The sequence below is a fragment of the Artibeus jamaicensis genome, unplaced genomic scaffold, assembly GCF_021234435.1.
Source record: "Artibeus jamaicensis isolate MK-2021 breed Jamaican fruit bat unplaced genomic scaffold, CSHL_Jam_final scaffold_1964, whole genome shotgun sequence".
Taxonomy (NCBI): Eukaryota; Metazoa; Chordata; class Mammalia; order Chiroptera; family Phyllostomidae; genus Artibeus; species Artibeus jamaicensis.
The window spans coordinates 17988863-18059441 of NW_026522030.1; the positions used below are offsets into that span (position 1 = coordinate 17988863).

At 49.5% G+C, this 70579-nt stretch overlaps 1 protein-coding gene across 3 annotated transcripts; it reads left to right on the forward strand.

Moving 5' to 3' along the window:
- Positions 1-10923: 10923 nt before the first annotated feature.
- On the forward strand, positions 10924-57172 carry ANKS6 (ankyrin repeat and sterile alpha motif domain containing 6). 3 transcript variants are annotated; one of them, XR_008389942.1, is made up of 16 exons: positions 10924-11329; positions 18757-19259; positions 23101-23145; positions 23831-24035; positions 24995-25101; positions 26332-26480; positions 27736-27934; positions 28687-28736; positions 32002-32205; positions 33300-33453; positions 35323-35492; positions 42222-42405; positions 45553-45620; positions 47484-47517; positions 47944-48060; positions 54402-54491. XR_008389942.1 is itself a non-coding variant. In XM_037140787.2 (15 exons), the coding sequence occupies exons 1-15, from the start codon at positions 10980-10982 to the stop codon at positions 54504-54506; spliced, it is 2610 nt and encodes an 869-aa protein (XP_036996682.2). In that variant the 5' UTR covers positions 10924-10979; the 3' UTR covers positions 54507-57172. The 3 variants fall into 3 exon arrangements, 2 of the variants coding, with proteins under 2 accessions (XP_036996682.2, XP_053512463.1); XM_037140787.2 differs by lacking the exon at positions 47484-47517 and having other exon boundaries at positions 54402-57172; XM_053656488.1 differs by lacking the exons at positions 35323-35492; positions 42222-42405; positions 45553-45620; ... (1 more) ...; positions 47944-48060; positions 54402-54491 and adding an exon at positions 33904-34122.
- Positions 57173-70579: the final 13407 nt, after the last annotated feature.

Here is a 70579-nt window from a genome sequence, read left to right on the forward strand (position 1 = left end):
CCTATGGAGGCGTTTTTTCCACTGCTCAGAACAGTTTGTGAACTCATCAATTTTGATGCCTTTTAGTGCTTCTGCCATTTTTTGTTTCACCTCTTCCACATCAGCAAAACAGTTCCCTTTGAGGACTTTTTTCATCCGGGGAAACAAAAAAAATTCACCGAGGGTGAGATGGGGTGAATAGGGAGGGTGGGGCAGAGGGTGTCATTTCAGTTTTGGTCAAAAACTGCTGGACACTCAGCTCAGTGTGTGCAGGTGTGCTCCTAAATCACTGATCATGAAATGGGCAGACACATTATTATAAAAACACTAAAGCCAAATGCAGCCTCTCACAACAACACCACCTGGTATACACTGGTACAGATGAGTTCCTAGAACACTCACCTGCAAGGGAAGCCTGTACTACAAGGGCCCTGCCCTCCAGAAGATAATTCCAGGGGTGTTTTTTGGGGGGTCTCCCCTACAAAACTTGATGGTGTAAAAATTTACTTGATGATGTAAAAATTCATCAAGTTCCTCTTTGAAACCTATGAACTTATGAAAGTTATAGTTCAATTAAAAATTGAAAACAAATAAAAAGAGTGAAGAAAATTTTTAAAAAATGAGAACCCCTGGCTTCTAGGACAAGTGCTATAGTCCTTAGCTTGACAGGAGAAGACCACAGAATGTGACTCCAAATTCTGCAAAGCCTATCTCCAGCCACCCAGGGAGGAGATGCAGAGCTCCACCACTCCAGGTCTTTGCACATGCTGTTCCCTCTGATTGAAATGCCCTTCCCTACCAGGCAAACCCCTACCCATCCTTGAAGCCCTGCCAAAAGCTACCTCCTCTGTGAAGCTTTCAGCAGCAAACACAGCCTTTTAGGCAAATGTATTTCAAGATTGCCTCAGCCTTTTGTGTATTAGTCAGGGTTCCACTGGAGAAATAGAACCAGTAGAAGATAGATTAAGAGATTTATTGCAAGGAATTGGTTTGTGTTATTTGTGGGTGCTGGTGAAGCAAATCCAAAATCTGTAAGGCAGGCCGTCAGAATGGGCAGGCTGGAACCCTCTGGCGTGAGCTGAAGTCATACTTCACAGGCTGAATTTACTATGTTCTAAGACAGCCTCAATTCCGCTCTTAAGACCTTTTGACTGACTAAATCAGGCCCACCTTCACTTAAAGTCAACTGATTATAAACATTCATCATATCCACAAAATACCTCTACAGCAACATCTATCTTAGTGTTTGATTGAATGACTGGGGATTACAGCCTAGCAAGCTGACACATCAAACTGACCACCTCCATTAGTTTCCTAGGGCTGTCAAAACAAACTACCACATACTAGGTGGCCAAAAAACAACAGAAATTTTATCTTTCCCAGTCCCGGAGTCCAAAATTAATCAGTCCTGTCCACAAGGCCACATTCTCTCCAAAATCTCTGGGAGAGAACCTGTTCCATGCCTCTCCCTCGAGTTTCTGAGGTGGCCTGCAATCCTTAGCATCCCTTGGCTTACAGATGCCTCCCTCCATCACCATTGGTGTTCTTCTGGTGCATGTCTGTTGCTGTGCCCCTGCCACCCTTCTTCCAAAGGAATGGTCATGTTGGGTTTGGGCCTATGCTCATGGCCTTATCGTAACTTGATGACATCTGGAAAGACCCTGTTTCCACATGAGGCCACATTCGTGGGTCCCAAAGATTAGGATTTCAACATATCTTTGCAGGGGACACAGGGCAGTCCATACCACCAGCATACTTTTTTACAGCATTTGGTGCCTTGGATTGTGTTGAAATCCACCCTGTCCTTGCAACCACAACCACAATGAAAAATATAAGGGACACACAGTGAGTGGTCAGTTGATGGCAGGCTTTCGTCTCACACTCACTTTTATATGCATGTGCTTGAACTCTGTGGGCAGGTATCTGATTAAGGGCAGGTATCTGTTCATGTTCCCCACATGGGACAAACAGCAATGCCTCTGGTCTCCTTGCTGGAAAGGCCTCAGTGATAACCCAACGGGGAGTTTTCCAACTCTGCTCCCAGCAGTTCCAGGGGACCACCCAGGAAAGTGGAGAGGAGGCGTACTGGGTGGGGCTCCAGTTTTTCCTGAAACCAGAGCATTGACCTGTTTATCTGCTTAACACTTTGAACTTCTCATTTAAATTGCAGCACCCTGCTCCCTAATTGCCAGAGGAGCTGGTAATGAGAACAAAGGAAGTGTGTTGTCCAGGCCCACAGCTGGTCAGCAACAGAAGAGGGAATGGAATGGAATGAAAAGGTGGGGCAGAAACTGAGGGATGTTGCCAGTATCCATTCTCCTTTTCTTTTTTAACAGCAGAACCCTTGATTTTTGTCGTGTGTTTGTTTCTCTGAGCCCATGGCCTTCCAAAATAAAGACTATTTTTCCCAGCCTCCCCTGCAGCTAGGCATAGATGGCCGTGTGACTACGCATGCTGTCAATGGGCTAGAAGTGGTGGTGTCAGAGGGAGCGTCTGAGTAACATGCTTAAAAGAAATTTCCTTACCCTTCCTTCTTCCTGCTGGCTGGATTTAGATGTGAAGACTGGAGCTCCAGCAACCACCTTGTGTCATGTGGTAGAAGTCATGCACGGAGGATAATAAAACAACACAGCAGGTGGAGCCCATTTCCCTGACACTGTGCACACTGAACCAATCCTGACATCCTGTCTCTAGACTTCGTTTATGTATGAGAGAGAGAGAAACTTCTATCTCATTTAAGCCACTGTTTCTATGGGTTTCCTCTCCTATGCAGCCAAATTTAACCTTCATCGATACAAAGAGAATTCTCCCCAAATCTGGATCAGATCACATGGCGGTTTGAAAATAAGTCTGCAAATCCCTTCATACTCCCTCCTCTTGAGTCACAGCAGATTTATAACTGCTTCAATCAGGAGAATATGGAAGAAGTGAAGCTCTGTGACCTCTCAGGCTAGATGTAAAAAGCCAGAAGCTTCCTCCTTGTTCATGGAGTCACTGTTCTTGGAGCTGCCAGGGAAGAAATTCGACCCTCCTGGGACCATTGTGCTGGAGAGAGCACAGGCAGACACCCCATCACCAGTGCCAGCTGAACCCGAGCTTCCACCAGCCTCACCAGCCCAGGCATCGGACAGGTTAGTAAAAAGGCCATTTGGGAAGTGGCCTCTCCCTAGTCATTTGGGTCACCTCAGCCACTCAAGTCATCTCAGTGGTGGCTCAGATATTATGGGACAGAGAAGAAAGGTGCCCTTTCCAAATTCCTAATCCGAGAATCTATGAACATATTAACATGATTGTTGTTTTACACTATGAAGTCCTGGAATGGTTCGTTATGTAGCAGTTGAAAACTGCAACAAATGTGTGATTTCAATCAACATGTTTCAACAGGAAATATTTATTGAGCATCTACTATGTGCCAGACCCCATGCTAGGGATTAGGCTCACTCTAATGAGCAAGTGTCAAAGATAAATTTGGACACTAGTTAAAGTGGCGAGCATAGATTTTAATCAGGGATATACAATTGCAATAAGAAAGAGGTTGTGACATGGACTGATTCACCTTTGATTTTTACAGGGTGACTGGGCATTTTATGTAGTCAGGGAAGTGAAAAATTACAAAGGGTTGGATGATGTAAATGCCACCCAGGCCAGCTGTGTCTGTCAGCTGGCAGTAATCCCAGCTAGGCCACTGCCCTCCCGCAGAGTCTGGGGGACAGAGAGCCTTCCTTCCTGATGATTGTATTTTAAGGGAACGGCTCTCAGATCCTGAGTTGTAGGACAAACATGCACATCTCAGAGGGACGGAGAAAGGGTTCACAATGATAAGCCCTTTTCAGTAAGTGCTGTGAGAGAGGGTGGTGAGGGGCCTCCGGTCAGGTGTCAGCTAAACTATGAATTCTTTGGGGAGCTTCCAGCTTTTTCAGACCGGTACATGGGAGGGGCTAGGGTCACCCTGGAGAAGCCACCTTGAGTTGTTGGAAACTACGTTAGTGTTTAACTCCTTTAAGGTGAGTGGAGGTGGGTGGACAGAATCATTTGTGTTGAAGAGTCTGTAGTTTTTATACACCAAGGTTGAAGCCAAGTGGAGAAGATGAGTCAGAGGAGCCTGGCTAGTTTGGTCAAGGGGAGAATCTTTGTCAAAAGACAGGGAGTTTTGACATCATAGTGCCTAGAGTATAATGGAAAAGACAGACATTAAAAAAATAAGAGTGCATATGATAATAGCGCTTGGTCCAGTTAGGGGTGAAGGAAGGCTTCTGTGATGAAGTAATATTTACATGATACATGAATGCTGACGTGCTATCAGATTTGCAATCACGTTTTAGGTTAATCTGGAACTCCTCCTACTGGTGCCCAGCGCTGGGGGCGGTGGGGTGGTGGTGGCTGGCTTTGTATCTATTGTAGCATAGAGTATGCAAGCTGGGGTTTTTTGTTTCTGTGTTTTATTTAAAGCTTTTTATCCAATATTCTCTATGCTCATAGGGACCAGAGTGAAAAAGGTAAAGCAGCACAAATTTGGTCTCATTCTCTCGTTTTACAGATGGGAATGCCTGCCTAAGTCCCGGAGCAGACAGATCGTCTCCAATGAGGTGGTGGCTCAGGTTGAGTCAGGATCTAACTCGCAGTCCTTGTCAACTCACAGCCTCCGGTCACTGAGCCCTCTGGAGGAAAGGGGACTTTGGTGAGATCTCCCTCAGGTTCCAAGAGGGAGGGAGGATTGTGGTGAACCATGCAAAGCAGCTCCCACTTAGGACAACCTGCTGCTGTTACCAGACTCGTAGGAGTGACTCCACCCACAGAACACAGTCTGCTAATTGGTGCCAGAAGACGGGAGTGATAGGAAAGGCCTGGAGCTGTGCGTTTTGGCCTCTGTCCAGACACCCAACACATTTAAGATCTGCGGTAAGATTAGAAAACAAATAAGGATTACAATTTATAGTGTCTTGGATCATCTTACCAGACTGAAATGCTTCCCGATAGAAGCTCAGTTGCAGAGAAAAGAGTGATGGAATTAGGCCTTACAAGCCATGGGTTCAAGTCCCAGGATAAAAGTCATCGTTTATTGAGAACCTATCTGTGCCAGAAACGGCTAGACTTTATTCATCCCATACCATTGTGTTTCACCCTCATGACACCCTTGCAGGACAGACAGATGAGCAAACAGGCTCAGAGAGCAGAGTGACTTCTCCAAGGCCACGCAACATGCGAGTGGCAGAGCAAGAATTTGAGTCCAGGTACGCTGGCTCAGGATTTCCCACCACACACATTTCTGGCAGGCTGCTGTGACCCCCCAAACAGCTCAGCTTAGTGGGTGGGAGTACAGCCTTAGATCCCACGTGCTTGAGCTCATATCCCAGCCCCATCACAGACTGCTGTGTGGTCTTAGGTAAGTCACTTAACTAACTTCTCTCGACTCAGTTTGCTCATCTGTAAAATGGTGGTGACAATAATAGTATCTCCTGAGTAGGGTTCTGGGGAGGTTTGAGTGATGTGGTCCACACGGGTAGCTCCTCTAGGCACAAAGCCAGGTGCCTGCAAGGGCAACTGGAAGATGCCCAGCTGTCTGCTGCTTCAAGTGTGGTCCTTGGACCAATGGCACTGGTGCCCCCTGTGGGCTGTTGGAAATACAGCAGCTTGTTAATAAAGGTCAAACACTGGGAATGGTCCCTGCCCAGGCAGAGCACTATATAAATGTTAATGACCATAAGCTGGCATCCACAGAAGGCAAAGCTAACTGGATCCTTAATGATTTTTATACCTCTCCCCAAATTGAGAGCCTTGTCCTTTCCCTGGGTTTGTTATTAGTTTGATGGCATAGCATATTTGTTCTTTGACCACCTCATCCCATCTCATCTCATCGGCTGCTTGATGAACAAATAGATTTCTCTAGAGGGCACTTTTGACTTGCTGTATTAGCTCCCTTTGTGGGGGTCATTACATCTCTCTTAGATGTGGTATTTCAAACAGTAGTGGGGAAAAGAGGGATGATTCACTCAGTAAGTGGGATAACTTGATAACCATTTGGAAAAAACAAAGTTAAATCCCAACCTCCCACCAAAATAAATTCTAAGTGGTCAAAAAATATCAAAGTAACCCCCACACACACAATTAAAGTATTAAATTAAAAAACCCAAAGACCACCATGGAAAATATTTATAAAGTTGACTACTATATAAATTTTTAAATTTTTTATAAGACCCAAAATCATGTAAACTCAAAAAACAAAAGACAAATCAGAAAGAGGTATTTTCAGATGACATTTACCCATTATGTGAATTAACGGGGAGATAAAAAGAACAGACAGAAGTAAAAATGGCCACAGGATTTGAATAGAGAGCCACTCCCCCGAACGCATGCAAATTAAACTTTCTCTGAAATATTGTTGTACCTATTAGATTGGCAAAGATGAAGAAGGTTGTTAATTCCACTGACAGCAAAGATGTGAATAAACAGAAACTTTTTTTTTCTAAACAGACACTCTTATACACTGTTGGAAGGACTGCAAACTGGTATAACCTTTTGGAAAACAATCAGGTAACATTTATTAGAAATGTTACTAATCACATTCTTTTGATCCTGCAATCCCGAGTCTAGGAATTTATCCAACAGAAATAGGTTCACAAATGTTCACAAGGTGAACATACAGGAAGCTTGCTGAGTATTGTTTTATAAAGCAAGAAGTTGGAAACAATCCAACTGTCCATTAATAGATTATAAAATAAAGTATTGCACACCCATACACTAATACACCACAGTGTCATTAACAAGAGCACACTAGCTATAGGTGTTCAGCATACACGTGTGCTTAAGGTGCACTGTTAAGAAAAGCAAGGTGTGGAGCTGTACAGATAGTACAGTTCTATTTTGGTAAAACACGTTTAACACACATAAAAGGAAAAGCTCTAAAGGAATATTCACCAAACTGTCAACTGTTTAATACGAACTTCTGACAAGTGAGATTTGGCAGCCTTTTCATTTTCATTCAGTTTGTTCATTTTTTCAACCAATATTTATTGATCACCTACCACTTGGCAGGCAGAGTGCTAGACTCTGGGGACACGGCGGTAGACACCCAAAGCCACTGATCTCAAGGAGCTAGCATGGTGTCTTTTCACAATATGGGGTTCTTGATAATAAGCATGATTATCTTATTAGGAAAAAAAGGTTAGACAATTACATATAAAAAGATTATTCTACTTTCAGGCCAGCCCCCCCTTACCTGCTTTCTAATCCACTGCACCAGTTTCTGATTTCTCTGCCCCCCTGCTCTCACTTTCTAATCTGTTTCCTCTCTTTCCCAGAGAGTAACTACCCAAACCTCACCCAGCCTTCGGGCCCAACCTGTGGCCAAACTCTCCCATGAAGCCATGGGCGATACTGCTCCCCACCAAACAGTGGGACATGCCTATGAATTAATTGACAATGAAAGTACACAGACCTGTTCTGCAACTGTGTGTGATTCCCTAGGAACCAGGGGCTGTGACCCTGTCATCCGACACATATAATGCCTGACCCTGAGAAGACCGGATGCTGGTCGAATAGGGATTGTGTTGGCAATGGGGGCGCATTGCTCAGATTGCCATGTAAGAGAACCTGCTGGGGAGTATGGCTGACTGAGAGGCTCCAGCGTCTACGCCTTCAGATCCTCCCTGGACTTCTCACTGAGGCCCTGCTTCTGGTTTCTCCTAGTCAGTGACTGAGCATCGTGGGGACACCAGAACCCGGCCATTCCTGCCTGATGCAGTACACCTTAGCAGGCTTCCTTTGCTTGGCGTCGCCCTGTCTGGCGTGGCCGCAGGGCAGAACTGCATGCAGTCTAAAGCTCTCCCTACCCAAGCCTCCTCCCTTCCCACTCTCCTTTCCCAGTGGTCAGACCTGCATTATAGTCTGAAGGCTCTCCTTCCCTCTTCTGCCCTCCCCCCTTTATCCTACACAAGCATTTCTCTCAGAAAAACACCATCTTTTTTGATTCTCAGAGGATCCAGACCAAGATAGGAATCAATGAAAAAAAAAAAAACACTGAAATATAGTTCTGGCTGGTGTGGCTCAGTGGACTGAGGGCTGGCCTGCAAACCAAAGGGTCGCCAGTTTGATTCCTAGTCAGGGCCCATGCCTGCATTGTAAGCCGAGTCTCCAATAGGGGGCGTGCAAGAGGCCACCACACATTGATGTTTCTCTCCCTACCTTTCTCCCTCCCTTCCCCTCTCTCTAAAAATAAATAAATAAACTCTTTAAAAAGAAAAGACTGAAAGATAGTTCATAAATAAGTACAAAAGTTCATCTGTGAAGTTCATAGTTCATCTATGTACAAAGATGTGCTTGATTCATGCTTTAAACTCTGTGCACATGAATGATCCTGGGATCGTGTTGAAATGCAGATTCTGGCTCAGTAGGTCTGGGGCGGACCCAAGATGCTGTCTTTCTAAGAAGCTCCCCAGTGCTACCAGTGTCGCTGGGAAAGAACACCACTTTGAGCAGCAAGATGCTGGTGTTTGCCTACCAAGTCTCTCTCCTCTCTGCTCTGAACCCTGGGAGGCACACTGTGAGGACTCCATCAGCAGGCTCCGAACTTTTGGTTAAAAGCTGGGTTTGGCCAACGAGGAGCACAGGGAAGAGATCAGAGGATAGGAGGAAGGCGAGGTCAGAGATTTTTATTCCTCTGGAAATCGCCCCCAACTGGGTTGCTGTGGGTTGACTATGAACCTCAAAAGTCATAGCTCTTATCAGAGAGATCTCTCCAGTTTCCTCTCTTGCAGAACTCTAATAACTGCTCTCTCCCTTTCCCCCTTTTGGCCTGGGGTGACAATAGCTCCCTACCTACTGTTACCAGCCTTGGAGCGCAGCACCAACCCTTGTGGCTCTTCATAAACCTGGCCCAGAGGTCTGGAATTAGTCCTTCAGTAAATGTCCCTCATTTCAGCAGCCAAGTGTGCCATCTGTGTCCTGCTGGGACCGTGACTGCTACAAACATTGTGCAATGCAGGATTTGTATAATAGCACAAAACTGGAGAAAACCTAACTGTACATCAGTAAAAATGATGAAATTATGGCATAGCTGCTTAATGGTGTTACATGCAACCATTAAAAAGGAAGAAGTAGATCTATATTCACTTACATGGAAAGATGCTCAAACCATTTGTTAAATTAAAAAAAAAAACCAAACCCACAAGCTTCCGAACAGCATGCAGAGTATGAACCCACTCATTAGACCTTCAAAAGAAAGTTGTGCTCACCTCTGTGGTGGCAAACAGATCCAAATCTGGAAATAAGTGATAGTATATCACCTCCAACACTGGGCCTAAGTGATTTGCTTTATCCCTGAAACTCACCTGCTCAAATACCTTCCATGGCTCCCCATTACTCACAGAATAAACCCCACTGTCTTTATCCTGGCACTGAAACGTTTTGCAATCTGAGTCTCATGTACTTTTGAGGATTTTCCCTAACTTTACACTTTCCCTAGACCTTTTCTTCCAGCCCTACTGGCCCAGACCCTAAGGGCATTACCATCTTCATTGGTCTGCCAACACCATGACCCTTATTTCTTCCTCACACCCTCACCAAGTTTTGTTCTGTGTTATAACTCTACATATGTGAGACTAAATCATTCAACAGTCATGTTCTGAGGACCTACTGTATGCCTGGCCTTTTGCTAGGCTTTGGGGCCACAGTTCACAATCTGTGGAAACCAACCACCCTCTCAGAACATTAATGTTTTCATGATGAGCAGATGGAATCAGCAATTTGCAGGCAGGGTGGCTCTTGTTAGAATCTTTCTCTTTCTCTCTGCCTGGACTACACTCTCCCCAAATATCAACAAGGCTCAACTTCTCAATTCCTTCAGATCTCTGTGCAAATGTCACCTTTCTCTACCCACCCTGTTGTAAAACAACATCCCATCCTCTGTCCTACTCACTTGGATTTGTTATGTTCTATTTACTATTTGAATAGCACTCATCACTCATATTCATTCCTTACTTGTTCGTGTATTTACAGCCTCTCCCCAGTGTCAGGGCCAGGAAGGAAGGGAGTTTATTGTTTCTGACAGTTTTTCCAGCACCTAGAGCAGTACCTGACACGTGATAGGTACTGGAGTAATATTTGTTGAGAATAGAAAGAGAACTGGACTAGATACACAGAAGACCTAGGTTCTAGTCACAGCTCTCCCACAGGAGAGTCATGGAGCCTTTAGCAAGGTACAACCTCTTTAAGACTCAGCTACCTCCTCTGTAAATTGAGGGTGACCTTCTGGTGGCTGACAGAACCACTACAACAACCTTGCCATGTACAGAACCAGATCGTACAGGGTGTCCGACTTCAGGATGCATCAAAAGAACCTGGAGGGCTTGGAAAAACACGGTGGGAAAAGGGTTCCACACTCAGCTTTTAGTTCAGTAGGTCTGGGGTGAAGGTAGAAAATTTGCATTTGTAAAATGTCTCCGATGTTGCTGATTCTAGAGACACTGATTAAGAGAAAGGCACAGAAGGCACCTGAAGCCCTATCGACTCGGCCCAGATAAGGGTTGGCACTAAGGGTCCACAGGACAGTCTGTAGGGAAAGACTGGAGCCATCCGTTCTCTACTTTAGTCAACAAATATTTTGGAAGAGCAGCGGGCCAGGCCAGCAGCGGGCCAGGCCAGCGCGGCGCTTGACTCAGAGCGGGGCCCAGCGGTCCGGCGCTCGGCAGCGTCAGGAAGGCTGGACAGCCGCCCCGGCCTCCGCACCGGGCAGGAAGTCTCCGGAGCCGCGGGGAGGGCCGCGAGCCGGCGCGGAGAAGGCGAAGGTGGACCTGCGAGCCAGGGCCTTGGACGCCGCTCAAGGCTTCCCGGAACCCGGGGTCCGCCCGCGGAGGCAGCGGAGACGCGACCTCGCCCCCAGCGAGCGAGTCCCGCACACAGTAGGCGCGCAGGCGGGCGGAAGGGGGCGCCAGTGCACGGTATCCGGGGGCGGAGCCGAGCAGGCGGCTGGGCAGAAGGGCGCGGGCGGCGGGCCTCCGGCCGCGATGGGCGAAGGAGGGCTGCCCCCGGCCTTCCAGCTGCTGCTGCGCGCCTGTGACCAAGGCGACACGGAGACGGCGCGGCGGCTGCTGGAGCCGGGGGCGGCGGAACCAGCGGAGCGCGGTGCGGAGCCCGAGACCGGTGCGGAGCCGGCCGGGGCCGAGGCGGCTGGGCCCGGGGCGGCGGCGGCCGGAGCGCCGGTGCCCGTGGACTGCTCCGACGAGGCAGGCAACACGGCGCTGCAGTTCGCCGCGGCTGGGGGCCACGAGCCGCTGGTGCGTTTCCTGCTGCGCCGCGGCGCCTCGGTCAACAGCCGCAACCACTACGGCTGGAGCGCGCTCATGCAGGCGGCCAGGTGAGGGGTCGGGGGCGCGGGGGGGGGGGGGGGGTTGTCCAGTGGTCCCCGGGGTCAGGCGGCCAAACTTGCCTGCGGAATCCCCGCAGACGCCCCGGGAGGTAAAGAGTCAAGGACTCGTGCGAAAGAGTTGGAATGGTAAACTTTGAGCCGCTTTGGTATATGGCTCTGAGAAGTGGAAGCTAGAAATTATTGGCCTTTCAAAACATAATCTTTACACTGCGAGTGGAATCTTAGAAACTCAGTCATCGTGGTGTTCATTCATTCCTTCTTGCAACAAGGGTTTCCTAAGAACCTGCCTACCCACACTAGCTTGGTGATGGGGATACTGTGGGACCCAGGTAGAATCCCCACTGGGAGCAGCCCACATGGCAGTGGGTAGGCCAGACAAGGGAACAGGCTTGGCAGGGAAAGTTCAAGGAGCTCTGGGAGTAGCAGACCCAGTTTAGGGAAGTGGGAGAAGGTTTCTGGTAAGGATGATGCATAGATTCAAGAGGAGACCTGAGGATGCCTAGGAATTAACCAGGATGGAAGAAGTGGGAAGTGGGAACCGGGTGATAGGAGACTCCTACAAAGGTTTGGAAGCAAAAGTGAACATAAAGCAATGGTAGGAGTGTTAGAAAGATGTTATGGCTGGGCGGCGGTTGGGGGTGATGGGAGAGAAGGTGGCAGATGCCAGGTGGCAGAGCTGAGAAAAGTTAACTATCCTAGGGGCACTGGAGAGTAATGGAAGGTTCTAGACAGTGTGAGTGACAGAATCACATTGTTTTGGAAAGTTGCTTCCACAGTAGTGTGAGGATGGATGGGAGGGGTGGGATGAGTCATAAAGGCTAGTTTGGAAAAAATTTCAGTGGCCTAGGAAGAGGTGATGTTGGCCTGGAGCAGAGCAAGACATCTGCGAGAGAGCCAAGAGATGAGTGTCAGATGTACTGAGGAAGCAGGATGAACGGGACTTGAGACCCTGGTACAGGATAAAGAAACTCGAGTTTACTGTGAAGTCTCTGACCCCTGTGAGCCATCTACTTAGGTCCCACCACCCCTCAGTTTCTTGCAGAAGTTTCCCAAGAAGGGAACACAGATCACTTGTAATTGTGATGGAGATTGCCACATTGCTTCCCAGACAGGTGAGTTAGTTTCCTAGGGCTGCTATAACAGCTTTCCACGAGGTCAGCAGCTTCTGTCCTCACATCTGCCGACTCTGACTCTTTCACCCCCTCTTCCACATTTAAAGCTCCCTGGTGATTCCCTTGGGCTCACCTAGATAAGCTAGAACAGGGGTGTCAAATTCATTTTCACCAGGGCCACATCAGCCTCAAGGTGGCCTTCAAAGGGCCAAATGTAATTTTAACTCCTTAACAGTTAAGGAGTAGTTACAGTTCTATAGTCCTAAAATTATTTCAGCTCTTTGAAGGCAATCGCGTGGCTGATGTGGCCCCTGGTGAAAATGAGTCAGACACCCCTGACTTAGAATGCTCCCCATCTGGAGATCAGCGGATTAGCAACCTCTGAGATCAGTAGTTGTATCTGCAACCTTAATTTCCCCTTTGCTGTGAAACCTGTCGCAGGTCCCAGGGATGAGGGGCCGTTGTTCTGCCCGCCACAGCAGTTGTGCCAGTCTGCCCTCGGGCAACGGGGTGTGTGAAAGCTTGTTTTCCTACTGTCTAGCCGACAGTGCGCATTAGCAAACTTTTGGGTTTCTCTGTGTGATGGGTGAAAAATCAATCTTAGTGTAGCTGTGATCTGCATTCATTGAATTGAGTGAAGTAAAGCATCTTTCCATATGTATGAGCCATTTATTTTTGCTCAAAGGCATTGAAAACTGAAAACACGTTCTTAGCCATAATGCTGATGATATTTCTTTGAGTTATTTTCTAAGTGTTACACAGTTGTTTGAATTAATTTGTATTGCTGGACAATTTGTCTTCTGCATTATTTTCAAGTGTATGGTTTTCAACTGCTGTGCAGAATTCTGTTGATGGTACAGTACTGTGATTTGCTTAACCATTCTCCAGGCCCTAGGCATTTATCCCAATCAGTCTGTAAACACACTTTGGGGACACATCCTGGTCAGGGAGTGCATGCCTGTTTGCATGGGCAAGTCAGTGTTTCATGCTCTTACCTGCGTGTTGGGATCCTTTGTCTTAAGACACCTGATTTCTTACCCGGAGCCATCTGAGGCGACCATAAAGCCTTTGGGGCTATCCATCTTTCTTTTGCATTCCCTGTCTCTCTCAGGGCCTTCCACTCTTCCAGGCTTTAAACTGTCATGTAAGTCCTAGGCCTTGGTACCTGTCTGTGCCATGGCCTAACCATCCCATCTGTTGGAGTCCACACCCCTCTCCCTCCCCTCTGCTTTAGCCCAGGCCACACCTTGTAGTGGCCTTCTCCTGCCTTCCGTCCCTCCATCCCTCCTCCACAGAGCTTCCAGGTCTTCCTCAAACGAATGCTTGGCTGTGCGTCTCCCAGGGTGAGAGCCCTCGGCGTGACGGCATTCGAGACTCCCCCTTCAGACCCCTCACCAAACTCTCTCTTTTGCTTTTCCCTGGCTTCCTAAACTAAGCTCGGTTTAGTATCTAAACTAAACTTCCTAAATTAAACCTAAAACTAGGCCAAGATGATTTCATCCAGACTTTTTCTGTGTCTCTCTGTGCTGTGTTTTGTTTTGTTGGTGGTGGTGGATGTGTGTTAACATTTATCGAGCATTTATTCTGTGCCAAGAATAGTATCTCTACTTCAAAGGTGAGAAACTGAGATTACAGATTTGCTCATGAGCACATAGCTAGTCAGCGGATTGGGGAAATCTGACTGCAGACCTGTTGCCACACCACATATAGGAAGCCCCTTCTACCCTCAATGAGGCCCCTTCTTCCTCCCAGCCTGGCTGCTTCTGGAAAGCCTGCCTTGATATGCCTCCTGTTATCTGGTCGCTCAGCACCAGGGGGGCCCTGCAGTGGTGCCCACCACCTCATGTCAGCTGGTCCCCTTCCTCAGGGGCACCCCCACCTGCCACACATCAGAATCCCCGGGAAGCTTTTCCAAATTAGATTCCCGAGTTCCCTTTCTGGGAACTGTGATTCAGGAGGCCTGGTGGGGAGTGGGGGAAGGACAGGGAGGGACTCCGTGCGAGAAGAGGCTGCCTAGCGATTCTGTCACGTGGTAGGTTTGGGAGCCTCATCTCTGAACCCCCAGCCAGGGCAGCGGGGCCCTTCGTGAGCCCTGGGGCACCGTGCTGAGCACGGCTGTGACTGCAGGGTGTCTCAGAGACCCCGGGTCCCCAGTTTGTGCTAGAAACCAAGTGCTGCAGGATGGGCAGTCATCGGATTCATTTCATCTGATTGATTTCTGTTAATCTTGATGGAGCAGAAGACTCAAGAATTAACCCAAACTCTGTTAACTGATTTAACATTTTTAGAGAACTTCCCTTCTTCTCTACAGTGCGGCACTGTTGGCTGCAAGTTGTGGTACAGTGTAGCCTGATTTTGTCACTTGCAAATCAGGAGGCTCTGGATTAGTTACATTCTCCGTTCCTTCATTCGCCTTACTGGTGCCGCTTTGGGGGCTGTAGATATAACAGACTCTCTTATTTACGCCTATGAGAGTATGAGAGAGTCTGGCAGTCCTGTGAGAGGATTAGAATTGACCTGGACAGGGCCTGGTTACTTGAGCCTGTATTGTCCTTCAGCTGGCGACGCTGACCGTCTGTGCTCATTTGTCGCCTCCATCCAAGTTGGGATGTGCTCTTGATTTCTGCTGCCTACACTAACTGTGCTGAGGACTAACATGTATGGGAGCCTTTCTGAAGGATGTACAGTCTGTCCGTCCCTCTGATCAGGACGGGCAGCTGCATGCCATATGCCAGCATGTTCCAGCTGTGCCCTTCCTCCCCGGATCTCGCTACCACTCAGAGTGTGCGGAGACGGTGCTCCCGGCAGCTGCCACTTTCGGTGGAAGAGAGCGCCTGTTCATCCTCCCAGCTGTATCTTCCAAAGCTCATCATTGGATCAGGCTGGCCAATCAGAGGCTCTGCACCTGGGCTACAGTTTGGTCTCCTATGGATGCTTTGGTGTCAGAAATGGTTCCATTCATGTTTTCCATTTTTTAATTTGTAAAATTTATAAATTTTAAAATTAAAAATTCCCCCTCCATTTTTAAAATTATAACCTTTATTGAGCACTTACATCGTGTTAAGAATGGTGCTAAGTGCTTTAAACGAATGAACTCATTCAATCCATATAAAACCTTACGAAGTAGATATTGTCTTCCCCATTTCACAGATGAGGAATTAAGACTCAGAGAAGTTAAGTAACTTGTCCAAGACAGCACAGCTAGTCAGTGGCAGGGTCAGATGCACACCCCCTGGCAGGTGTTCCTGGCCTCTGCTCCCAGCCATGGATCCTGTAACTGACCATTTCCTTCCTGCTGTCGGCCACAGGAAGCCACTTGCTAAATTTACCTGATGCTGAAAAGACAGGTTGGCCTCTTTCCTTTCCTTCTCCTGCCCTTCATTTCTCCTCCTGCCAGTGTGGCAGAGCTGGACTCTCAGCCTAGTGCTTTGAGTGGTGGGTGTATGTACCAGGTCTTTAGACACGTGTAAATTGCAGAAATTAATTGGTATTCGTAGCATCTGTTTAGAAAGCCCTGGCTTCCCTGCCTTCAGTAATTACCTATTAGAAATTTAGCATCCACAAAATTATCTCAGCCTTTGTTGAACCCTTTTATATTTGCAGCCTCATTGAATGAGCTCTTGGGCTACCCCATGAGTTCATTTCTACTGAAATTCGGCCTTCATCTTCCTCATTGAACATGTGTTATACCAGAAGAGTGGGTTTGGGATTTTTAGGGCCTACGTTCATTCAAGTTTTGACTCTGTCACTTCCAAATTTCCAGATTATTGCTCTCCATTCTTGTCTTGGTTTCCTCATCTATGAAATGGGCAGTTTAATCTCAGGGTTTGTTCAGATCAAATGAGATAAAATTGTGATAGTACCTTGTAATCCTATGTTAGGGATTACACTAGATTTTATCTCCTGCTGGATAAATACACAGAGCAGCCTTTTAAATTCTCTGCTGCAGTGGGAGGGCATGTCAGCTCTCCAGTGGTTCTCACTGCCGTCTCTGGACCCACCCTGTGCAGTGAGGGACCGGTCACTCAGTCACTCACCTGTTTGCATGACAGACTCTGCCCAGCTCCACACACTGGGGGGCAGCCACCCAGGCCTGTCTTTAGAGAATCTAGTACTGGGTTGACCAAAATGTTCATTTAGTTTTTTCCATAAAAGAAAAGACACATTTTACATTTTCACCAATAACTGCACTGATATGGGTATTTTGGGTATGTTGGCCATCTCCTGCTATTGGCTTCTGGTGGGTAGAGGCCAGGGTGCGGCTAACATCTGCCAGTGCATACCCCACAGCAAAGAATGATTTGGCCAAAATGTCAATAGTACCAAGAAACTTCTCAAACTACTTCTGACATATTCAATCCATCACAGCCCTTTCTTCATACACGGCACTGATCTTTTTTTGCATTTCAGTTGCATTGTTACCTTTCTTGACAAATAAAGCATACTATGCCAAAAATTGTTGCCTGTTTTCTTCCACTTTCAATGTTAAAATGGCTGCACAAAAATTCACCATTTTTGATACTTTTTTTTAAATGCACACTGATATGACAGCTGTCATAATATAATCTAACAAAACCGTTTTGAATGAGGTAAAGACAGCTGGGCACTACTGGAGCCATCATACGGAAAAAACTAAATCAACTTCCTGGCCAGCCCAGCCATTGGTGAGCTCAGAGGAGCGTGGCCGGAGGGTGCCCTGGGGGAGTTGGGAGGAGACGAGATTGACAGAGTTGGCAGGCCTTTGGGCAGTGCCAAGTGGCCATCAGATTCAGCGTGTGGGGATATCATTTTTGGTTTTGGGGATGTCATGGAAGATGGGCAGGAGGGAACACCACAGGAAGCAGGGAGACAGGTTGGGGTTGCAGCCTTCTGCCTTCGAGTATATTTCAGCCTGGCTTGCCCCCTCTCGGCTCTTGGAGAAGAGGCAGACTGGCTCAGTCCCCCAGTAGCTGGAGGGGCCAGCTCACCCAGCTCTCCCTCCACGGGCAGCGCCCCGTAGGCTGCAGTGACCTGGTGCTGTTAAGGTTCACGTCCCAGAAGGTATTTGTGAGTTAAGACCAGAGCTCAGCCTCAGCTCTGCCCCCACAGGGAGGAGGGAGGCCCTGTGTTTAGCTGAGCTACCAAGACCACTTTCGGGAAGTAGAAGCCCACAGCAAGAGATTCAGAAAGTTACCTTGCCGAAGCAGACATTACTCAGGCTTTATGGCCTTGGATGAGCTGGCAAAGCTGGCCCCCTCTTCTTGTCATTCTTTCCTTCTTGGTCCAGGCCTCTTCCAGCTCTGACACACAGCTCTGAGCCCAGACAGAGCGTGCCAACCCAAAGCACTATAAAACAGAACTTCTTCGCCCTCTGGCGGCAGAAGAAGGGAGGGATTTTGCTAGGCAGGGCCATTTGTTTTCCTCTTCCTCGTGTTACAGAGTCGGTGGGAACTTGCTTGTCTCCCCAGTGTCCCAGCAGGGCCTTGGCTCAAGCTTCCCTGAGGGGGGTCTGGCCCAAGGCCCACATCTAAGCCTCCGGCAGTGGACATTCCTGCCAGCAGGTGGCAGCAGGCCTCTGGCGAGACCTTAGAGCCTAGTTCTCCTGACCGCAGCCTTGCCACACCTCTTGGCATAGGGTCCGGAGCCTCTCGTCTAGAAGGACCTTTTCTGTGTCTGCATTTAGGGAGGGGAAGGGTAGACGTGACTCATAGGTGGGCCCTTCCCATGGGGAGATCAGCGTGGGCAGCGAGAGAGATTACTGGGCTGCAAAACAGCATAAAATGACCTTTCCAAGCCGTGGGAGGCAGTGCGGTGCAGGGAAAAGCGGGAAGGCCGCAGGACTCAGACAGACCCGGGTTCTGGCCCTGATGCAGCCTCACCGGCTGGCTGGCCTTGGCATTGGCATGTTGCAGAATGCAAAGTGATCGCAGTGGTAATAGCTAACACTGGTGTGGTGCTTCCTTTGGCCAAGCCCTGTTCTAGGCGATTCAGTAATTATATATTTATGATATATTTAGGTACATTAACTCAATCCTTAACATTCCCTTGAAGACAATACCATTTTGCCCCCATTTTACAGATGAGGAAATGAAGGCACAAAGAAGTTAAAGTTCTTTCTCAGGGTCGTGCAGTTAGTGGGTGGCAGCACCGGGTGCAAACTTAGGGCAGTTGCTCACCTCCGTGGTGGGGCAGACACAGGGCTGGCACCGCAAGAAGGCCTTTTATTACAGGCAGCCCTGTGACTGAGTGGTAGATGAGCATTAAATAAGTGTTTCCTCACCAGGCTTTGTGTTCAGCATCACTGATTCTCCATCTTCCTGGCAGATTTGGACACGTGAGCGTGGCGCACCTGCTCTTGGATCACGGTGCTGATGTCAATGCCCAGAACCGGCTGGGGGCCAGTGTGCTCACTGTGGCTTCTCGGGGTGGCCACCTGGGTGTGGTGAAGCTGCTGCTGGAAGCTGGTGCCTTCGTGGACCATCCCAACCCCTCAGGCGAGCAGCCAGGGGCAGGGGACAGCAGGGATGAGCTGCTGGACATCACGGCCTTGATGGCGGCCATCCAGCATGGGCACGAAGCTGTGGTGCGTCTGCTGCTGGAGTGGGGTGCCGACCCCAACCACACGGCACGAACCGTGGGCTGGAGTCCGTTGATGCTGGCAGCATTCATTGGGAGGCTTGGCGTGGCCCAGCAGCTGGTAGAGAAGGGGGCCAACCCCGACCACCTCAGTGCATTGGAGAAGACTGCTTTCGAGGTTGCACTTGACCGCAAGCACAGGGACCTTGCAGATTACCTGGACCCATTGACCACCGTCAGGCCCAAGACAGGTCAGGCTGCTTCTCCCCACCACTACCCCCACCCCCATGGCTTCACAGAGGACCCCAAATTGTGTTTAAATGGCTCAGGCTGAGGATCGAGGAAGGGCATGCAGAACCCAGAGTGTAGCCCACAGAGCGGTGGCACTTAGGATGTGCTGTGTGTACAATTCAGTTGGGACTGCCTGTTACATGCCACCTTTCCGGCCCACCCTCCACAGAGAGGTTTGGTAGCCCTGGGAAGAGCCTGGAAACCTGCATAGCAAGGTCCCTGCTCCCTAACCAGGCGATTCTGATGCAGGTGGTTCTGGGATCCTTTAAGAACAGGGTCAGCAAACTTTTTCTAGTAATGGTCCAGACGATAAATATTTTAGACCTTGTGGGCCATACAGTCTGCCATCATTCTTTCTGCTTAATTCTACTAGGATGAAAGCAGCCATTGTGATATGTAAATGAGTGGGTGTGGCTCTGTCCCAATGAAACCCTCATTACCGACACAGGCCGCAGGTCAGGTCTGGCCCATGGACAGTAGTTTGCTGACCCTCTGGAACAGTGTGCTTGAACTTGTCTATGATCAGTCCCCGAAGACTAGTTCACATAAAGTTCAGTGCACTTGCGAAGTTTTTCCACACCTAGTAAGGTGTTCTGTTTTTTTTTCCTTTTGCTGTCTTTCTGGCATTTGAAGGGCTGTCTTAACAATCCTTAGCAAATCTGCCACAGGACACATTGCCTTTCAAATCTTCTGTTCATCATGTGCAGTAGAACCATGAAACACAATGCCACACCCAGCCCCACACCTGTGACCTCCTTCTGCGACGGGTCCGACTTGAGTGACACGCAGCTTGAACTGTAAAGATGGGCGGCAGCCCTGGCCAGGGGCTCAGTTAGTTGGAGCGTTGTTCCGTACACCGGAGGCTGTGGGCTCCATCCCTGGTCGGGTGCGTACAGGAGCCTGCCGATAGGTGTTTCCCTCCCCTCTCCCCTTTCCTTCTCTAAAATAAACAAACATATCCTCGGGTAAGGATTACAAAACAACAACAAAAAAGAATTATGCTCTTTAAAAAATAATCGAGTGGCAGTGTATGAGTGTGCAGGGCCGAAAGGTGAGAATCTGGAGGAAAGGCCAGTGGAGGGCCCTTGGACAGCGGGTGGCCCGAGCTCCCCCAGCTCCCCGAGCTCCTGTTTTGTTGTCCATACACGGGGACGGGAGCAGCGCCGCCTCGCAGGACTCCCATGAGGACTGAGCGAGGTCACCCTGGCCCGGAGGGAGTGCCTGAGAGGTACCGGCCGCTGCCATCAACTGCTGTCACTCATATTTGACAGGATCGGGCTATGAGCACAGACTTCCCCATCCGGTGGACCCTGGGTTGAGGCTAGTTCTTCGCTTTGTGGCCAGCTGGGTGGCCTCGGGCATGTTCATTGTCCCTTCAGGGCTTCAGTGCCCCCTTCCAGAAAGCCTCCTAATAAACGCATTTGCCTTGGGAGGTGCTGGGAGCCACAGTCAGACCGTGCCTGGAGAACGTGTATGCGTGTATGCAGCGCCTGGCACAGAGCTAGCCCGCAGTAAGTGCGAGCTCCTATAATGGTTTTTATTGACTATTCATCCGTTTATTCTACAAGTGTTTATTGAGTGCCTACAGTGTACCAGGCGCTCCTCTCAGTACGTGGGACCCGTCAGTCAGCAAATCAGATCCAGCCCCTGACCTGGAGAACCCTGACAATAAACAGGAAATAGCTTATTAAATAAAATCAGTTACATAGCGTGGTAGGCGGCAAGTGCTGCGGGGGGCAGGGTAGAGGGTGCAGAGTGTGGCAGAGCGGGGGCCGTGCAGGCTGGAGGTCAGGTGGCCATCTTCAGGTGGGGCATCAGCAAGGGCCACATAGTGTTATTAATCATGGCAGGTTATTGAATAAGTAACAGACCTCAGCTCTTTTTGTGAGATCCCAGGAAATACACCCCATGGGGGACTTAGGGACCCCTGGGCCTCTCCCTTAAATTAGCTGTAGCAGGCTGCCTTGGGGCTGCGACTGTCCTTGGGACACCCTCTCCACCCCCACTGTGGTTTCCTGGGCTAGGTCCCCAGACCCACTGGCCTCAGTGCACAAATTGGAGCCCGGAGTGACCAGCCCAGGGTCACTTGACGGCAGGGGCCCAGTTGACCCAATGTCCTGGGGTCAGGCTAGATTGGCAGTGATTCATTTGTGCCAGACCGTTGCTTAGCAACCAGCACTAAAGCCAGGTGACACTGCTCCTTTCTGTCAAAGGATCCTTGGCATGAGAGGGTGCCAGCCCATAGCAAACTCTTCTGAAACACAGGGAACATAACATATTTATTAGCACTAAGGTGCATAGTTGTTTCATAACTGTATTTTACAGGTGAAATCCGACTCATGGTTCTGTGCCTACACTTCCTTTAACGGCCCTGGAGTTAACAGTTACCCCTGCTAGTGTGGGCGCTGGTGACTAGTAAAGATAACAAGAATTGCTCTTGTAATAGGACGTAGCCATTTCTGATGCCTTTCCTGTCTGTTTGACTGACCCCTGTGACCACCTGGGGGCCCCCATGTTTGCGTGTTGTCCCCGTTTTAGCCTTGAGGACACTGAGCTCTAGAGACGTACACTCATTCTGATGCACTGGCTCCAGGCCCAGTGCTCCCTGTCAGCTGCAGCTTCCTCCCAGCTTTCCTGGGGGCGGGGCACTGATCTGGACCAGAGATTTAGCCCAGAGCCCCAGGTTTGACCGCTCCATACCCGGAGCTAGTCAAAGGCGGCAGGAAGTCCTGACTTTTATCATCAGTGAGGGGACAGTCCTGACAATGTCTGCTTTCTGACAGGAGCAGGGTCCACTCTAGTCAGGCTTGCGGGAGGGTACGGATGAGCAGATGAGGGATCGGCTTGCACGGGGCGGGTGCAGCAAGGCCCAGCTTTGGGGTAGGCAGGGGTGCACCAGCCAAGGTAGAAGGGGTGGGGTGTGGCAGAGTGGGGGTGATACAGGCTGGAGGTCAGGTAGCCGGCTTCAGGTGGGACATAAGCATCAGCTGAGCAGCAGGGCTGCCGGGACCAGTGTCTGCAGGTCTGGGGCAGGGATGTCTCTCAGAGTCACGCACAGGCTGATCCTTGCTGGGAAAGAAAGCAGAAATTAACCAGCTCTTCTGGAGGCCACGTTTATGACCTTCACCTCCCTCTGGGCATAGCAGCTTAGCCTCTCAGGGCATCTACTTCAATATTGTCTCATGGTTGTCCATTTTGTTTTTAGGAGAAAAGAATCATTGTTGGTTTTTTTTTATCCTCACCAGCATATATCTTTGTTGGTTTTAGGGAAGGGGGAGCCGGGCGGGAGGTGGGGAGAGGGAGAGAGAAAAAACATTAACATTGGTGTGAGAGTGAAACATCCATCAGTGTCTCCCGGGAGCGAACCTGCAAACCTGCAAACCTGCAAACCTGCCGGTATATGAGACGATGCTCCAGCCAAGCGAGCCACCTGGCCAGGGCTCATTGGTTCTTTTTAAAATGTCCATAGGAATTCAGATGTCTCCAAGACTATGCTTTTCTATCCTGCCTAAAACAGGACATCCCAAAGTTTGGATTGCTTAGAAACTTTATGAGTGTGGGATCAGGAGATAGTCCACGGCTCATGCGTGTGGTTTCGGCCGAGTGGCCTCCCGGGGTCTGACTCTTTGATCATAACCCTCCCAGAAGGGCTGCTGGGTTCATCTGTCACTCGGGCCTCTGGTTAGATTGCTTTTGAGAAGGAGGTAATTTTAAAAGTTAGGCTGTGTTGTTACCCCCTTGTGACTTTTTTGTTATGTGAAACCTTTCTGTGCTTAACTTCTAATATCTTTGTTTACCCAGATGAGGAGAAAAGGCGACCTGATATTTTCCACGCACTGAAAATGGGTAAGCACTCTAGAAAATCTTTTTCGATATCTAAGCGTTCGGTGCCACAGTCTCCCAACCTAATACTTATCGTCCTCTTCAAGGCTGCCCAGAGCACTTGAGGGAAGAACAGGCATTTTGTTGTTTCTTGGCGCTGTAGTTTCACCCAGGAAGGCTCTGGCCCCAGGGCCTGGTAGTTCTTACCGAGCTTTACAAGCAGATTGCAGCCTGCCCCCCGCCAGGCCCCTCCACCTTGCAGACAAGCCTTGTGCTTAGGTCCTGGCTCTTCCCTGCCTCTGAAATACCTGGGTGCCCACCCACCCGCTTCAGTCTCTTTGTGATGAAGGACTCCTTATCCTAAAATCTCCTCTTCTGATCCAGACCCCGCCTCCAGGAAGCCATTTTTGGTCCTGGTCCTCAGCCCTTAGCCAGGCATGAACTCTCCTCTGCACGAGCATCGTCCTTACTCTGCTTCCTTCCTCTGCACTCTTACGACACCAGCACTTCTCTCTGTTAGCGAAGATATTTCTGTAGCCGCCTCTGTCCTGTGCAGACCAAGGGGTTTGGAGTGGGGGCTGCCTCTGACTCCCCTCCGCAGCCCAGCACAGAGGCAGGCCCAGCAAATGCATGTTAAGTGAGCCCACTGGGCACACACGCCTGCTGTGCCAGTCCCACGGATCCGCAGGGCTCCTGCTTCTGCTCCTAGGAAACTTCCAGCTGGTCAAAGAGATTGCTGACGAAGACCCCAACCATGTGAACCTGGTCAATGGGGACGGGGCCACCCCCCTGATGCTGGCAGCTGTCATGGGGCAGCTGCCCCTGGTGCAGCTGCTGGTGGAAAGGCACGCCGAAGTGGACAAGCAGGACAGCGTGCACGGCTGGACAGCCCTCATGCAGGCCACCTACCATGGGTCAGTGCCAGCCCCATGCCCACAGCAGCAGGGCTGATGGGATGCTCAGACTGAGATAGGGTTCGAGATGGGGCTTTCTGATCCTGAGACCTACAGGGAAACCCTGGGGCTGTGAAGACATTGAGGCATGCAAAAAAAAAAATTAAAGAAGTACAGGCTCATTCTTTCCTGCGGGAACCCATTTATATCCAGATTTCCTGTGATCTCATCACAGTGGCCACAAGAAACCAGGCAGCAGAAACGTTTTGTGCAGAAAGATAAGTTTCTGCAGGTTGCTTTCAGTGGAACGGGGTGGTTGGTTTGTCTGGCATTTTCACGTTGATGTGCAGTGGCCTCCCTAAGCTGCCCCTGGTGGACATGAACAGGCCACTCACACCATGGGCTTCTCAGAGACGTCGGCGCTGGCACTTGTTCTGACCGTCTCCTTTGAACAAATGCCAGAGTCAACTGGTGCTCAGGAATCCCCTCTCAGCGGCATCCTATTCCCCTGCAGGAGGCCTGCTTCTGGGGGTGGGGGGTGGATGGGGGCTGAAGAGAGGCAGGGGTCTGCACACAGTCTCCCAGCTGCTAGGAGTCTGAATCCAACTTAGGGGCCCCTTGCCTGCCCTGTTTCAGGTGATCATTGCATTTTCCTGCATCCTCTGCACCTGGTTTGTTTTCTGCCTTGATGAGCCTCAGACTCGGTGCAGGGGGCCTGGTCTGGGTGGGGGCGTCAGGAGGTTTGGGGGCAGAGTCTTTGGTGTCTGTTCTGTTAATGGCAGGAGCACTTAGGCTTTGACTGCCACGACTTTCGTGTCCAACCCACCGAGGGGTAGGCGGGGGGCATGTGAGATGATTTGCCACTTTCCACGTCCTTCTTACACACTCAGAGCTGGGCTGTCGTAGTTAATGCCACGTCAGGAGCAAAGCCATGCTTTCACTTTCAGTGGGTCTAACCTGGTTCGCTCTTTCCTCCCCAGGAATAAGGAAATTGTCAAATATCTGCTAAACCAGGGTGCCGATGTCACTCTTCGAGCGAAAAATGGGTACACGGCCTTTGACCTCGTGATGCTGCTGAGTGATCCGGGTGGGTTGTTGCAGGAAAAGGGCCGTGGCCCTGCACGGCCTGGCTCTGGCTGGGAATCGGATGAGCACGTGGGTTTGGAGCACTTGCTTACGGGGGGAGGCCAGTCTCCAGCCCCAGGAGCTCGCTCACCACATGGCCCTGGGCAAGTCGCTCCCCTGCCTGAGAGGGCTGGGCTGGGGCCAGGTAGTCCCCGAGGCCTCCCTCTGGGAGTCCAAGGAGGGAAGGCCTACAAGGCGCGTGCCTGCTTTAGCAGTCCACACAAATCCTAGGATGGTCTCTGTGCTTCGTAGGCAGACGTCCTGAGTGACTTGGAAGGAAATGAAAGGGCCCTGTGGTGCACAGAATCAGAGATGGAGCAGTGTGTAGCTGGAGGCGCCGTGCTGGAGGCGTTACCATTACTGGCCCTGCAGCTCCTGGTCTCCAACTGGCTCCAACTTGCCCCACCCCCCAAAGTGTGACAGGCCCTCCTCTGTGTCTTGGGGCTTCCAATTAGCCAGCTCAAGGGGAGGACCTCTCTGTTTATGATCCAGGAGTTCTAGCCCAGAGAGAGAGAGGCTGAGAGGCTCTCTGAACCCGTAGGCTTTGAACCCTGCACCAGATCCCAACTTGCTGGGCTGGCCGTGGGGGGAGGACTTTGACCTCCACAGTCCCAAGTGCGGTTACTCCTGCTACTGTCTTAGCTACAGGGGTAGCAGGCAGAGTATCCTCCCGCATCGCCAGTACTGCCACCCTTTCCACCCCTCCCCATACACCATACAGGTGCTTGCTTCCATTTCCTCCCCCTGGAGTGTGAGGGAAGCAGAGCTTCACATCATCTCGTGGAGCAGAAGTGATGAAGACCGGGAAATGACTGAGCTGGCTGGAGAGGCAGGGCCTGCTGCCCAAGTCCAGTCATTCAGAACCAATCTCTGCCACCCCAGGCTGGGAGGTGCCATTCAGGACCTGCAGTCACGCAGCCAGAGAGGGACAGAGGCTGAATTTGAACCTCTGCCATCTGGCTGCAGAGTCTGCACTTGTTAAACACGGTACACGCTGGCCCTCGCGTGGGAAGAGAGCTGTTTCTACTTTCTGGTTAGTAGAAACCAGTGCTGCTGGCCTTTTTGCCACCTTCTGGCAGCCTGAGCCTGGGAGAGCACACGAATTCTGAGGCTGATGGGACTCGGCTTGGGGCCACTCCCTGTAGCCCAACAGACATCTTTGCAGGTAAAACGCTACCTTTTATGCCCATAGACACGGAACTTGTTCGACTGCTGGCATCTGTCTGCATGCAGGTGAATAAAGACAAAGGCCGGCAGAGCCACCCGCCACCCCCGCCCTGCTCGAAGGTTCGACAGCCCTGGAGTGTCCCAGTGCTGCCCGATGACAAAGGCGGGCTTAAGGTTAGCCTTTTCCTGTCTCACAGCGCTTCAGAGAGCCAGGTCCACGGGCTGCAGGATGCCTGCCACTTCTGTTAACCCAGGGCTGGTGTAGGTCAGGGTGAGGGGGCGTGGGCAGGCCGGGGTGGGAAGTGAGATGAGGGTGAGCAGCAGGGAATGGCAGGGCCTGGGGAAAAGTGGAGTGATTGTAACCACTTAGTGGCATCCATGGCTGGTTTGTAAGAATGTGGGTCCACGTTACCAGGTCTTCCCTTTTTTTTTAGAAGAAGAAACTAGAAATTCTTATTTTGATGTGGAAACTCAATTTATAAATGTAGGAAATATTTAAAATTTCTGCACAATGTAGTACCGAGCTGGACAAACTGAACACCTCTGCTCCCACCCAGGCCATTTGTCGGCAGCTTCTGCTTCAGTGTGTACAGTAGTTGCTGATTGTGCTGTTCCGGGATCACGCTGCGGTCCTCAGGCCCCCATCCGCTTCTTCCTGGGAATGCCAAAACATGCTCCAGTTGCTTGTTTCTAACTGCAAGCCTAGTATTTTTCTCTGAATTTCTCACCATCCCCATCTGCTCTACTTATGTAAAATTGAAAGTCCATTCCCCCATCCCGTCTGAGGTGCTAGCACCTCTGCAGGTCTGCGGATTCGGCGTCCCTTTCATGTCGGTGGCTCCCTTGAGGCCCCACATTCTTCTGCACAGTGCTGCTCGCAGAGGTCCCTCTGTCCCTGTCCTCACTGCCACCTCCCTCCATAGGTCAGGCCCTCACAACCTTCCTTTGGACTATGCCAGTGACCTCTGACCTGTCCCGGGGTTATAAGCACACCCTGAGAGGTGGCAACTGGCCTCTCTCTAGGTGGGGAGGCATCAGCTACCAGAGCAGGTGCCAGGCCTTGTAAGACACCCTGATGCCGCCGACACTGTCACTGGGCTGGGAGAGAAGCCATGCAGTGACAAGTGTTAAGGTGTTTGGGGTTGGCCCTGTCTGGGTCTCGATGTCTCAGTCTGTGCTGTAAGGAGACTGATTAGGTGAAGGGTGGCAGTTAGGGTTCATAGCCACCTGCACCCTATTGGAAACGCTCCTAAGGCCAGGGTCAGGGAGGACTTAGAGAACCGGGGCTAATTGGGGAAGGGTGCAGTGTGGCTGATGGGGATGCCTGCCGTGGCCCCCACGAGGGGTGGGGAAGCGAGTGTGAAGTACAGTTCCCTCCCCGGGCAGGGCGTTCCCGGACCGTGACCTCTGCTCTGCATTCCCTCGGCAGTCCTGGTGGAGCCGGATGTCCAACCGGTTTCGGAAGCTCAAACTGATGCAGACTCTGCCCCGTGGGCTGTCCAGCAACCAGCCATTGCCGTTCTGTGATGAGCCAGAACCCATGCTGGATTCCACCATGCGGGCAGTCCCCCAGGACAAGCTAAGCCACTCTGGGCTCCCTGACGTGGCCCCCGCAGTGAAAGACAGTGGTAAGAAAAGGCTGCAGATGTGGAATGTCCAGTGGTCAGACCCAAAGCCTCTGCCCTCTGTCCGCCCTCCTAGGCTGATGTCAGAGGTGAGATGGTGTTGGGATGTGACAGTGGAGCAGAGTGGCTGCTCTGGGGAAGAAGAGACTTGGGCAGGGACACAGATGCTGTCAGGCTGGGAGGACGGGGAAGCTAGTGGCAAGAGTCCCAAGTTTCTGTCCTGCACACACACGCTGCTGAGGGACTGGAAGCCATTGATAGGTGATTTTTCCCATCAATGTGATGGGTTTCTGGCACTGAAAGTGTTTTGAAATAGAACAAATTACCTGTGGGGGGAGGAAGGGTAGTGAGCTCCCTGGCACTGGAGGTATTCAAGAGATTGGGTGACTTTACTGGGAGCTGAAGGAGACTGCCCCACTGAGAGGGAAGTCGGTTAGACCATATCCCTTCTAACAGACCCCCCCATGCCCAGACCCGCTCCTTCGGCACCATTGCCGAGACAGACTGTTGAGCTGGGTGCCCCGCTGTCTGACCCGGCATGGTCTCGGTTTATGGAAAAGCTGAAAACACACTCTGAGATACATTTGTAGTACTTTCCTTCTGTTCAAATATTGAACATCAATTATTATTAAATATTTAATCTCCCAGGAGAGTTGGTTTACCAGGATGCAGGCCAGCCTGGTCACTCAGCCTCAAGCCGTGCACTCGTGAGGTGGGGGGGGGGTCATTTCAGGAAAATTCTGTTTGTCCCTCAGGTCCTGGGAGCACACGAGGAGACAAGGAAGACGCGTTATTGACAACCATGGTGAGTGCAGGGCTTTTCTGAAAGTACTTTAGGTCTCTACCCATCATTAGTTTACTGATGTACAAGGAGCGATATGGGCATTTGTCCTTTTTTGTGGTTTCACAGATGGGGCTGCCATGAAAGTGTGTAACAATGGGGCCCTGACTGGTGCGGCTCAGTGGGTGGGGCATCGGCCCACAAAGTGAAAGGTTGACGGTTCGATTCCCAGTCAGGGCACAGGCCTGGGTTGCAAGTTTGGCCCCCATTGGGGTGCGTACAAGAAGCAACCAGTTGATATTCTTTTTCACATCAGTGTTTCTCTCCCTCTCTTTCTCCTTCCCTTCTCTGCTCTCTAAAAATAAATAAATAAAATCTTGTAAACAGTGTGTAGCAGGGGGTACAGCTGTGGCATGGAGGGGCCGGAAGAGGTGCCAGCCTGGAGCGTGGGCGAGGCTGTGCCAGTACTTGGTGCCCTGGCGAAGCCCTGGTCACAGTCTCAGGGAGGCAGCCCTTAGGACAGGGCACTGAAGGGGTAGCAGTTGATGGGTGACGTTGGACATTTGGTTATGGAGAGCCAGGGAGAGAGGCCTCAGTTTCCTCGCCTAGGCGTGAATCAGGATAAGTTCGGCTGTAATAAAAAGTGTGCAGACAGCAGTGGCATAAGTAAGGCAGCAGTTCACTTCTCTTAAGTGAGTGAAGTTCAGGGCCGGTACATTGCTCCATGGATTCGGGGACCCGGGTTCCTTCCACCTGCTGGTCTTCTAGGCATGGCTTCTATTACCAAGGTCACCTCCGGGTCCAGGGTGGCTTCCAGACCCCTGGGCGTGACTGCCTCCTTCCAGCCAGCAGGAAAGAGGAGGTGGCCACAGGTACATGCCAGATGTCTTTCAAGAATTTTCCTGGAAACACACATTTTTGTTTGCATCACATTGGCCAGAATTGAGTCATGTGGCCTCATCACACTGCACAGGAAGTTGGCAAACGAAGTCTTTGCTCCAGGCGGTTGGGTGCCCAATTAAGTGGCAGGGGTGTCTGCTGAGGAGGATGTGGGGGATGGATACCAGGGGACAGCAAGCAGTCTCTGGCCTAGGGATGCTGTGTGCATGGTGGTGGTTTTTAAATGCAGTCAGAAGATCTTAGCATAGTGCCTGGCTCACAGTGAGCTCATTACCTGCCTCGGGCCTCGTCTGTGTTCCCTCACCTTCTGGGCTTCAGGTGCCTCTGCTCTGAAAGGAGAGCCTCCTGGTTGGGGTGGGACTCCAGTCCACCTCGTTCTGAGACCCTGGGCTGGAGGCTGGCCAGGAGAGGGCAGTATTGGAAAGGAGAAGGCAGCGGACACGCCCCCTCAGAAGGCTGAGCAGGCCCAGGACCCGCCCAGCAGATCGCCCAGCAGATGGGTCTGCTCCTGCCCGCCCTGCACAGTATATTAGTGTCTCTACACGGTGACCGTGGGAGCTTGTACCGCCTGATACTTGATAATATTGAATAGCAATAAGAAGGGTCAGTAAGATGACAGAATGGCTGTTATTGAAATTTTGGAAGGTGCAGTAAAATATAAAGGAGAAAATTAGAATGGCTCTTGATTACACGTGCACTCCTGATAGACATTTTGTGGCGTATATGGTGCAAGCATTTTCCCTGTCGTTTTTAGCATCCGTGACTGACACAAGGCTCTGTTGGATAATAGCCGGCAGTTAACTCAGTACTTACTAAGCACCGGCCCCTGCCACACTTTACACACATCCACTCACTCAGCCTCTGCGAGAGTCGTGCAGAGTGGGTACTGCGCCATCCCTGTTGTGCCGAGCCTGACTTGTTAGTGGTGTTTCACGACTGTCTTCTGTGCGTCACTGAACACTCTCTGACCCCGGCCCATCTAGCGGCTGTGACACAGCATCCCGTCATGGAAATGTGCCTGAGTGGCAGTGAGTGACATCTCCGGACTCGGGGGGTTCTAGTTTTGTTTTGTTTTTTTTAAGGCTCCGATGAATGTGCTTATGCCTCAGTTTCCCCCTCCTCTCCCCCCCCCGCCTGATTTTTCCCTCAGGATAAATATCTAGGCATTCCTGGGTCAAAGCGCAGGAAGGTCACTGTCCTCCAGAAAGTGTGCAACAGTTCAGAAACTCACCTGAAGGAGTGAAAATGCCCATCATTGGTGGGTTTGAGCTCCAAGTGCCCTTCGTCATCTTCCAGTACAAGCCCCCACTGCTGGATGCAATGGCTGAGGTCCAGAGGGAGCAGCATGTGTTCACAGACTCTCAGAAAAGCTCAGAGCAGCCGTGGTGGGATCCCAGGACGCTTGAGCTTTCTGCCTCGGAGCCTGCTGTCCTGCCTCCTCACACCCTGTAGAGGGCAGCAGTGTGCCGGCTCGCCCCTGGGCAGATGGAAGCTGGCCAGGGAGCCCTGCTGAGTGGGCGTTTGCAGCCATCGTTGCGGAGATGCCCAGCTCCGAGGCAGGTTTAGCTGTGGGATGCCCTTCCCTGCAAAGTACCATCTGGCGCTTAGTTCAGTGTCTTTTCTTAATTAAAGTTAGTGTGGACCGTGTGAATGCTTTTCCTGGACAGTCCACCAGTCCTCATCATGTGATTTTATACTGACCCCAGATCACATTTTCAAAGTTTAAAAACTCAATGACAGTTAAAAATGCCAGCAGTGGGAGGTGTGGCTGTTGGGTAGGATGGGTGTGGGGGATGGAGAAGGGAGTGTTGGCCGGGCTCACGGAGAGCTGGCCTGAGCCTCGCCATCCCTCATCCCCTGCCCCTTCCACAGAGACACCCAGCCGTGGTCACAGAAGTACCCTTGCAGTTCTGCACATGTGTTCTGCTTCTCTCCTGGCCTTTCCACATTCTGTTCCCTCCACCTGCAGTACCTTTTCCCCCATCCTCACTGGGCCAGCGTGCTTTGGCTCACAGGCTCAGCTCAGGTGCCCCTCCCCTCAGATGCCCTCTTCACCTGCAGTAAGGAGAGGCTGCCCTGTGCTCTCCCAGCTCCCCTGCCCCCCTTGCTGCACCCTCGACATCACTTGACTTTACCTTGGCTCTCTATCCCTCGGCCCTGTTCTGATCTTGCTGCCGTGGATGGGTCCAGGGAAAGCCAGCAGCTGGTGCAGAGCAGATGTGGGTATTGCTTACTTGCTGGGAGGAGAGCTGAGGGCACCATGTGGGTTTCTAGCTTGGGGAAGGGGTGGAGAGTGCCATTCTCAGAGAAGCAAGAAAACCTGGAGTCTTCCTCTCAGAGCTGGGGCCTCTCTAAGGCCTTTGACTAACCCATGGCCTGCCTTTTGCAGCTTCGAAACGGAGCCCCCTTCACCAGACTCCCGAGTGACAAGCTGAAGGCCGTCATCCCCCCTTTCCTACCCCCTTCCAGCTTCGAGCTGTGGAGCTCTGACCGGTCCCGGACGTGTCACAGTGGGAAGGCAGACCCCATGAAGACTGCGCTGCCCCAGAGAGCCAGCAGGAGCCACCCCGTGGGTAGCGGGGGCACAGACACCGTAAGTCACCTGGCTGACACTCATATGCATCATTCACTGCTTCCTGAAATCACGACGTGTTGTAGCCAGAAGGTCCTCAGATCAATTGGTCCAGAGGGGTTAAAGCTTTTTTATTTTTGTTGCATGAGTGATACCTTTCGTCTAATGAAATCCAATAAGGAACTTAATCTGTAAATAGATTACAGTGTCAGCATGAAGGGAATGAGGGCAGGGGTGCTCTCTTCTCTATCCTCTCTCTGGAACCCTGGAGCTCCGAGGAACAGTTCGAAGTCCGGCACTAATTCAGCCTTCCCTTTAGTAGATTAGGACCCAGGGCTCCAAGAGGGGGAGTAATTTGCTGAAGATCCCCCAGGTGGGGCAGGCCTGAGACCAAAAATCAGATTTTTGGTTTTTAAGCAAGTTCTACACTACATGATTGTTCAGGTCCACGGCCAAGAGCAAATGGGGGGAGTCAACTAGGTACGTTACTGGTGTTTTCCTGAACCCAGAAGGCATGTTACTTCTGTCCTTTGGACCACCGTGGGTTTTGTCTTTGTGGCCCTTGGTGTCTCTGCAACATACTGAGGCATCCTTGAGGCAGGAACTCTCTCTACGTGTGTGGACTGCCTGCGCCCTGGATGCCGTAAATGGGCAAACCCAAGACGGGGAATTCGGATGGGGCCTGCCGCTGTGCTTCAGTGATTAGAGAAGCTCAGCACCTCCGAATCAGATGCAGTGGGGCTGGCCCCTGCACTTGCTGCTGCCTCCCTGGGCCATCGCAGTATGGAATCTCTACAGGGAGGTCAAGATCCCGGCCCCTGGAGGTGCTCTGCAGGCTGGTTTGCCTTCAGTCAGCTGTGTGGGAGGAGTTGAGTGATCCTGGAAGCTGGGTGACCCATGGGAACTGACATCACGGGGGCTCAGCCTGAGCTAATGGCCAGGTTGTCAGCAGATGGAAGGGAATTCCCATCCCTTAGGCAGCTCTGAGCAGGCTAGGCTGAGCACTGGTCAGCCAGGACATGCAGGGCGGATGCGGGCGTTGGCTGCGGTGGGCCCACTGGACTCCAGGTCCCTTCCCAAAAACCGTCACCATGACACCCGCCTTATTCTTGCAGACTCCTGTCAGGCCGGTTAAATTTCCATCTCTCTCCAGAAGTCCAGTCTCTCCGGCCAATTCGGGAAACTTCAACCACTCGCCTCATTCCTCAGGTGGCTCCAGTGGGGTAGGGGGCGTGAGCAGGCACGGCGGGGAGCTGCACAGCCGCTCAGGTGGGTGTCTGGGCACGGCCACTTAGGGGAGTGGGAAGACCTGGCATCGAGGGTGTGAACCGGCCCTGTGCCCGCTGTGCAGTTAGTCTCAGAAACAACTGCACATACCTTGTCTTCTGGATGTGATTTTCAGTGAATTCTCAATTCTGAGTTTATTCTCTGCCTTTTGGGGGGCAGGAGTAGAAACAGAGGAGATAAAGTCTATAATGCTTTATTTTCTTGGAAAAATTTACAAGAAATTAGGAGAAATGCATGGTGTTTTCATGGTGTTTAAAATCCTTGAAGGTAAAATCCTCAGCCTCTCATCCCGCGTTTTCACTGATCAGGTGAGGAAACTGAAGCTCAGGGTGGGCAAGAGACTGGCCTAGGGACATAGAGCAAGCGGTGGTAATTAGGGCCCAAACCAGTTATTCTGACCTACTCACAGTTGTCTGTCCTCTGCAAGGACAGCCAGGACTAACGGAGCCCGCTTTGCAGAAGAGAACCCCTACGCCACTGCACACGGAGTGCCTGTGTATCATAGAAAAGCTTTAAGACCAGATGAACCAAAAGATGGTAACAATAGCAATGGGGTACAATATCACTCTCTAGGGATCACGATTAACCCTTGGGTATATGTCTTTGCAAAGTTCTTTTATGCATATTGTATTATTGTAGCGGAATAAGTTATAGAACCAGTATGTGCCAGGCCCAGTAGCAAACCCATCACATGGATTGTCTCCTTCAGGCCCCAACAGCCTGCAAGGGCGTATTCTCCATTTTACAGATGAGGGCACCGGGGCTCAGGAAAGTTAAATAACTCGGTCAAGGCCACACAGCAGTGAAGTAGCAGAGCCAGGACCCAGTCAGCAAGCCGACTTCTGAGTACCGGCTGCTCTGCAGCCGTTTTCCTCTTTGCGCACATCACCGTGTTGGTACCGCCTTTTCACGCCCGTACCCCTGTGTCTGCGGCACCTTTTTAATAACCGAAGAGCAGCCCGTTCGTGGGGGGAACCACACGTCGATGTAACTGGCGCCCTCTTCCTGAACACTGAGGCTTCCCTAGATTGCTGCTCTCATAGATGACCACACTGAGGAAAGGCTTCATACTCCGCATCTGCATATTCAGTCCGTGATTTGCTTAACATAAGTTCCCTCAAATCTGGGTGGTGAGGTCAGCGGGTTTGCCTGTTTTTAAGGCTTTTGATACATTTTGCCTTCTAGAGTGGCTCTGTTTATCCCTGTGAAATATTCACTGCAGTGCCTGGCACCTGGTGAATGCCCTGGAAGTGTTAGTCACCTTTGTTCTCGCCCTTTTCTTTCATAATAATTCAAGATTGCCAGTGGATTTGGGGAGACGGGGAGAGGGAACGTGCAGATCAGGGCCCAGGCAGGGAGCCTGCATCCTGAGTGTTGCGGAATGAGGGTTATTGACTTACGTGCCTGCCCTGCGGGAGGAGATGGGGGTGTGACAGTCGATGGGGGGAGACGGAGGTCAAGGGAGGAGCCCTGGTGTGGCGGACGGTGGAAGGCACTGCGTAGGGGCCGAGGCAGGAATTCAGGACAGGGCAGTGGGCATCTGCGCCAGCTGGAGACTGGCCGAGCTGGCCGTGGTGCCGGGAAAAGTGAGGACAACCTGACCTTGCCGCCACTGCATCTTTCACCATCTAGTACCATGATGCCTTCGTCCCACGATGGCCACTGCGTCCTGGCCGCCTTCCGGTTCTGGTACAGAGTCCTCTTGTGGTCTGCTCTGACCCTCAATCCAATGGGGAGGGGTCGTGGGCAGAGCGGCTGTGGAGCATTCGAGTCAGCACCAGAAGCCCGTCGTCACACCCGTGCTGCAGTCCCCTGGGCCTGTGGCTGGCATTCCCGTTCCTCTCCCCCCAGGTGGCAGCATAGACAGTGTCCTGTCCCAGATCGCCGCCCAGAGGAAGAAAGCAGCTGGACTCTCTGAGCAGAAGCCCGGCCGTCAGCCAAGTCCTGTTGGGCCAGCACCTGGGTCCAGCCCTTCCGAGCATCCAGTCTCCCCCGCAGGTGGTGGTGGTGCCGGCGGCAAGGTGCTGGTTCTGTGTCTGTCTCCTCCTGTCCCACTCACAGCTTCCGTCCTGACAGCGGGGCACGGGTCATGGAACAGGCCCCTTTCAGCAGCTGCTCCTGGGTTTCCTGAGAAGGGCTGGGTGGTGCGGGCAGTCGCTGATATCACATGGTCCCTGGCATTCATGGTCACTTCCTGCCTGGTCTCGGGGCATCAGCAGGTGCCTCTTCCAGCCTAACATTGCACACATTTGTTTATTGATTAGAGCGAAACAGTTTAGGGTGTGGGTTCAGGGGCAGACTGCCGGGGTTCAACACTCAGCTGCACGCTTTAGCATTTAGGAGGTGTCCCTGGCCTCTGGGGAGCCCGTGTAAGTGCCAGCTGTGTTGACATTACTAGCACTAACCTTGTTCCTTCATTGCACACATCTTTGGAGCTTCTGTTCTGGGTCTGGCCCTGCCAGCAGTGAGGGTCCTGCAGTGAATTGGGGTTTCGTGACTACTGCGTCCCTTGGCACAGACAGTCTCGCCTCAGGGTGGCAGGAGCTGTCATGGAGAAGGGAGGACGCCCTGCCATGCATGCTTCGGGGCACCAGTGACGTCTAAATGGGGACCTGAAGGATGAGGAGCCAGATGGAAGGAGCTGGGTGTGAGGCTCTTCCAGGGTGAAGGGACAGCCCTCGAGAGGCAGGGCGTGGCAGAGAGGGGGAGCGGAAGGAGGGATCGGCGGGCAGGACAGAGCCAGGGCCCCAGCTCCCTGCTGTGACTCCATTCCTCCAGTAAGGCAGCCCCAGAGCTGTCACCACACTGTTGGTGCCTGTGGAGTTTGTAAGGGATGGGAAACCCGAGATGCTTCCCTGGAATGGGAAGTCTTTTCGTGTCTTCACAATGCCCTTCCACCTCCTGGGCTGACTGATGGAGGAGCCGGCAGAGTGTGGGTGTGGGCCCCTCCCCAGGTGGCCCTCCGTGTGGCGCAGTGGCGCAGCGAAGCCCATTGCCTTTCTGAGAGGACCCCAAGCCCAGGCGCATCCCCATTCTTTATCATATCTCCTAGGTCTTAAGCTCTTTTCCTAAGAACAGTTAGACCACCTGAGAGCCTCACCCTTGGATTTTTGCCCAGGAGTGCCTCCAGGGGTTGATGTGTTAATGGTGAATGAGAAATAGTCTTTATTTTCTGCCCAACCACCTTTGGTTACCAACTTTTTGTTGTTCAAAGTCCCTTTTGCAACTGGACCTATGTAATTAGGTTCCTTTTACAATACAGCTCCAGAGAAAGTATCTCTCTCCATGTGCATTAGCATATTTTCCACTATATTGCAAATTACTTGTGTAAACGATCTGGATCTGGAGTTCCTTTTAAAATTTGGCTCTAGACAAAGTGTCTCTACTGACCCTGGGATGCATTTTTTTCCCTCAAATAGTAGGATTTATGTAATTATTGTATTTTTCTTTTTGCCTTCCCTGCTGAGAAACTCAGAGCTACTCGTTAAAGTAAATTTGCCAGTCTTTGATATAGTGGTCCTCTGTTGCCTAAAATTTTCTGTTTCTATTTTGACGATCTTATTAGGTGTGTTAGAGATTATTAGCTTCCTTTAATTGGTGTTGGACATAGGTAGACATCTAAGATGTAAGTTATATTCATTATTATCTCACTTGAATGCATCTGTCACATTTAATCTACAAAGAGAATATTCTGATGAAAGGAAATTGTGTCAAAAGATGCATTTAGGAAACAATAACCTGAGGAAACGATCCGGTTCAGTGATGGACTAACGTTCTTAACATGATGACGTGCTGTAACCTTCCGGTTTCTGGGCCCCACCCATGACGACTGAATGAAGCTCTCAAGGCAGGGTCTGGGGAACCCGCCTTCCCCCCGGAGTGCTGCAGCTGGCCCAGCTCAGGGCTCCGGAAACCACTGCCCTCCAGCAGAGGACACCGGGAGTGGGCTTTCTGACAGGGGCTCCAGAAGACGGAGACACGGAGTGCTTTCCAAAGACTCCCTTAGGAAGATCTAGAAATTAGTATTCAAAATATGAGCCACCCGAATCTGGTTTTTGTGCTTTGCTTAAAACAAGCTGTACTGTGATAGTGGCATGTTCACAAGGTGTGACTTCCCGCGTGTTTGTGAATCAGTGTGAAGCAAACCTCGGGAGACACAGAATGGCATGGGTGGTCAGAGCATTTTGCTGCACTTCCCAGACCCCTGAAAGCCTACAGGAGCCCATCAGTTTTTCGTTCCCACCCCCAAAGCTCGGTGGTTGAAAACAAAAAGCATTTCTTCAGCTTATGAATCTGTGGGCAGGCCATGTAGTCTGGACTTAACTAGGCAGTTCCTCTGGTCTGGGGGGATCACTTGCATGTCTGGCTCTTGGCTGTAGTGACCAGGATAACAAGGCCATGTGTATCCATAAGCTTGGATGTGTTGTCATGGCAATGACTGAAGCCACGTGTTACAAAAACCGTCAAGTTGCTTAAGCAAATAAACACACCCAGTGTCAGAGAACATAAAGGTATGTAGCAAAGGGTGTGAGTCCAGGGAGGAGTGGAGGTGATGTCGTTAATGCAGTCAGTCTCCTACACTGAGGACCTAGAGAATTGTCCATATATTTCAGAGCACCCCGATCTTATATCCACCTGCCCCTTCCCAGTAATGCTGCCCACAGGTTCGGAGTACCACTTTCCTTTGCTTTTGGCTGGGGGAGATCTGTTGTATAAGAATATACTAATTTGCTTAATCTGAACTTTTACTATTGAATGTCTCTATAGGAAAAAGGAGGGAAAAAATTGTTAACAATATAGGCAGTTAATTGATGCAGTCTTTTAAAACCTAAGAAAGGGACTTCTTTTTCCACTCTGATTTAGTTTGTTAGATGGAGGGGATTAGCAGGAAAGTTGTGTGCGTTTCCAGGCATAAACTTAGTTTCTACTATCATACCTTTTTTCTTTTTCTTTTTTAAGAGAGAGAAATAGGGGAAGGGAGGGAGCAAAAAAGAGGGAGAAACATTCGTGTGCGAGAGAAACATCAGTTGGTTGCCTCCTACACTTGCCCCCACCCAGGGACGGGGCCCACAACCCAGGCACGTGCCCTGACCAGGCATCAAACTCTCGACCTTTCACTTTGTAGACAGTACCCAACCAACTGAGCCAAACACGTCAGGACCTATCATACTCTTAAGATGTTCAGTTTTTAGCAAGAATTACAAGACATATGAAAAGGCAAGAAAAACTGCACTCCCAAGAAACAGAGCAATCATCAGACGACTCTCACTTAGCTATGATTCAGGTGTTGGAATTATCTAACAGGAAGTTTAAAAAACTACCATTAATGTGTTAAAGGTTCTTATGGAAATTTGAACCATATGCAAATTATACGAGTAACTATTTCGGCAGAGGGATGGAAACTGCAAGAAAGAATCCAGTGGAAATGCCAGAAGTCAGTGAAATTAGCAGAGGTGAGGAAAGCCTTTGATGGGCTCCTAGTAGCCTTCGCCAAGTCAAATAAAGAGTCAGTGAAATTGAGGACAGGGCAATAGAAATTACCCGGATTGAAACACAAAGGGAAGTGAAAGCAAAATCAAGAACCGCAACAGCACAGAGCATCCAGAAGTGGTGGGATCACATCAAACGCTCTCACATACGGATGACTGGAGTCCCTGAAGGAAAAGAGGGAGAGAGAGGGATGGTGGGGCAGAAGGAGTATTTTTAAATAGTGGCTGAGAATTTCTCCAAATCGATGATAGATGCCAAACCACAGATCTAGGAAGTTCAGAAAACACTCAATAGGACAAATGCCAAAATGAATATATCTACTCATGTCGTGTAAACTACAAAATAAACAACTCTCAAAACTCCGCAATAAGAAATTTACAACAAATTTTAAGAATGGGCCAAGTATCCTGAATACTTCATCAAAGATGTGCAAATGGCAATAAACATATGAAAGAATGTTGAACATCACTAGGTATTAGGGAAATGCAAATTAAAATCACAGGGAGGCAGAACTATACGCCTATTAGAATGGCTAAAATTGAACAAAAAATTAAAGATGCAAGTGTTGGCGAGAATGTGGAGCTACGGAAATACTCATTCATTGCTGGTAGGAGTGCAAAATGGTACAGCCAACTTGGAAAAGTTTGGCAGTTTCTTATAAAACTAAATATACACTTAGCATGTGAGCTGGCCATCTCACTCCTAGGCATTTACCCAAGTGAATTTTTTAAAAAGTTCTGTTTGTGTAAAAATCTGCTGGTGAATGTTTATAGGAGTTTTTTCATAACCACCCCAAACGGGAAACATCTCATCGTCAGATGCATGGGTAAAGTAACTGGTACAACCATGCACGGACTACTCAGCAATGGGAAGGAACACTGATAGCGTGCAGTGACTTGAATGAGTTTTAAAAGGCATTGTATTGATCTAGACCCACAAGTCTACATATTCACATGTACTGTTCACATGACATTCTGGAAAAGACAAAACTGTAGGGGTGGAAAAATAGATCAGTTATTTTTGTGGGTTGTGGGGGGTAGAACTGACTAATCAGGGAGAGCACAGGGAATTTGGGGGTGACGGACTGTTGGGTGTGGTACTCTGTTGGGTACACAACTCTGTGCCCTTGTAAAAACCCGTAGAATTCCACACAAGAGTCGTTTCTACCATATGCAAATTCTTTTACAAAATAACCAGGAACCGAAGATGAAATTCAGACTGTGACAGAAGATCCAACTGTGTTCCGAGTGGATGACATAACCGCACTGTAGGAAGTGGGGAGACAGCATATGTCCCGTGGATGTGGTAGGCTGAGGTAAAGCCCCATGTGTAAGCACTGTAGTCTGAGTGTAAAGTTTTTTCTTACGGGGAGGTAGCTTAAATTCCAAAATCACTTTATGTATATATGCTTTTTGCATATCTATGTACTTCCCATGAATATAAGGTTGAACAAAGTAAATATAATAAGCCCAGGCTTTAACTGTCAGAGATTGGATTAAAAGGGAAATGCTAGAGCAAACCCTGTGGATATTGCACTCAGTGTTGAACCATTACGAACACATGCTTATACATGTAAACACACATACATGTGTGCACACAGGTTGGTGAAGATGTGGCTGTATGTGTATGTGCAGGCCAGTGTGCCTCATGTACTTCCTTGTTCTGTCTACTGACAGGACCTAGAAGCAGTGACAGCCCAGTAGCAACGAGCAGTCTAGTTCCCAGACTTTGTTTTCTAAATCCCATTCTCCAACCAAAAGGACCAGGGCCTTGGAGGAGTGGTCTATTCCAGTAGTGGGTCAGTGAAAATACAGGATGAGCCTGAAGCATTTTGTGGTGTTGGAAAGTAAGGAAATGTTTTTAAAAAGAGAGAAAGAAAAAAAGATGGGCATGTTTAAAGGACACAGGAGTCAGCCTGAAAGGTCTCGGTGGCCATAGCTGGAATAAGTCAAGCAACTATAAATAATGATAGTATTGGATTATAGCCCAAGATCAAAATAAATATCCAGGAGCCCACACTGATATGAATAAGTAGCTGAATAAATGAGGCAGAAAGAACCACTCTTCTTACAGAAAAATGCCAAATAGTAAATGTGGGACAAATAAGGGAAATAGCAAATCGCCATTGGAACATGTCATTAGTAATTGCTCCATACAACAGCCACCAGAAAAAATTAGTGGGTTAAACTTTAAGGAAAAACAAGCTATGTAGCTCAGAATATCTTCCCCCAAACATTTCTTTATTATAAAGGGAAAAACAGTAACTTCACCCGACAGACACCACCTTGCCTAGGTGACGAGGGCTAACCATCGGTGATAAGAGACTGACACTTTGTGCCTCCTGGGATGATGGGCAGAAAACCATGTCTCACCTCTGTGGTCCTTGACCCCAAGACCCATAAGCAAATCCAATTATGAGAAAACATAAGAGAAACCCAGTTTGAGGGACAATCTACAAACACCTGACCAGGACTCTTCAAAACAAAAACGTAAAGGGCATGAAGAACAAGGCAGAACCGTGGAGCCGGCACAGATTGGAGGAGAGTCGGACACGATGAGTAGGTGACCCTTGTGGAACCTGGACTGGATCCTGTACCAGAATCAGGGCATCAGTGGAACAAGCAGCCAGTGCTGAGTCCAATCTGCAGTTTAGTTAACAGGGTGTCCCAATGCTAATTTCTTGGTTTTGGTAATTGTACCCTGGTTCTGTAAGACGCTAACATCAGGGGAAGCTGGCTGAGGGATACATCAGCAGCACTCTCTGTTCTTTTTCATTCTTCCATAAATCTAAGAGTATTTCCAAATATAAAAAAAACTAAATGACACATGCATGTGCACACACACACACAAACCAAGGGGAGATGTGTGCGTCGGTGAGAGGTTGGAAGCAGCTGGTTTGGGTAAAGGGACGTCAAGAGCAGAAAGGGACATGGTGTGTAATAAGCCACACTCCCATCTCCAAGCCGGGTTAACAGAGGTAAGGGGACTTGGCCAAGTACACAGTGCCAGCAGGGGCAGGACTAGTCCCCACATTCCCTGACTTCATGGGCTGTTTTTCCCATCCCACCCCCTGCTCAGCTCCAGGAGAGGATTAGCCTGTAACTGTTCCGATAAAGCTGTTTCTGCTTTGCACATGTGTGTTTTTAAAACAGATTTCATACCTCTGGATAGATGTCCTGTTGAGGGTTCCCTGTTGTGGGTCTGCTTTAATCACTTCTACCTCCCAGGCGCTAGCTGTGTATTTGTCTTATTTTGTGCAGAAGCTGGAGACAAGCAAAAGGCCTCCCTCTGGAACTTCCACTACCTCCAAAAGCACCTCCCCCACCCTCACGCCCTCCCCTTCACCCAAAGGCCATGCAGCGGAGTCCTCAGTGTCCTCCTCCTCCTCCCACCGGCAGTCCAAGAGCAGTGGGGGCTCCAGCAGCGGCACCATCACTGATGAGGGTGAGTCCCCTGAGCTCTTGAAACCCCACCCTTTCCTCCCCCCGATGCTACCTTGTGTTGTCGTCTTCACTGTGATTAAGATATGGTGAGCTATCGGATGTAGGTCAGTTTTGTTTATATCCACAAACACACACCTGTGGAAGTGTTTCCTCAACGGCAGTTAGGCACCTCCTCCTAAACCCTGTATAAATCAGGATTCTTTCAGTTGCAAGTGATGGAATCTCCACTCAAACTGGCTTATTTTTTCAAATATATTTTATTGACTATGCTATTACAGTTGTCCCATTTTTTTCCTCCCCTTCATTCCCCTCCACCCTGTACCTCCCTTCCCACCAGCATTTCCCCGTCTTAGTCATGGCCATGGGTCATACATATAAGTTCTTTGGCTTCTCCATTTCCCATACTATTCTTAACCTACCCCTGTCTGTTTTGTAACTACTATTTATGCTCCTTATTCCCTGCACCTTTTCCCTCATTCTTACCCCTCCCCTTCCCCAATGTTAACCCTCCATATGATCTCCAGTTCTGTGATTCTGTTCCTGTTTGGGTTGTTTAGTTCAATTTTGTTTTTTAGGTTCAGTTGTTGATAGTTGTGAGTTTGTTATTTTACTATTCATAGTTTTTATCACCTTCTTTTTCTTAGATATGGCCCTTTAACATTTCATATAATAAGGGCTTGGTGATGATGAACTTCTTTAACTTGACCTTATCTGGGAGGCATTTTATCTGCCCTTCCATTCTAAATGAAAGCTTTGCTGGATAGAGCAATCTTGGATGTAGGGCCTTGCCTTTCATCACTTTGAATACTTCTTTCCAGCCCCTTCTAGCCTGCAAGGTCTCTCTTGAGAAATCAACTGGTAGTCTTATGGGAACTGCTTTGTAAGTAACTGTCTCAGCAAATACAATAGCAAAATGTATAGACAAGAAGACAAAAAGGAAAAACAAAAACAAATTACCTGAATGTAATATTAAATTATATTAAGTGTAAAGGTGTGTGGTATTTAAAGCACAGTTATTTGCTGTTTTTTTTTAGTGCATTTACAAATATCTGTGCTCTTGAGATTATTCACATCTCTCGTCTGTGTGGTAGAAACATCACATGGCCACGGTCACTGCCATGCATCTCTGTCCAGTTCCACTTTCAGGAGCGTTACATTGGCCGCGTTACATTGGCTGGCTGTGATGGGGGTATTTTACACTGTGGAAATCAGCAAATGCCACCAGTCAGGGCTTGATTTATTGTTTTATGGATCAATCTAGACAGTGGTGGAGACAATGTCAATCATGCAGGTTAAACTTAAAAGTGTCCTGTCTGGTGCTGTTACACCGTGAACAGCATGAACAGTTGAGAAAATGTTCTTCCAGGATTTGAAAACTGTTATCTAATTCAGCGAAGTCACTGGCGTGAAGTTAGAACACGCATCTTCATTGTTTCGTTTCATCTTCCACGTTCACATAAAAGGAACAGCCAGCCTTCACATTGGAACCACCTTCCTTGGCCATTGGTGCAAGAGGAGGGCAAAAACCTGTGGAAGAATTTCTGTGAGATGCCTGAAATGCAGTGGAGACATTTGCTATGTGGATTTATAAGGACGGGTTTTGTATAGTTTGTTACGACATGTAAACTGTGTGCTGCACATTCTTTATACCAGTAAAATCTGCAGTAAACTTATGTACCTACATACATGAATACACCCCCCCCCCCAGCCCCGCCGTTAACCGTTTGCCAGCACACCGCTGTGGGGGGAGGCTGGGCGCCAGGGGAGCAGCCAGAGCAAAGGTTTGGCATCAGGAAACTGCTGGGTTATGTCTGGGCGGGGACTCCGTTCATCTCACACATCCTAGCTCAGTAGCAGCCCTTCCCCGAAGACCTCTCTGGTCCCTCGGGCTGGGTCTCTGTCCCACGTTCCCTTGTGTGTGCCCTTCACTCACCACCAGTGGGAGAAGTGGCCGAGTGGGGTGTGGAGTACAGGCCTGGGGGCTAGACCGTGGGTTTGCATCCCTGCCATGCTGTAGGCCAGCAGTGTGACCACATATGATATGGCACCCGATCTCTCTGTGCCTCAGCTTCTCATCTGTAAATGGGGACAGTAATAGGGCCTGCCTCAGGGGGCTGCTGTAGAGAGCAGAGGGCTCATCCTGACAGCGGGCGATGTGTATCCGCTGTCACCTCTTCAATGTGTCTTTCCCACCACACTGAGCTCCTCCCAGCAGGAACCTTTCCAAGCTGGCATTCCCAGCATATCGTGGGCACATTGGTGGCCACTGTTGAGTGACTCAGGCCTTCTAACCTTTAGTCCACTCTTCTGTGAACTGTACCCACTGTCCCAAGACCTTTGCACTTACTGTTCCCTCAGCCTAGTGCTCTTCCCCTTCATATCTGCACATCCTGCTTCTTCGTCTCGTGCTCCAACGATGCCTCATACGAGAAGCCTTCCCTGACCACCCTCTGTGAACAGCATCCTGCCCTCCCATGTCAGCCTCCCCCGTGCGGCTCCGTTCTTCCTCTGTCAGCCTGCTAATGGTCTATTTTGGTCTCTGTTGGGTCACTAATGCCCAGTCTGGTAGATGCTTATCAAATGTGTGAATAAATATTTCTTTAAACCCTCAGGTGCTGGTCTTGCTACCTTTCCTCTGGCACCTGCCCCTCTGCCCCACTGAGATGTAACCTTCCTTCTGGAAGCCCACAGCCTCCACACACTCAATCCAAACTCCGACCCTGGGCTCAAGCCCACCTGCCTGTTCTAAGTTCTTTCTCTGACCAGCTGAGGATTTGCTGGCATTAGCATTCATTGCAGGTGCAGAGACCAGCAGCCAATACCTCATAATTACAAACCAGTCTTGGACAGAAGGCAGAGTTCCAGTCCCAGCAGCTGGAACTCCAGGACCTTGGTGGTTGCAGCCCTTGGAGAGTCAGCCTGGCCGTGAACATCCCTGTCTTCTCTTGTCATGGCTCCATTAGGGACTTCGGCGGATGCCTGCGGCTCGCCCTCAGTGGGGGATGGGGCCTCCAGCCCCACACCCGGGAGTGCAGCTTACATCCGCTTTCTGTGCTTTATGGACGTCTGAAGATCATCCTTTTGATACATTTTCTCAAATTCTAAAATGGGTTTTTTTTTGTCTTTTTTACATCTTTCCCTCTTAAAGATGAACTGACTGGAATCCTTAAGAAATTGTCACTGGAGAAATATCAGCCCATTTTTGAGGAGCAAGAGGTAAGGATGTTCTTTTTGAATCTCAATTTAAACCTTGTTGGCTAAAAATTGTCTAAATCTTGTCTTTCCCGACTGCTTCTGCTTGTTTTCCGTCTGCCAGCCTAGACTGGTCATTTTCGCTGTGAGAGCCGAGGAACTGGAATTCGTGTTCAGCACATTTCGTTCAGTCCACAACAGTGAAATTCTGGGGCCCTGAAGGCTTGTTGCATTTTATAGAATCATTGAGCACTACTCTCTCTCAAAGTTTGTGTCTGTCCTCCATACACTTGTCCATGGGGACTGACCGACAGGGTCTCGGGTTTGCAGATCCCAGTGAATCTGTTGTGTTAAGCGTCTGGATGCAGAGTCAGTGTTAATCCGAGAGAACTCCTATTTACTTAAAAGCACTCACAATCACAGACTTAAAATAGTGCTGTTTTGCAGTTTAGCAGTTTCTCAAAACGTTAAACATAGAGTTACTGTATGACCCAGCAAGCCCACCCCTAGGTACACCCCCACAAGAGAGGAAAACATAGGTCCACACAAACACTTGTGCACACACGTCCGCAGCAACGTCTATTCACAGTAGCCCAAAAGTGGAAACGCCCCAAATGCCCATTAGTTGAACAGATAAACAGAACATGTTATCTCTGCCCCATGGAATACAAACTGGTCCTCAAAAAGGAATGAAGCTCTGTCATGTGCCACAACACGAACAAACCTTGAAAGCGTGATGCCAAGTGAAAGGATGAAAGGAGCTGGTCACAAAAGGCCATGCGTTGTACGGTTCCATTTATATGAAATGTCCAGGACAGGCAGTACCAACAGATTAGTGGTGGCCACTGAATACAGTGGGGGCGGGGGGAGAATGGGGAGGGGTTTCTAACGGGGATGAAAATGCTCTGAAATTGGGTGTGGAGATGGTTACACAGCTCTGCCCCCAAAGTCTGTGAGTCGCATGCTTTAAATGGGAGAGTTGTGTGGTAGGTAAATTATACCTCAGTGCGTTGTTAAAAAATTTCCTGTTTCAGCCAGATAAAATTTCTCTGCGGCCCACAAGGCAGCAGGGTGTCGTCACTGGTTGAGATTCTGGTGCCCGGTTTAGTAGTACGTGAAACCATGGGATGAGCAGTTGCAATCTCAAGAACCAGTCACTGCCCCCAGTGAGCTTGAGATGTAATCGAGGAGTTTGAATTTTGTTTCAAGAAACAGACTGGGTGCTGTGGTTTTCTTCCTCGGTTTGCTTTTCTGCCCTGTCCAGTCTGTCCATTCCGCCTCTCAAGTTTTAAAGCAGAGCAGTGATTTTTCTCATGAAGAAACCCTTTCCTGTTTGCGATGGCTCTCTACTGTCATTTGATGTATCCCGTGCCTTCCGAAGAGCTGGCCGTGGGGACTGGATGTGGGTTCCCTGCCACAGGTCTGGGATGATGGGGAGAGGGGAGTGTCCTGCAGGGCCAGGGGCCGGCTGGTTTCAGCCAAAGCCACACCACTCTCTTGCTCAGCCCGTCAGCTCCTCGTGAGCTATGAAGTCCCAGAGGAGCTGGTGGTCAGAGAGGAGGGAGGTGCCTGCGTCTCACAGAGTTTGGGATTGGCTGAGGGAGCAGACCCTGTCCCAGGGCCGCAAAGCTGGGTCAAGACTTTCTTTTAGCCCAGGAAAGTAAAGTGACTGTTAAAAAAGAAAAGGAAAGATGGGGTGGAAGCTATTTCTCCTGGAGCTGAGGCATGGGCAGGGATGACAGCAATGTTGGGATTGCTTCAGTGGAGACCAGAGATCGTACGGCTTTGGGACACCCTTATCCTGGGCTCCCCTCCACCTTCGTTCTCCGCAGCACTGCTCTCCTTATTGCTTCTGCTCGTTCATTTTCTCACTCTGTCTTTCCACAGTCTGCATCTCTCTTGTCCTCAGGGGGGAATCCTGGTGAGTATCCGCATACACCCACATTTTCTGTGTAGGAGCCAGCATTGTTCAAAGTCCCACAAAACTGGAATTTACTTTCTTATGGAATTTACTTTCTTATAGCAGGACCTGGGTGTTTTTACAACTCTAGCTGCCCAGATTACTGCCTTGGGGGCCTTTTTTTTTTTTTAAACTTGTTTCTTTTCCAGGTTCTTTCCAAAGTACACTCTCTTGGAAACCCCAGGGCTAGAGCTCAGGAGAGTTAGTTCTTACTGATATTTTGCACTAAACTTTCAGTGTTCAGTCAGGAATTGGAAATAGTAAGTTATAATTAACTTCACTGCTAATAAGTACTAATAGCTCATAATCATGATATTTCTGCTGTAGTTGGAAAAAAGAGATGCGGCACCAAGCAGATGGTGGCGAATCCCCCTTCTTCCTTCCCAGGTGGACATGGAGGCATTCCTCACCCTCACCGACGGCGACTTAAAGGAGCTGGGCATTAAGACAGATGGGTCCAGGCAGCAGATTCTGGCAGCAATTTCTGAACTGAACGCAGGCAAGGTATTGTTCTCAATCTCTCTCTCTCTCTCTCTCTCTCTCTCTCTTTTTTCCCTATTTCAAACAGCTCAGAGCTTAAAGGACCTTAGGTGGTCTAATTTTATCTCCAGCAAATCTGGCAGAGGCTGGCCCCACGTGCATGCTTCCCGCTGCCTCCCATTATGGCCTGTGCCTCTTCCAAATCTCTCTTCCCATAAAGTTAGATTCAGCTAAAAGATTCCCTCTGGTAATTCCAGCCCTCAGGGCTGAGACTGAGCTCCAGAGCACAGGGGAAGCAGAGACATTGGAACAGATGTCCCCTGGAGTCAGGTGGGCCTGCAGGTGGAGTCACAGCACCTCGCTCACTCCCTGCATTTCTCTGGGCGAGTCAGGCACCTCCCCGAGCCGGGCTTTCCCCATCTGCAGGGTGAGGGCAATGGCATTGCCGCCGGAACGAAAGTGCTAAGCAGAGACCCTGGCACACAGAGACCCATCAGTCAGCATTGGTATGATTGGTGTCCTGCCTCTTTGCCTAATGTTAAATTTCTGTTTTATTGGCCTTGAAGCTAAAGATTAGCAATGCCTCCCACCCACACATGTGCAAACACAAACAAGCAAACAAAAAAATATGAAAAGCATCATACCCATTTTGCAAACAGTCGCTGAGTCATGTTTCAGCCACATCAGGAGCCTCACACTCCTTCGCCTTCTGCGTCCCCACCCTGCTCCCCCACCGTGCCGGCGGGGTTCCTGGCCCTCCTTCAGACAACAGTGTGTGGTACTTGTGCGTACTAGCCACCTCTCGGTGGCTTTTCCCACTCGACCTAACAGCTCCCCACTCGTCGAACTACAGCACCTTGCCTGAGATTTTGCCATTGTAAATACCACCGTCATGGACATCTCTGCCTCTTTTCTTTCTCTTCTCTGGTCGTGTTTCTCAGGCTCTGTTCCACAACACGACGTTATGTCAGAGAGCGTGATTCTTTCTTTCTGTATAGTGCCAGGTACACACAGAACTGCCGAACAGACTTGTAGCACCAGCAGCAAATAAATATTCAGGTAGCACTTTACATTCATAAGCCACTTTGCATACATTGGGCTCACTTACCTTGTGGACCAGGAGTTTAAGGACCCTCCTCCTCTGGTCTTCAAAGGCTGGACACCTGAGCCAAGGAGAGGATATGGAGGGGGGGAAGCCACGCTTAGGCCAGTTGAGGAAGAAGGACAGAAAAAGTTCCAGACGTAGAGCCAGTGAGGACTGTGGAAGCGCCTTGGGAGGAAGGGGAGGAGCTGGGTACCCCCAGAGCCTGGCCTGGGCATGGTGGATGGTCACCTCTGATGCTTCCAGACCTGCCCTCTGCCTTCCGGGCTGCAGCTTCCTTGGCCCATGGTCGCATAAGGAGGACAGACAGGGCTGGTTTGAAAATCTTAGGAGCTTCACCAGCACCATCAGAGGGACAATGTAACATTGTAAGTCCATTCCAAAGGAGAACACTTTTCCTTAAAGTCTGTGCTGATTGGAGCCTTTCGCTCACTTTCTCTCAAACTCCTCAGCCCCCTGCTCTATTTCTGTAGTGGTCTGCATCCTGTGCTAAGCAGGAGCCCATCTAAAGATGCGGAAATGACAGCTATTGGTGGTTGTCTCAGTCTCTTTGGGCTCCCTAACAAAGCATCACAGACTGGTGGCTTGTAAACAATAGAAATCTCTTTCTCAGAGTGTGGAGGCGGGAGGTCCAAGAGCTGGGTGCCTGCAGGGAACATTCTGGTGTGGGTCCCCTTCCCAGCTGCAGACTGCTGCCTTGTCCCGTATTCTCACGTGGCGGAGACCAGAGAAGAGCACACTCTCCCGTCTCTTCCTATAGCGGCACAAATCCCATCACGGGGGCCTGTCCCTCATGGCCTCATCAAAGCATAATTAATTACTTCCCAGATACCATCACATCGAAGCAGGGTTTCTGTGTGTGAATTTTAGGGGAGGCCCCAAACATTCAGTCCGTAACAGTGGTCTTCCTTGGGGGCCCCTGCTGACCGGCTTCCAGCACAGAGAGCCAGGCGCTTCTGAAATGCCAGGCTGTGGGAACACCTGAATCCCACCCCCATCCTTCCTACAGGCAGCGCCCACCCTGCAAAGTCAGATGATTCCACAGGGAGGCAGGTGTTCAGGGAAGGAGTTGATCTGAACTAATTGTTGGAGAAAGAAAGGCTCTCTTATTCTAGGGTGGATAGAACCAGACAAAAGTCTTGGAAGTGAGGATTGTGTATCATAGTGTCAAGGTGTGACTGGGAGAAGTTTAACATTCCACAGGCAAGTTTATCATCATTCTCCCCGGTTACCATCGCAGCTCTATCCTGGTTCTTAGAAAGAGTCAACAGGCCCTCAGGCCAAGGAAGGTTCCCAGAAGCCCTTCAGATGCTCTGGGTCTCAGCTCTTCTGGGCTGGACTGGCCCGATCTTGACTTTAGGGGCTCCTGCTTATTTCTTGATTGCTACAAGGCATGAGCTTCCCTTGTAACACCCATACCTAGTCCTCTGCAACCCAGCCTTGGCCGAGAGAGTACCCATTGTGGCCCAGGTGTCCTGTGCACATTTGTCAACCCAGACCAGGACAGTGACAGCTCTCCTTGACCACCAGTCTTTCCAGCGAGGCCCATGGCTGGAGCCTCGTGGAACCAATGTAGTGGTTCTTAAGTGGCATTTTATAAAACAGACTAGAGTAGAAATGATCGACATGCTTTGCAGGTAGGAAGGGTAAAATTTATTTCAGTTGTATATATTTACATGTAATAGTGTTATGATATAAAATATATTTCTTATGCAGTCAAAAAAACTTTAAATGTGTTAGCCTAAATTTAAAAAAAAATGAGTGTTAACTAAAAACTGGCCCAGCCTTAACAAAACATCGGCAGAGCACTGTGGGCCCTCGGCTGCAAGCCATGCGACTTCTGGGTAGACCTCTCTAGTATTCAGGTCATGACCTGTATGTGAGTCTGCTGATGACCTTGCCTGTCCCAGGCAGTCCGTGTGGGGGAAGGGCACCCAGAAATGAGGCCTGGGTTTCACCTCTAGTCGGTCCTAAGCCATTGATTACTTTTTTCATTCCCACTTTTTTGTGATTATCAAAGCATGCATCTTCATTTTGCATGTACAAAGTTTGCACTGTATGAAAAAGGTGTTTTTTTAAAGAAATCACAATCCATCCACCCAGAGGCCAATAACTGTTCAAATTTGGAAAGGTCACTCTGCAGTGTTTTGTGCTAAATGTTTTTTCTTTTTAATCCTCTCCTGAGGACATGCTTATTGATTTTAGAGAGAAGGGAAGGGAGAGAGAGAGGAGAGAAACATCAATGTAAGAAACATCAATTGGTTGCTTTTCATATGCACCCCGACTGGGGGCTGAACCCACAACCTAGGTGTACGCCCTGACTGAAAATCAAACCCGCGACTTTTCCATTTACTGGACGGTGCTCTAACCCACGGATCCACACAGGCCAGAGCAAGATGTTCTTCTTTACGTGGCTGAGATACATTCGGATTTATAATTTTATATTCTACTTTATTTATTTAATATGAAATATATGTACTTACCTGTGTCATTAAGAGCTCTTTTAATATAATAATTTGTATGAGTGTACTAAAGTTATTTTTTTAATTCCTACTTAATTGGATATGTAGATGTCCAGACTTTCTTTAAATAGTATGGCCGTGGGCAACTTTGTGTGTAAGGCCTTCTAATTACCTGCTCAGAACAGGTGTAAAAGTGGAATCTCAAGGTCAAAGAGTCTGATTTGAGCTATACGTTACCTTTTCTTGAATTACTTTCCAGAAAGAGCCATTGAACATCCCCACCAGCTGTGGGTATGAGTTTGGTATGTTTTTTTTTTCAATTGTTTCATTAATTTGATAGGCTAAAAAAAATGCGCTTTGTTTTATTTTGCATTTCTTTAACTGCTAGATATACTAAACACTTTTTTCTACTTTTAATGGCCATTTGCCTTTTCCTTTTGAGAATTATCAGGCAGGTCCTTTGAAACTCAGGGGTTTTTAAAGGCCAGTTATCATTATCGTCTTGAGTCAGTGTGGATGCAGGAACGACTGTGGTTTTCATCATCCACGGCTCCCTCCCAAGGTGAGGAGGCAGAGACTGCTGGACCCCTGTCTCGCCCTGACCTCATTTTGCAGGCAATTAAGGCCAAGGTAGTGTTTAATAACGATGGCGCTATCACCCCTCCTGGTTATGTGTTTGCCCTCTGCAGTTTGCACAGTGTCGGCCCATTCATTATCTCAGGGTGAACCTCATCACAGCCCAGCATGTGACATTTTCCCATCTTACGGGTATGGAAGCTCGGCAGCAGGGGGTCATGCCCAGGATGCCTCCACTAGTGGGTGGTAGGATGGGGACTCATGGTCCTCTGACCCCACAGTCACTTCTCTGTCCCCTGCCCGCAGTGTCAGGTTTGTGTTGATGGAACCCCAGAACCGACTGAAGGGGGACCCCCGCTGTCCCCTCAGGTGCCTGGGAGGCCACTTCAGCCCTAGGAGTCTGGAGAGGGACCCTCAGCGTGTGGGGATTTCATGAAATGCAAGAAGAGGAAGTTTGAAGTTCAAGTCAATGGACGTTTTTTCCTTTTTATTCTTAGCAGAGGATAATCTGTGGGAGATTATTCATTTTTAATGTGCTTTGTGGGGGCGACTTCTTTGCGAGTCCCCCTGGTGCCACAGACATGAGTGAATATGACTGAGACATGATGAGATCTGTTTGGGGAGGAGGAGTGGGCTGTGGCCAGTTTCTCAGGGGAGACAAAGGCCAACTGCGGCCAGTTCCTCCAAGGAGAAAAAGGCCCCGAGCGCCCTCATCCATAGCCTTTTATTGGGTTGTAATACACAGGAATACAGGGTGACAAGGATCAAACAGTAGATAACATTTCAAAGAGGTCTGAGGGTTTCAGTCTGAGTCAGTGTCTGTCAGGAAGAGAGTTGCAGAAACTTTGGGAGACATACTCATTTCCTCTCGGACCCTTATCATTACGAATGAAAGCACTCTTAGCAGAGCAGATTTCACAGGTTTATCAGCAAGTCTTTGTGATGCCAGATTTTTCCCCAGGACATGCTCTAGCAAGGCAAGGAGCTGTACCTCTCCGCAGCAGGTATTCAGGCTTAAGGGGATTAGAGCCAGGAAGCGCTTCTCCCACAGAACATGGGGACTTGGGCTATGTCAAAGCTGGGCGGGGGGGGGGGCCGTGAGAGTCCATTGCTCTTTGTTGCAGCCCCCCTCCCAGTCCTTCCATGATGGCCCCCCAAGTAATCGAGTCTGGCTTAGGTTACCCCCCGCTGTGAGGGGTCTTACCCGTCATTGGCTTCTGACCAAACTTTGGGGGCAGGGAGAGGAACTAAGGCAGTGTTTGCTACCAGAGACAAGCTTTGTCTCCTGTGGCTGGCATTCCAAAGGTTGTCTCTCACCCTTAGCCACAAGGGGCAGAGATACAATTCCTAAAATCAGGCAGAGCGGTCTACAACAGTGCTTTACATTTTGGCCTCATTTATTTGTTAGCATGTTTAAGCCATGCTGCTGCCTTCTGCTGCGAACACAGGGCCCTATGTCAGCAACAACTGCTGGAGGTACTGTTCTTATCCCCATCTTACAAATGAGGAAGCCAAGGCACTTTGCTCAAGGTCATACGGCTAGTAAATGGCAACTCAGGATTTGAACTCAGGCTGTTTGATTCTAGTCTCTAGTCTCAACCTCTGTGTATTGCTGCCTCTTGGACAGTCAGTTATTCAGTGAAGATGTTCTCTAGGCTTAAAGAAACATTCACATCCCCCCTGTTTTTCTATCTCAAAATGTGCGTGCAAGGGGACAGGAGGGGGAGAGCTTGCAGGGATAGGGCGAGAAGTGAATCACTGTGAAGAGGAATCTGACATCTTCTGGGCAAAGACAAGTAAGGCTGTTCAAACTCTCACGCTGTGGCAGCAAGAAGTTTGGCTTCCACTGAATTCCCTGGAAATCCGAGGGCTGGAAGGAGGCACAGAGCAGAGCAGGGGAGGAGACCTCCCTTCCATGCCGTGTGACCCCCGCAAGTCCGTCCTGCTTCCTGAGCTCTGCTGTCCACCCTGGTCGCGGGGACTGGGCTCCTGCGTCTCTGGCCCTCTCCAGTCTTTGGCATGCTGTGATTGTGGGTGCTGGGGAAGAATCTGACTCAGAGTGTTTTTACTAAACGTGGTACTCTGTCAATTAGGTAATTCATTTCCCCCAAGACGCCCATGGGTTTTTCAAGTGTGAGTTGAGCATTAACAACACTGTGTCAATTGAATTAATGGTTAAAAGATTTAACAAGGCTTTCTGTGTCTGTTTTCAATTTCCTCCACAGGGACGTGAGAGACAAATTTTACAGGAAACCATTCACAACTTCCATTCTTCCTTTGAGAGCAGTGCCAGCAACACCAGGGCCCCTGGAAATAATCCCTGTACATGATCCTCCTTCCTGTGGTCACCAGCGTGAGCTTTTGAATCTCGGCGCTGCCTTCGCACAGCCAGTGTGCCAGCCAGCCTCAGCTCTTCACCGTTCCCCGAGACACACCATGCTCTGTCACGCCGCTGTGTCTTAGTCACATTGTTCCCTCTACCTGGAACACCCATCTTCCCTTCTCTGCTGTAGTAGCTGGTGATGCTCGTGGCTGTAACAAACTCCAACACACTAGACACTCAGTCTCACATAAAGTCCAGTATGGCTGCTTCTTGCTTGGCATGTGGTTTCATACAGTGATTCAGGGGCCCAGCCCCTTTCATCTGTGGCTCTGCCATTCCCAGGGGCTTCAGAGTCTTTGCTTCTGGCTGGCAGAAGGAGACAAGGATGGTGAAGAAGGCACAGCCCCTTCTCACTGCCTTGCTCCTGAATGTTCACAGCCCACGGCTCCTCCTGCTCGCGTTCACCAGTAGTCACGTGGCCACCCCTGGGTACAAAGGACGCTGGAAGGTGTAGTCTTTGTTCAGGTAGTGGCCTCACAGCAACAACTCTGTCCTTAGATGGGGAAGTGCATATTTTCTGCACATCTTCCCTTAAAACTTCTAACTTGCCCCTCACAGTCTGAGTCACTTGTCAAACGAAGCCTTTTCGTGACTCCCTTACACAGAACTAACCTCTCTGGCCACTGGGATAGTGCTTTGTGTACCCCTCTGCCATAGCCTGCCACTGTGCCCGCGGCACGCCGCATGCAGCAGGATGCGTGTGTCAGACGCACTTTTCTTTATCGCAGAGACAGCTTCTATGTAGGAAAAGGGGGAGGGGCTCACTGTGTGATCTGGCAGGATCCCTTCTTCTGGCTGCCAGTTTCCTCCCCTGTGGTCGGAAGGATGATCCACTCATACTCTACGCCGCTCCTCCCACACCACTGTAGGGCTTTCTGCACTTCAAGCGGGAGCAGAAGACCCTACTGTATTACATTGTGGAATGACTTCGGTGCTCACATTGTCTAGGCAAAGAAGCAGAGGATTGGGCATTTTTTTTTCTAGACTCTGTTAATACTCTGTTCCTCAGAAGGGCATCGGTTCATGTAGTTTTCTGCCATGTTATAGTATATGAGCAGGTCTCTGACTCGTAAACCCAGAGCTTTCTGGAGTGTTTTCAAGTGAGTAATTCGCTCGGTCAACACTTGCTGCACTTGTCTTGCTGGGTGCTGGGAGTGCAGAGATGAGCCAGAGCCAGTCCCCACCTTGAGGACCTCAATGGGCAAGGTGAAGGGATGATCTGACCCCAAACGTAAGAGGCAGCACAGGGGAGTGGAAAGAGCTTGTGTTCTAGACTAAGGCTCAGATCTAGCCCGGTAGGTGGCCACTGGGTAACCAGGGGCGGGTTCTTTGCCTCTTATTCGGAGCTTAGATCCAGAGTGCATAAGTACGTGGTCTGCAGAATATACCCAACAGATGGCAGCCTGCACAGAATTCTGATTTTTACCGTGAGCCCTGCCGGCTGCTCGTCTCCCACCCCCAGCCGTGAATGCCCATTTCTGCTCTGCTGGGTTTTAGAGGTGGTCATTACTGCTTCGTCCAGAGCTTGATCGAGTTCTCTCTCGGCCTGTCAGTTCAGTGGGTGTTGCTCCTTCTTCATCCTCCCACCTGCTGAAGCCAACTTTCCACATGACTGGAAAGAAAAGGTTTCATTTTAGCCATCGCTGACAGATGTCTTTATAATTGTTCCTCACCTCCCAGCCTTCTCTAAGGAGACACTTCTACTGGGCACCTACCGGTATGTGTGCAGAACCTTGACCTCAGTCTCATCCGCCCTCACTGCCGCTCTGAGGGTGGGCATGGTTTAACCCCATCCTGCACATTGGGGAGACAGGCATGGAGGGGTGAAGCTGCAAGTCTATTACACACCAGCTGGAGCAAACCAGCTTAGAACTGGATTGGAGGGCTTCCGAGCCTGTGCATCTTTTGAGGACTCACACAGGCTTCTGGAGCTGGAAGTACCAGGGATTCTTGTGACTTAACATACTCATATCTTCAGGGTTTATGGACAGGCCTTGAGCTATTTGCCCATGAAATACATTGCCTCTGAGTTATGTGCCTTGAGGTTCTGTGCCAGGTTTTCACTGTTGTCTGTTCTTTTCACAAACCGGTTATCAGTGCAGCTTCTACTCAGGTAAGTTTGACCGAACACCCACAATACGCAAGAGCTATGCTGGGAATCCACCTTCCACAAATGCATACCTCCGTGATCTCGTCTGATGACCCCAGAGAAGGGCTGATCATTCCCATTTTGCAGATGGGAAAACTAAGGCTCAGAATGGGAGCTTCTCTTGTATTTTTACCCGGACTCAGTGGTTCTGAGGCTTTTTCTCCCAGGAGGTTTGTGTGCTGGTTGGTAAGAGATTCCTGATACCTGTTCTGGGCCATGACCACTTTTCTGATGACCCTTCCCATTGCACGGATTCCTTCCCCCAGGACGCAGGTCCCCTCCACAGTATTTCTCTTGAGGGATGGCCTTCACCGCTTTTCCCCAAGCGTGTTCAGTCTGGGCTGCAGAATCTTCCCAGCGTGGGCCCCCAGTCTGCAGGCAGTCCTTCTCAGGAACACAGATCAGCATGGATGTCACAGCTGTCTGGCCTTGTGACTAGTTTCACAGGATGTCAGTAGGTTTTTCATTTAAAAAAGGGGTATATATGTGAAAGTGAGGTGAGGCTCTGATCAGATAGTTTTGGCAGACACTGGGTTACAGCTCAATTATATAACTTGCTGTATAGGGCACTTCAGAACCTTTAGTACAGAAGTGTTTGTTGGGCCTCACAAAGTGGGTCAGGTAGCTTGTGCCATTCCCCACACATTTGACCACAGCGTGCGCCTTCATGGTGCCCTTGCTAGATGGATTCCCTGGGCACAGGCAGGGAGACCCTGCTTTGATGAGGACAGTGGCAGCCACGGAGCCCCACAGCTCCTAGGAGTGGCTGAGGGTGTATTCAAGGGCCTCGTTGTCTTTGGTAATGGCCTCTCCTCTCCCCAGCAGCTCTCTGCAGAGGTGGCCTGCTTGGCAGTGAGACATTAAGATTAAGGGGTCCCTGACTTTGAGATGGCTGGGACCCTGCTCAGAGGGCTGTCCATCCTGTAGGGGTGAAGGCACTGTTTCCCAGCGGCTGGGCAGTGCCCTGCCTGCTGTGTGCTGGGTGTTCAAGCCCTGCCTCCCAATGGCCAGGGCAAGGCTCCCACCTTTTTGGTTTAATGCCAGCCCATCACATGGAAGCTGGCTAGTTGTGCAAGGAAAATGTTTATTTTTCATTCAGTGAACACTTACTAAGCATCTACCCTGTGCCTGTGTCATGCTGGTACTTCGAGTCCAGAGATGAAAAAACGCATCGCTGCCCTCAGGGAACCCAGAGCATCTCAGAGGGGACAGGCACGTAAGTGAAGCATTGCAGTGCCATGTGACGAGTCTTGTCATAAGGGTGTGTGCTAGGTCTGCAGCTTGGATGCTGTTGTCAGTGGCAGCCTGGACAGAAGAGGACACAGCTGGAGCCAGTCTGAAAGAGAGAGACCGTAGTAGGCAGGTGGGGAAGGGAAAAGACCCCCCAGATGCGGGACGGCATGTTTGAAGGCAAGCAGCAGAGCATACCTGTGGGTTAAATATTGTCAGGGGGTAAGGGAGATACCTGTTTTTCCAATTCCTCTTTCTTTTCTTTGAAATGCATAAAAGCCCCATGTAACCCTGGAAAGGGCACTGATTCTAGAGTCAGCCCTAGCACAGGGGGTTTGGCTCAGCCACTTTTTATGGGCTAAGAGCAAGAATGTTTCTTTCACTCTTGGAGCCTTGGTTTATCTTGGGGATTGCACACCACCACACCTCCAAGGTGCCAAGGATCAAGTAAAGGTGAGAAAGCCCTTTTCACACTGTGGAATTGTGCAGATACGAGAAATCTCCATAGAAGTTGCCTGTTAGGGAATCCCCTCTCCCCTCTCTCACCTGCCCGAATATAGCCATGGCTGGTGGGTGAGGCCAGAGGAAGCAGCCTCCAGCCAGAGGGAGCAGCAGCTTAGATGGCTTTGCTGGCATCTGGGCCCTGAGATGCCGGGGTTGGCGGTGGATCCCTGCCCTCCAGCTGTGCCTGACTCTGGGTGTCTGTGTCACTGGCACTCCCAGCAAAGTGGACAGGAAGACTTTCCAGCCAGTTGCAGGAGCTGGTCCAGCAGGCAGAGAGGAAGCAGCAAAGCCTTCCAGTTTGCTCTTGCCTTAGAGCTGCCAAAGACTGTCATGAGGCCCAGCCAAGGCTGGACAACCATGACATCCACACTGACCTCGGTTGCCAAGAAGGTACCTCCTGCAGACTGAGGTCCCGTTCTGGGAAGATTCGGCAGCTCAGAGTGAAGGTGTTGTGCAGCACCATCCATTCGGGCCCATCTGTCCTTGTCCATTTCAAGCAAGTAATCATGTGTTGTTAACAACTAGGTCCTGTAAAACATATAAGGTGAATGCCAATGCTATTCCTGATAAAGTCGATACCGAATTCTTCAGGACTAGCCAGGGATAGTGAATCTGTTCCCTGGGGGGTGGACTGCGAGTCACCTCCCCTGGGGTGGGGTTTCTTGAATAGTTCTGGAGGTCTTGCCAGGCTCCCTAATGGCCTGAGGGGACTCTTCTCCTCTAATATTCGGCCTAATAGGGGATTAGACCCTGACTTAAATTTCATCCGCTCAGCTGAGAAGCCAGTCTTTGTACACAGTGAGTCACCAAAGCTTGAGGATGACTGGAGAAATAAACAGTCACCAGTAGTGGGAGAGAACAGAAAGCCCAGTGGACTTGTCTTCGACTTCCTTCCAAAGCAGAGACCCCATCTCCCTGCCGCCCAGGGCTCCCTCCTCAAGGTCTTTCCTGGTGGGGTGAACCAACCCCCATCAGTAGAAGGTCCCTCCCAGGTTCCTAGTTCCTGTCAGAGCCTCCTCAGGGCTCACAGACACAGGGCATGGCTGTCCTCTCCAGGAGACCTTGTCTGCACCCTTCAGGTGCCTAGGGTAGGGTTTGGCCTCACCCAAGACCTTAGCAGGGCCATGGTATCCTTTGGTAAGAGACCAGGATGCCATTTTGTTTCAGCTCTGCAGAGTGGGTTCCATGTTCCTTACCACCACACTTTAATACTATTTTATTGTGATTTCCATACAGGGAATTGATTCTTTGAAGGATTTTCTGTTTGCCCAATGTATATTAAATAATGGTGAATCTTCTCACTTTGATTTTGCCCATTGAAGGTATAAAACCCTCCTCAGATTCCTTCCAGTAATCATTGTTATGGAGCAAGCACCTGGCATGCTGGGTGCTTCTAGAAGTGGCCTTGCCTCCTTCATCATAACCCTCTGAAGTTTTAAAGTTCCCTTTCTACCAATTTGGTGACTGTGGTACCCAGATATCAATGAACCTCACCAAGGTCACCTTATTAACAAGGGACAGTCAGTTTGCACATCTCACCTCTTTCTCGTTAAGAGTCCACATTTTCTCCATGCTGTCTTGCTCCTACCCAGCATGCAGAGGAATGTTGAATTGGTGTAAGCTCAGCCAATAACAACAAAACAATGCCTTGTTAGTCTATATAGCTTGTTCACAATTTTTTTTGATGGGGAGAGGCATTTATACTATAAATAGCTGGAAGATTCTCTGTATTTCCTCTAAGAATATAAGTTGGAAGAATGCCTCGTCTCCACCTCTCCTGGAATCAGGATTTCACTTTGGTGTGCTCATCCTTGTAGAGCATTTGGGGAACAAGGTGGGGAGGGTCATAGTCTGAAGAAAGTGGGATGAGGCCAAGGTCTGTGGAGCCCCAGAGGGCGGAGCAAGAATACTGGAGAGATCTTGGGAACCAGGGTTACCTGGAAAGGGGAGCAACCCAGAAGCTGGTCAAGCCCAGGGCAGCTGGAGAGGGGAAGTCAGACTTTGGATAAGGACTGGACTAGGCAAGTGCTTCCCAAATGACCCAATGGCGGAGGTGATATGAAAAAAACAAGTACAAGGCAATGCATTTACCTGACACTAAACACTCATTTTACAGGGTTGACCTTGATCTGGACAAAAGTTGGCTACTACTACTTTTGGGGGAGGGGCGGTGATGATGGTAGTTTTAGTTTACTGTTGTGTGAAATCCAAAATGTCTAAGAAACACTCTTCAAAGTCACTCTTGAGGTCCATTCCAGTCCTGAAAGTCTGTGAACCTCTATAAAAAGAAGGGATGTGGTTCCTCAATAAGTTAAACATAATCACCATATACCCCAGCAGTTCTGCTCCTAGATATGTGCCGAAGAATTGGAAATGGGTAGTCAAAAGAAAATTTGTGTTCAAATATTCATAGCAGCACTATTGACAATTGTCAAAAGGCAGAAACTTTGAGCCGAATGGAAGTCCTACAACTATAAAAAAAAGGTATAAACAATTTAGATGACCATTAACAGATGAATGGATAAAAAGGATGTGGTATGTATCCACAATGTTATTCAGCCACAAAAAGGAATGAAGTTCTGATCCATGCTATAACATGGATGAACTCTGAGAACATTGGGCTAAGTGAAAGAAGCCAGACAAAAAAGACCACCTATTACATGATTCCATTGCTCTGAAATGTACAGAATAGGCAAATACATAGATACAGAAAGCCAGGGCTGGGGGAAGTGGGGTGCCATTGCTTAATGGGTACATTTCTTTTGGGGGTGAAGAAACTAGAACTAGATAATGGTGATGGTTGTACAACATTGTGGACGTACTTAATGTCACTGAATTGTACACTTTAAAATAGTTCCAGCAGCACGTTTAATATAACATGTATAGAATATATATTATATATATTCTCTCTATATATATCAGAGCTTTAAAAGAAAAGAGGAGGAAAAGGGGAGCTCCCGACCTGGCTAGTCTTCCACCCCTGTGTCAGCCTGTTCCTTGTCCTTCAGTGGGAAAGACGAAAGCACCCTCGGTCTTCCTTGCGCTCTCGCACACACAGGTGGTACACGAGCCTTGCCGCATCTCCTCCCAGAAAGCGCTCCGCGGAGGGCGAGCCGGGCGGGAGGAACGGGAGGAACGGGACCGAGGGAACCCTCTCCGAGGGCCGGAAGCCTCCCGGGGGGCACCATCCTGCCCTCGGGCTCTCACTTCCGGTCTCCTCGGGTCGCCGTGGAACCCCAGAGCTCGGCTTTGCTCACTTGCTGCTTTTTATAGCAGAGTAATTGTCTCCACTTCCCTCACAATAAAAAACACCCCCTTTGAGTCTCAGGTGAGTGTTTTCGGAAGGGCTTACGTGTTGCCACGGAACCTGCTGCCCAGACTTCTCAGCCGTCCGGGTCTCCGAGGGGTCCCGGCCCCATGGGCTCCACTTCCCACCCCAGCAGGCCTCTGCCGCGTTCCACTAGACCCTTCCCTGGCACAGGGGTCCAGCCAGGGGCCTGTGGCTAAACCACAGGCCGCAGGCCGATCTCCACTCGGTGCGTTCCCGGAACCCCGGCTGTGAGTGGGGGCTTTATGTGAATGTGTGAAGGGGAATTCCGCCTGTAAAGAAGGATCTAGAATTCGAGGCTGCACGTCAGTTGCTGCAGCTTCTGTAGGTTGGCCTCATCAGCGAGGCGGCCTCACGACAAGTCGCTTTCACTAACTCCTCTCAGCAGTGGTCAAGACTCCGAGTCAGACGGAATCCTCTGGGGGAATGTCGATCGGGCGGCCTGGAGCTACAGGCTCGCAGGTATGGAGGCGACATCTTCCTCAGGTAAGCACACCTCGCTTTCCTCCTCGTCAGAGAAGGGAGCTGACACACTCATGCAGTACACTCAGTACATGCTGACGGGGTGCCGTGGTAGGCACTGGGGATGCACTGGGGAGCAAAGCGGAGCCCCTGCCTTCCAGGAGCTCTGACCCCACTGGGGAGATGACAGTCCCCACCCACAGGGAAGTCCCAGCGTTTGCTAAGAATGCAAGCCAAGAGCTCAGCACAGTGCCTGCACAGAGGAGGTGCTCACTGGGTGTAGCTGCTTTTAATAGCTCGTTTTCTCTCTCCATTCCTTGGGGGTCAGAGCCACATGAGCTCTCTGTCACCAGCCTCCCTGGAGGGAACCTTGTGCTCTGCCAGGTGTACAGCTTCACTAATGAACCTGAGCTGGTAGCAGTCAGAGGAGCTGGGTTATGGACCTGCGACCAGGGCAGGGGTGACCCAGCCAAAGAATTGCAAGAGTGAATGGGAAATACTTGCTTACCGTGTAGCAATGAACTTAACGTGCACAATTCAGTTTACAACCCACAAGCAGATAAAGGAAGAACAGAGAGCAAGGAAAGAGTTGGACAAAAGAAGCTCAAGGTGCAGACCGTGCTCTTCAGACCCGTGCAGCAGCTCTGCTTCGATCCACTTTCTGTTATGCACTTGGACATATTATAGATCACTTGGCATTCCTGGGTCACATCCACAATTTTTAACCTAAAAAAATTTTTTTTAAAGAATTGCAGAAGTCATTATCAGTGAATACATTTTGATGTTACACATTGGTGTTTTTACATCCTCTGTTGAGGAGCCCCGACTCTGGGCTCTGGGATTCCCGGATGCCCAGAGCCTGGAACAGGGTGCTGAGGATTCCTTCTCCTGACAGGAATTTACCACCTGGGAAAACCTCCAGACAGGCTCCTGTTGACATTGCCAGTGAGCTTTCCGTTTCTTCAGGTTTTGACTGAGCTCGTAACTGGAAGCCTGTGGCCATGGCACTCTTCAAGACTGATCGTTGATAACACTCGAGTGATGCTTTCCTGTCCACAGTCTGGGAACTCAGAGAGTCGTCCATGGACCAGGAGCATGGGCGTTCCCTGGATGCTGGTGAGAAGTGCAGACATGCCCACCTTACTGAGCCAGAGTCTGCATCTTCCCGGTGTCACCAGGGGATGTGTGTGCACGCTGCATTGTGAGCGAGGGTGCTCTCCTGGGACCTTCCGAGCATTCATCTCATCACTCACAACATGCACCTGAGTCCTGTGACGCCCTCACACACAGGGAGAAACAGGCCGCGACAAACAGAATGGCCCACCCAGGCTCACAAAGTGGTTAAACTAAAACCGAGACCCAGGCTTCTCAGTGCTCCCTTGCAATGCAGTGAGTGCTCGCTCTGGTTTTACATGTGTGCTAATGTAATTGTTTCATCCATCGGGAGGCACCATCGTCATTACCCATTACACAGATGATTAAAGTGAGGCACACAGAAGCAACTCACCCTAAGATGCCACACCTTGATCCAGACCCAGTACAGGTATAAAATTGACCACTTGGGAATCGCAAGCAATTCCCAATTGGTCATGATGTTGGCCTGCAGAGCAGGGCATCCGTAATCACCCTGGTGTACTGGACCCCACATGAGGTCCAACATCATAAAACCTGGGTTTGCGTTCTGCTGACAGCACTGAAGGCTGAGAGGGGAGATCGCCTCACCTCTGACGCTTTGGTTTTCGCATCTGAAAAATGGAGGGAATAGCAAATGCTATTTGAGAAGGCTGTGGTGAGGAGTAAGTGAGGTAATCAATGCTGGAGTGTGTTATAAACTGTAAAGTGCTGTGAGCATGCTGGTTAGTGAGTTTATTCTCCAGGGGCCTTGGCAAAATGATGGAAGAGGAAGAAGCTCAGAGAACAGGGAAGTTGCAGTAGGTGGAACTTCAGGGTTGTCATGGGAACCAAAGCTCTGAGGCTAATCAAGGCAGGAAATACCATCTGGTTTTAAACATCAAAAAGCCTCGACTCACACTGGACTTATTTCTGTAAACAGCAGAATTCACATCATCGTGTAGCAGCAATGTCAGCCCCAAGCAATCTGGAGATTGTCTTTCCCTTGATTTCTCTGGTCTAATCTGGACAAAGCACCTCACATACTCCGTACCCACCAGCTACCACTTCCAGAGGAATGTGGACAAGTCACTTAGTAAATCTGAGTTTAAACTGAAGGAAAACCATGGCTGACGGACACTCTCTCAAGCATAGAGGGATGGCTGCAGGTGGTGTCCAGGGACAGTGTGAGGGAGGCCTGGGACATCAGTCAGAGTTGACATGGGAAGGACATTTAGAGAGTGTGTTATCATCTTTCGTCCAAATTATGGGTGATAAAATGGACCCAGAATGGGACAGTGCCTGCTCAAGGTCACACAGCAAATCAGTGAAAAAACTTAAATGTGCACCGAAATCTCCCAACTCTTAAGTCACTGTTTCACCACTTCACCAATCGCTCCTTCCTTTGATATTTGTTCCAGCATCATAATGTTGCTCCCCAGGAAACGTTAGGCTTGGGACTAACGTTCCCTCTGGATTCTGCGAGTAGAGAAGCAGAATATTTCTCAAGTCCTATGACTCCCAGGGATTTGACACAGAAAGCCATCATTTCTTTGGTGTTTCAATGGGAGAAACAAGATTTCTGTAAACTACATGAGCCCAAATGAAGCAAGGTGACATTGTAAAAACAAAGGCTGTGCCTTCTTGTTTTAGAAATCAGGAGGAATATCCAGGTTTCACTGCAGCCCTCAGATCCAGCCGAGCTCTCCTAGGGATGAGGACTTGCATCACAAGGGCTGCTGGAAATCACTGGAGCAGGGAGCACCACTGGGACTGGGCAGCCCAGAGCGGCTGCCCCAGTGCTGTGCAGCTTGGCTTGCCCTCTCTGAGCAGTTTTCCCCACGTGCACCCTAAGGAAGGTTTGATGTGACCTTCCAGCTCTGACATTTTGTGACTTGATAGCCATTTTCTAAGAAAGAAAAGGACATCCATTGCTCCTAGAATCGCCCTGATGCCTGTCCATCAGCTGACACACACCCGAGTAGAGAAGCATCAGCACTGGCTCTTCAGCTTCATGCTGGAGGGGTCCTGGGAGTTTCCTGTGAATGCCACTTAGAAGAAAGCAGTCTCTATTCAGTGTCAAGGGAAGTGAGGATTTGAGGCCACTGTTTCCAGTCACAGCTCCAGGACCCTTAGCCTAAGCTGGCAGGAGGCACCCAAGGCTAGCAATGACGGCACCTGCTCATGGTGAGTTTACCTCAGCTGGCCCAGCATACCCTTGGACACCCAGATTCTGCCCTCAGACTCCTTGGTCCTGTTCCCACCTGCTGGGTTGCAGGCAGCTTCCTCTTCTGGGAGTAAGGTGGGGCGGTGGAGAACTGCAGAACTCACCTGGCCCCACAGGGCTAAGGGGAAGCCTTGCTCCTGGGGGCAGATCCAGGCTGTCTCTGGGTCCTGTTGGGTTGATGGGATGCTGCCTCTCCTAGGGGCTGTCATTTACCTTCTGTCCCCCGGGTAGGCAGGGTCTTCCCATCCCTCTTCCATTTGCTCAGAGCTGTAGATACCACTTTGTTGCTATCTCAAGGGAGCCCTCAGGCCTCAGCAGGCTGGTCTGGGGAGCCCTGGGCCTGCCAGGGCTGCAAGAGCACCTGAGCTGTGGGAAGACCTGGACAGAACCATTGGCATTTTCTTTCCAACCTGGTTTCCAGGACAGGAAAACGGGGTCTTTCACATGTTCCAGGAGCTAGTGTTTCAGTGTGAAAGAACTTGAGGAATATGAAATAGAAAGAGCCAAGGTGGGTGCGCCAAATAGCTCTTTTTCACCTTCTCTAAGTCCTCACTCTGTGTTGGACACTGTGCTGGCTCTGGGGACACAGCCCTGTCCTCAAGATGTTCCACTCATGGGAGGGCCACTGACACAGAGTCAGGTAGCCTTGCTGTGTGGTATGGTGGTCTGTGACACTGGTGGCCCCAATGAACCATGTCTCCTGGTATTAATGATGCTTTGATATCCTCTGCCCTTGAATTTGGGCTGGGTCTGTAACTTGCTTTCCAACATAACATGGTGGAGGTGACATTGTGTCAGTTTGGGACCTAAATGTTAAGGACTGGGGCTTTTGCTTTGCCTCTTGGAGACCTGTGCTGCCACATAAAATCTCTGGCAACCCTGCTGGAGAAAACACACAGAGGGGCCATACGCAAAGGGCGTGGCTCCACGACTAACTGGAGACATGGAAAACCCCAGGTGTTCCAGCCTATTTGCCAACTGAATGCAGCCACATGAGTGATCACTGGCAAGACCAGCAGACCTGCCCAGCTGAGCGGGGCCCAGATGACAGTCACAGGCAAACACAGTAGCTGCTATTTTGAGCCACAGAATCTTAGAGTGTTTTGTTATGTCAGCTAAATAGATTACCAAAATATGTGATATCAAGTGAAGAGTGAAATAAAATTGAGACAGAGCAAGGAGCTAAGAAGAGAATAGGAGACATGATAGAAGGTGAAGAAGATGAATTCTGGACATTACCAGTGTGTTTCAATGGATGTCTCTCGGGGGGCCTACTATGTGCCAGGCCCTGGGTGGAGGCTGTCGGGGCCTGGTGGAGAGGTAGCCCTAAGCATCACAGTAATAGTGTGAGGTTGGATATACTCTGTGGCCAGAGCATTCAGAAGACAGAGGGGTTGTCTCCTTGGAGGGACCACCAGGGAAGCCTTCACAGAGAAGGTGGAATTTAATTTAGGCCCTGAAGCTCAGGTGTAGTTTGGAGTTGGAGAGAAGAACTTTCTGGGTGGAGGGTTTCCTGTGCACAGAGGCACAAAGTTGGGGCGTTTGGGCTATTAGGGAGCCCAAAGAGGCCAGTAGAAAAGTGGATCATGCTATTCAGATGAGAGATGCTAATCCTGCTGCCTGTCTTAGTAAAGCCCCCAAACACGCATGTGCACAAATATTTTAAAATGAAAGCAAGTCATAGGGACACTCTGGCTATGTGAATTAAGAAAGAAAATAAACCCAAAGTGAGTGACATTTCTTCCAAAGTAATTCACGTTATCATCATGGATTAGGAGACAAATAAATACCTAAGAATAGACACAGACCATTAATTTGTCATTGATGATAATACCGTTTTCACAAACGTTAAAAATGTAGACTTTTGGCAAGAAATACTTTTCATAAAAATACAGAAAAGAGATATTTGGCATTTGAAGAGAGTATGGCATCTCTTTGCATGTCCCTTGGATATTCTGCCAATCATTTAGTTGGGTGGACCAGTTGGGCTACCATAGCGAGTAGCAGGGTACAGGGTAATAGGTAGAAGGCCTTGGAGGCTTTCAGATGCAGGTTAGAATTCTAGCTTTGCCCCCTTTTAGTTATAAAGTGCTAAACACAGGGTCAGGCACATGGTAAATGCTCGATATTCTTCAAACAAATTCAAATTGCTCCTCACAATCAACATTCACCTCATTTTAGAAAAGGAAAACTGAGGCCAAAGGGCTTCCCAAGTATACCCCACCCCTCTCCTGCCCCCAGAGGTGGTGCTGTCGTGTCCCCATGGTGCTGAAGTGAGGGGGATGGAATCGCAGGCCCTGTGGCTCTGCTGGGTTGTTCCTTGGGGATCTTCAAAGTAACAAATCAAGTGACCCCTTCAAGAGACTCATACTAAGCCTAAGATGATGTCCAGAAAACATGCAAGACACAGGGGACCTCGCTAAGAGAAACAGCAAAGAAACACCATGAGGGATCTGGTACCCACTTCTAACAAAGGAAACAAAAACAATATGAGAAGCTAGAAAATCAGTAAGCCACTCAACAAATCTGCGGTGCAGTGGGAAAAACAGGTTGGCCCCTGAAGTCCAGGAGGATAGCCCCAAGTCTGTCACTTTCCTATGCTGTCTTGGGCAAGTCATTCAACCTCTCCAAGAATACATTTTCTCTTCTATAAAACGGGCATAAGAACAACTCACAGAATAATGAGAAAATACACGCAGAGGGCATGCACACACCGCGTTATACTGAACAGGTATTCGGGGCTACGGCTGCGTGTCTCCGCCTGCCTCTTCAGAGTGGCCTGTGGCTCCCTCAGATTTCCTAAAGGGTCACTAGCTTCCCCCAAGTAAGTTTACTTTGTAGACAAAAGAGTTTTATTTGGTTTCTATTATAAGATTCCATCTAATATTGGACAAATAATCAGAGCATAGATAAAAAGAAAATTGAAAAGGAAAAGCAATAGTAGACAATAGAAATGAAAATGTAGGTTTAAAAAAATCTTTTTATTGTTTTGTTGTTGGACTTCTTGAATGAACTGAGTCATCTTCGGGCAAAATCTCTCAAAATAAAAGAGAGAAAAATAGAACCACAGGCAATAAGAAAACAGAGCAAAGTGATAAAAGGAAAAAAATTCTTTAATAAAAGAAATACATACTAATGGGGAAAAAATCAAAATTACAGCAGGACATAAGGTAAAAAATAAATCTGTTTTCACCCCTCCATTTCCTCTCATCCCTGATCCTGTTAGCCATAGGTCACCGCTCTTGACAGCAGGAAGGTTTTTATTTGTTTTTTTCACATTGTGAGTGATTGCATCTGCCACCTTCTAAAGGAGACAATGGAATTTAGAAAATTCCCAGAGGTATCTAATTTGCTAAGAGATAATGAACATCGTATAAAAGAAGTAAGTGCTTTCCTGGATCCTGACAAAATAAATATATCAATCAAAGAAACTCCCCCAAGAAAGTCCAGATGGCCGTGCATTTGAACTTTATCATGCCTTGCAGTCTCCATGCCCTTGATATACCCAGGGAAACCATCTAATGGAAAGCAACACCTGATACTTATTGTTAATTCTTTATCAAACTGACCTAAAACTGGAGAAAATCCTAGAAAGTTGTTACTTTGTTCAGGATACCTATTGACCACAGGAGCAAACTTCCATCCAAGCCAATCCTTTCAACATAGACAAAGATCCCCCCAAAGTCACGGGGCTCTGTGCTCGTGCGGGCTGGTGTGGCGCCAGGGAGAGATGGTATCATTGATCATGTAGAGTGGATAATCCCAAAGCAGTTGACAATATATGTTGTATTTCCCAATTTTAGAAGCATGTGGAAAGCAATAGTACATGTTGGGTTTTACTAAAAATCACCTATGAACTTCAAATGGCCGGAATATTAAGAAATTGGCAAAAAGTAACTAAAATTTCACTAAAGTCAGCTGCCGACCTCTGTGAGTCTTCTGTTGTATCATATAATAAAGACCTGGATTGAGGAGGCAAAGGAAATAGCTGATTTCATTAGGAAAAAAAGCAAATGAAAAGACACTGTTGTTATTCAGAGAGGGAGGCTTGGAGCAAGCTTGGCTGGCGAGGGTGTGTGCTCTTTCCCGGCTCCATGTGCTCCTGGAAACCAGGTGCTAAGTCAGGTCCTTCAAGAGCGAGTCGTATTTACGGGATAGGAAAGATGTTATAATTGAAGCTTGCTTTGCTGATCATGGATTTAGCATTAATGGCTCGTCTATAACGTTCCTCCCTCCCCTCACAAGCTGGGCCAGCCACAGGGAATGGAGACCTCTGTGGCTGACTCCCCACCGCCCCCCACTGTCACCTGGCCCTCAGCGCCCCTTAAGGAAAGAGTGACCCTTTTCCCCTTGTGAACAGCCTCATGAAGAGCCAAACCAGGTGGCCTTCCTCCTGCCACAGGAGAAGTACGGGCAGAAGGGGTCCAGGTAATAATGAATGATACCTATCTGTTTATTCGACAAACACATTGAGAGCATCGTGTGTGCTTATGGCCGCACACATGGAAAGGGACCCAGCGATGTGAACTGACTACAATGCAGTGTGGTGCCAGAGAGTCGCTCTAGAATGTGCTGAGATAAAAAAAAATGAAATATAGTATTTCATCAAATCTAAGACAACATTATTTTGTGTATTACCCCAAAAATAATAATACTGCCAAATTATAAGATGCCACCAGTGGCAAGGTGCATTCAGATTTCAGAGAAGAATTACAGTGTGTCCTAGAATGGGTGGTAATTAACTTCTGAAGAAGTCATAGTGATGCGTCTCAGCATGAGCCATGCTTTACTATGGGAGCTGAGAGGAGATAGTGATGACTTCTTCTGGAGTGACTGGAGGACGTGTCACATGGGGGAATGACATTCGATCCGGGCCTTGAAGGGTTCTGCCAGGGGGAGAAAGAGTGGGAATAATATTCCAGGTTGCAGGAATGGCATGAGCAAAGGTATGGAGGCAGAAAAGGGTGGGCATGCTTACCTTTCCTAAGTAGTTAGAACACAGGACATGTG

Coding starts and splice junctions, on each gene's coding strand:
- ANKS6 (XM_037140787.2), top strand. CDS start 10,980: ATGGGCGAAGGAGGGCTGCCCCCGGCCTTCCAGCTGCTGCTGCGCGCC. Junction 35,493..42,221: donor GTGGTGGTGCCGGCGGCAAG/GTGCTGGTTCTG, acceptor TATTTTGTGCAG/AAGCTGGAGACAAGCAAAAG. Junction 45,621..47,943: donor CCATTTTTGAGGAGCAAGAG/GTAAGGATGTTC, acceptor CTTCCTTCCCAG/GTGGACATGGAGGCATTCCT.